General features: G+C 45.8%; 1 protein-coding gene across 3 annotated transcripts; it reads right to left on the bottom strand.

The window, feature by feature from the left end:
• Positions 1-26498: 26498 nt before the first annotated feature.
• LOC146199308 (monocarboxylate transporter 7-like) lies at positions 26499-60583 on the bottom strand. Of its 3 annotated transcripts, none has more exons than XM_084594777.1 (9): positions 59728-60583; positions 55680-55868; positions 54691-54834; positions 52254-52635; positions 48153-48447; positions 37643-37739; positions 30539-30791; positions 28279-28431; positions 26499-27232 (listed from the first exon to the last, which is right to left on the bottom strand). In XM_084594777.1, exons 2-9 carry the CDS (start codon positions 55864-55866, stop codon positions 27202-27204), a joined length of 1542 nt encoding a protein of 513 aa, XP_084450903.1. In that variant the 5' UTR covers positions 55867-55868; positions 59728-60583; the 3' UTR covers positions 26499-27201. The 3 variants fall into 3 exon arrangements, with proteins under 3 accessions (XP_084450903.1, XP_084450902.1, XP_084450904.1); XM_084594776.1 differs by having other exon boundaries at positions 55680-55906; positions 59728-60579; XM_084594778.1 differs by lacking the exon at positions 37643-37739 and having other exon boundaries at positions 26500-27232; positions 55680-55906; positions 59728-60571.
• Positions 60584-72089: the final 11506 nt, after the last annotated feature.

Raw genomic sequence — 72089 nt, 5'->3', positions numbered from 1 at the left:
GCAGCAATAAATAAAGATTAGAAGGTTGTCGTCCATATTTCGACCCGATTCAGTTTCAATGTTCAAAGAGGAATCGAAAAAGTATTTCAGTTCGAAAGCGGCCGCAGAGGCTGACAGATATTTGTGCAGATGGTATTAGCAGCTGCGATTTCTTGCCGTACCCTCCATACAGCGACGACAGCATAGATGCTGCACGCTCTGCTGCACGAGGTTTAAACAGTCACACCGTCCCACAGGACATATTCGATTATCCAGTGCCAGGATACTTGCTACTGGTCCCGGCTACCGCGCTGAAAGGAAGCGGCGTTACAGCATGGAGGAAGGAAAGAACTTAGGAGAGGCCCAGACGCCATTTTTTTGAAGCCAGCGCAGCAGCGCCTTGACCGGACGCTGCAACGTCTCTCCTCCTCCCTCTCTGGCGAGCTACGGGACCCATACGAAGGTTTAACGAACAATGTTGTCTCAATGAACACGAAAAGTACTCAGAAAAAGCACGAAGTCTAAGCATGACAGCTCAACAAGAATAATCGAATGGTCGACTACTGTCAGCAAGTATAGTCGGCGACTGTGTGGGAGTGAAAATCGAATGTGCCCGCTCTCAGCCTTCATCCTTCAGCACACGCACATTAAAGATGCGATAACTGACGAGTTTAGATACCTTTATATCATTGGCAATACAAATCTACTTTCCTAACTCTAACATAAATTTTTAGTGTTACTCGGTTTCGTGCCACCGTTTGTAAGCATTTTCAACTCGCTACCACAGCGGCTACACCTGATACTGTGCCGACATCTGAGCACAAGGACGTGCTATCCTGAATTCTCGTATAAGCACCACCTCGTACAGCGTTCGAGAACGCAGAAAGAAGTCAAAGTGCAACGGGTAACCGCATGCCCTGCGATGTGAGTGCAAACTTAAGAAGCTCCGTTGCAAGAATTATTATTGAACCGTCCGCTTCAAAGCGCCTTTTTTCCCTCTTCCTTTTTTCAATCAATCCTATATTGCCTTACCTCACGGTGCGGCTAGTGGGCTTGCCGAGAGCAAGGCAGTGCCTCCCCTTGGCTACCAACCGGTTTTATTTACCCTTTATTCTCATTACTTATTATCCTGCCTACTTAGGGTTGCAGCGATGGGAACAAGCATCCGTGCACTGTGTTCCCGCATTGATTATGCCTATCACGCTAATAAGACCTACATGACAGGACTTTCACAAATTTTAGACGTCAAAAGTGAATCTGCCTCTTCATTGTAGCTACAAAATGGACGGCATCGCCTAGACGCTGATCCTGCAATACTCCTCAGAGCGACTCACATCCAACTAAAAATTTGTATGCCGCTCTTCTCGTTCTCTGGCGCAACTGCGCCACCAATTAGGAAACATATCTTTCTTCGCTCTGTTTAGAAAATTCAAGGTAAACCACTTCACTCGGATCTCTCAGTCATATCACGTTGCAGTAAGCAGCATGCACTCATTATGCGCAGTACCATCTTCCATCTTACTCCGGTTCAAGAACAAAGACTTCCGTGAATGTGCATCGCTGAAAACATTCCTTTCAAGTGCCGCCTAAGTCCGCATCAGAGAAAAATATCCCACGGCCGGATAAAATATCCGCGGTAGAACTGAGACCATAATTAAATTTTCTTCTTAGTGGGAGGATATACAGAAGAGAAATTGGGCTTCACGGTCTCATCGCAATCGAATATTCGCACTAAAGCGACGCGCGCTCAGATAGGCTTCGAGCGCCTGCGCCTGCTTGATCATTCAAAGACGAATTTTCTTTCGTGCATGGAACACGAAACCGTGGCGCTCGAACGTGGTTTCAATTTCTAATTCGAATCTGTCAGGTCCGGTGAATGTTAAGCGCCACGCGTCCTGGCAACTCACGGCAATGCCTCCTCTCCTCCCCATACCATCATCTTTCAGACCCTAATTTGAGCTTATAGAGGAGGACTTTATAATGCATCATTATTTGGCTCTGTTATTGCCATTTCTCATTTGTTTAGAAATCTAATCCGTTAAGCGTTTTTCTCATGCTTCGGAGGGCTAGTTACTTAATCCTTTCTTTCTCTGTTTGCGTATGTTTTGGTTCTTCCAATTTGGTGCGGTTAGAATTTAGTTTTACGAGCTTCTTTCGATGGCGAAAATTTCTGCCTGCCGTTTCATGATTGATGTCACTGCGTAACTCGCATTACTCCATTCATCTTATTTACAACTCACCCCATCGCTACGCATCGACGCTCGTTCTGATTTCAGTTTGCTCTCTACTATGCGTAACTTGGGGATACTTGTGTGTAAGGGAATAAGAGAATACGCGTCTCATGCATACTCGAGAGAGAGATGATGCGAGAGAGGATGTAGAGTAAATTGTGGTCAGAAAGCGCAGTGTAGCATTTTACGGATGTCACCCTCACTAGCTGAAATTGGGATGTCAGTGTCAATGGCATGTAGATGTCCAGAAAGCTGGGAGCTCGGAGAGGAAATGATTTTCGCATCAACAAGGAGCTCCAGAGTGAAACCTGATGTGGTCTCCTCCACTAGCACTTCCAAGCCAGATTCGACGGCACGTTGTGGCCTTGCAGCTTGTTTTCTTGGCCTACAAACTATAACGCTCGTAGTAACCAAGCTACATATATAGAGACCACCACAAAATTGGCTGTAGTTTTGTACCCTACATTAAACGCAGAAAAATGCCTATGGACGATGACCGTTGCCAACTTTCGGGCAGAAACCATGTCACACAGGCTGATAAGAGATTTTCTTTTTCGGTTCAGTCACGTTCTTGGGCGTTAGAGTGCGCTCACTTACCAATCCCGTATCCATCGTAAAAGCTTATATGACTATAATGTCGACAGCAATTCCAGTGAAGGGCGAAGATGTGCGGCCGTTGCCTTGATTGCTATGGCTGTATTTCCCTTGTGACAGCATTGCGAATAGCAGAGTTCAAGTGCTATCTGAGCTTCTCGGAGTATGAGCAATGGTACGCAAAGCGTTCGTGTCACAGAACGAAGCTGCCTTCTTTCTTTTTTAAAGGCGGAAGCCTTTGATGGCTCGTAGTGTTGGACAAGATTCTGTCGCAGCACTTCCGTCGCGCTATAGCTGATGACGTTACATCCGAATAAGCGGAAATTTCGAATTTAGTCAGCAGGAGTTATGTCAATAAAACTGATGACGTCATCAGAAAAATAAAAACTCTCGTCCCCATCGGATATCGAACCTCCATCCCTCGGATCCCCAGCCCAGCGTTTTAACCTGGATCGTGGGAAACGCATCATAATTTTCCTTGTCTAATGTGAGGATGATGCATGAAAAAATTCATCGAGTTTCGTCACACTGCAGATCGTAAGGAAATTAGCTTTCTTCGTTTCAAAACTTGAGGCGGCATCGTAATTAGCATGGCTTGGAATTCATCATTGACTCCAACCAAGCTGGGTTAATTAAAAAGCAATTAGCCAGTTTTAGTGAATTAGCGAGGTGCTTAGAAGTTTTTCCAAAAATACTTTTGAAGCGACTGAGAGTTCTTTCTTGAAATATTTTTTTCTACTCTCTATATTCGACATTTTCTGAAAATGTTAGGTAAAACATCTGGTGTAATGATCGAGTTACATTTCTATAGTTGGACAGACAGAAAACTATGCTATAATCTCTCACCCGCTCGCTTTATTTCTTTAGCATTACAACGCCAATTATCACAGTCTTCTGCGTTGGCATCAGCTTTGTCATTTGAGTTGGCGTTGGCTTTGAAGCGTCCACCTTGCAGGCACCCTCCTGGCCTGGAAAGTACACACATCACCCGCAAACCAACCTTCACTCCACCTCCAACCTCCAAGGTTCAAGAACCACCCAGATACCTTTCAAAGCTTTCGAAACCACTAATGCTAACGCATACACCGGCGCAAAAATAGCATTTATTGTCGGTAACGTTTCCAAAGTATTGCCGTTGAGCCCACCCCCTATAACTTGCTTCGGATGCCCGCATTATCTAGAATTCCTTCAATTTAGAGCGCACACTCTACTGCGCACATTGAGCGAGTTTGGGGTAATGCCGCAATCAACTCTTGACGTTATTGCCAATAAAAAAGGTGGAATGTTGGGCGAGTTGGATCTGATTCATGATGTAGTTAGCGCCAATAACACTCTTGTTGCACCGTTCTCTCAGCTTGGACCTCATTTCAGGCGCTAGCTATATCATGAATGATTGCCGTTACAAGTGTTTGCCTAAGCGTTGTGTGACAGTGTGCCTACCACGTGACCTAATTTACAACGCATGATCACAACATCATTAAAAAAATTCAAAAAGAGATACAGAAAAATCAATAAAAGTGAAATTAAAATATAAAGTTGCTAAATTCATACCCCAATACTACCATCGAGCCGTGCCTTTAACGGCGTGTTTCACGAGCTAACTTTCGATATTCATTCATTTTCGGCAGTGTCAAAAATGTTTGCTTTATTTTTCGTTTTAAGCACTACAAACTCATTTTTCGAAGCTACCCCAATTTCGTCTTTTTAAGCTCATTATACACAAGTGGCAAGGGCGGAATTAAGCGCTTTACTTGTCATTCTTTAATTGTGTCCCACCATAATAAAGCGACCGAAAGAAGAAATATTTCGGCTTCGACTGTGTACTCGAATTGTGGTAGGTGGGTAAGTGGAAACATTTGGGTTGCATCGCATCATATTGCACTCTACTGGATGCTGAGGTCACACCCTTTATGTCGAGCAAGACCACGAATTTCGGATGAATTGATGGTATGAACAACCGCTTTGAAACGTTTTTTTTTTTTTTTTTTGCGAGTCCACCTTGCTTGTTTTTCTGGGTGGATACTGACACGTTATAAGTTCATATTCTCAATTGCTTCTACAGCTTCAGTCAAGAGAACACATGTACCATCACCTTGCTTTAATGTTATCTTGTAGCTACGCGCACTAAGACACCCTGATCTCGCCTGAATCTACAAGGTGACGTTTCTTGAGTTATCATATAACGCTTTTTTCTTAATTGTTCTGACTATTCCATTTGCTGTACAAGAACGGCGTCTGCTTTCTTTTGACATTGAATAACTCCCCTCTGTCTCATCTTATGAAGTTGTTCTCACAACTTCGTGCTTTTTATTGATGTTTAATGTTCCCTTTTTACTCCTTACTTTGCCAGTCTGTACGAAACATAAGTTATCGCAATTGGCCTAAAGGAATTCTTTGCGGTCGTATCCCTTTAACTATAATACATTAAAGTGATCTCGTTGTGTCGCCAGTTGTTCACACTTTTTTATGAAAACTATTTAGGCTATTTCCAATCTTCTTTAACAGCGCTTCCCTATGGTTTGGAAGTTCATTAATTAATTCGAATGAAATCGGCTATCACTGTTTCAATCGGCCTCTGTTTCCTCCTGGGTAAACTTGTTGCAATCATCACTCCTTTCGCTTATGTTGCCTTCGACTGCTTCTAATTTTGCCTTGGGGTCAATCCTGAATGACTCAGCTGTAATTGATCGAACGTATGGGAACCTTTGATCCGGTTTGGTTTATGGGATTTAACGTTCCGAAACAACTTTTGCTACAACCGACGCCGCAGTAGAGAACCACGGAAGTTTTGGCCCCCCCCCACGTTGTTTAAAAAGCAGTGATATGACAGAGCGCAGGAGCGTCTTGCGTTTCACCTCTGTCGAAACGAGACCCCCACGGCTATGATGAAAGCTGCGCGTTCGGACTCAGTCTAGCGCCCTATCTACTGAACAATAGGAGCGGGGAAATGAATGTAAAGAGGCGTTTTCTAATTTACGCAGTTTCTGTCACATTCCTATACCGTCTTACCAGAAAGAATTATTTGGCTTCAGAATTTTCAGAGTTCGCCCGTGGGTATCCCTCTAACTTCCGCCATTCATAGTTCCAGGACTGCTGTGCGCAACATATGTTGGCAATGGATCTGGATGTCGGTCTCGAGTATACTGTCGGACTCGAGCGATAGTATACTGAGTACATTGAAACTGTCGCAGCCGTACCGCTGAGAGTCGTAAATATGAAGCCTTTGAAATTGTACCTTTCAACGGAACAAACGGCACACTGCGACTTTTATTTATTTTGTCTACTATAGCGCCTAGCCTACTATATCTACCATATTCCTTACCACAGCCATAGTTGAGTTGTGCTCCCCGACTCCGTCCGATGCTTTTGACGTCGTCAAGCTGCTTTGCGATGGGTCTCCCTTCTTTCTTTCAACCTATACTTGGCCAACATTAGAATGCTCCTTTGATGTTTCCCTGTCGAGGCGAATTTGATTTTCCTCAATCTGCCTTCCAACCGCTTCTCTTATCTATGTCGCCACCAAATGCCACATATCCCTCTCCTGCTATGTCGTAAACGCATCGTCAGCATTCTTTTCAAAGCGTTACTTGCAATGCTTTACATGCATATATATATATATATATATATATCAGTACTTCGCTTGTTTTCAAAATATCCGCCAGTAACTCCAATATTTGCCTGCCCCTGTTTATTTACGTTATCTATTGGCTTGGCGCACGATGGCATGAAGGCACCCCATTCCCCTTTAGCCTGCCACTAAGTGCCATAAAACCCAATACAGCACCATTCTTTCGACAAATTTTGTTTGAGGGCACTTTTTCTCATTCGTTATAGCGAACGGCTGTTCTAGAAGCTTTCAAGTTTGCCTCCAGCCTTTCTGGAACGGTTTTCTCGGTTCCACGTTCCATTATTTGTTGCCTTCGTGCCCCGGCGTCTTAAAGCGTCCTTCCTTATACAGCGTGTGTTTGCGCTCGCGTACACCATCCTCCGTTTCTCTTTGTTGCTTTGTGTCCACGCGAGATCGCTCGTATCATCCCGTCCCAGGAGGATGCTTTCGTCCGCCACCCGAGGCAGCGCTCCTGACGCTGCGTACGATCGACGTCGCGTGTGCCTGCCTCCTCCCATTCCGCGCTACAGCTAGCGTGCGCGCGCCTGGGCCACGTGGCCCGCTCCCAGCGAGAATGACCAGTCCCTGCGCGGTATACAAGCGGCGATCCGGGACCCTCGTCCTTGGTCCTGTGTGCGGCTTCGTTTCTCCCTGCTGCCACAAGCAGTAAGCGCAACCGGCGCTCCTTTGTGCCCGGCTCAGACGTCAGCTCCAATATAGGCCAGCGTGTGGGTAGGGAAGGCAAGACAGGCCTCATTCCTTCTTCGATCAAGCGTTGCCGTAGCCCGCGTTGCCGCTCGCTCGAGTCATGCTAACGTGCCGGTGCAGAGCGAACAGCGGACGGCCCCCCTTGGAGCACCGTCTCCTTACAGTTCGTTTATTCGCCCACTGCTTTATTTATGGCCCCACAACAACGACAGGCATGCCAGGAGTAAAAGAATACGCTTCTTAGTATGGTTGCAATAAAGCGGGCTAAATTCCGCAGGCGAAGCAGAAGTGAATGCATTCATTACTTTTTTTTTTTTTTATCCTCCACCACTGCTTCTTGGAGACCGGCTCTTAAAGCGGAGATATTTAATGCAACTGGAATGAGTTGCGCTCTGCAACAGGCTACCTGCCCGGCAATTACAGAGCGGCTCTCAGCTTTGCCCGATCTTAGAGGAGGCGCGCATCGAAAGGATGTAATAAAGGAGAGTGGACAATGTTTAAACAACAATTAAAGATGATAAAAGGTAGATATGTATCACGGAAGAGCGCAGAGGAGTGGGGGGGGGGGGGGGGGGGGGGTATTCGGGAGCAGAGCAGCCAACAAGGCGACAAGAAAAAAAAAATACGAAGACACCGTTATGCACAGAGCAAGCCGAAGTAGTCCCCATTGTGGGATGCAGTTAACAACTTCAGATCTCCGCCCTTAAGGGCATGATGCGAACACGTTACTGAATCCATCCTTTGCAGATCCTAGTTCGCGTACTACATGCACATTGCTATTCGTTAAACTACCGATTCCTTAGTATGTGTCTCTATTTGCTCAAACATATTCATCAGTCTACAGTCATAAGCTGCAACATTATTAGAAATACCACCCAACGCAGGTACCGATTTTGTGGAAACAGCGCGACCACAGCGGACAGGAAAGAAGACGGGAGAGCACTGACTATGAACTGAATTTATTCGAGAAAACACATAAATACACAGAATGTTCCTGCCATCCGGCGCGCATGTTAACATATAAAAGCCAACACTGAAAATCATTCACAATCATCAACGCATTAGATTTCAAACTGATGGATGCTAACAGATGGAGTGCTGGTGCATGTGTGACGGTTCTTATGATAGGGATAGGCTTCTTTCAAAATGTGGTACCAACTAGCTCGGCTTTCCTTGTTACGGTATGTACCTATACAGAGCCACACATTAACCAAATCCTAGCGTGCATGCATGGCAACGGCGTGCATGCATGGCCTAGCGGTAGCGTATCCGAATCTGGCTCCGAAAGAATTTTGGGTTTTTATTCCCCTCTCATCTTCCCTAAATTCAGTTTTCAGCTTATTCATTACCTTTTCAATTCCTGCGGTTCATGTTTAATATCAAATATATCTTACACACGTGAATTTGTCATTGCGATACTAAACACTGTCTAGTTGAAAAGCTTGCTAAGGCAAGTGAGACACTTCAACTTGACTCTCATAGCACGCGTGCGCACACGAACGCGTACTACCGGAGCTCCAAGAATGTGCGCGCAGTAGACAAAAAGCGTAAAAAAAATGTTAAGCTGTTTGGTAGTCAGTGTACGTAGCTGCCACAACTACTTTCTTTGATAGCAAGGCGTATCTTAAGGGGCCAAACTTTCAAGAGCCATGTCAGGCAGCCGAAGTCGGTAGCTCCGAATTTAGTCCGATACTCAAGACCACAGTGTTGTAGGTCAAGGAGCAGCCCACGTGGTGTAATTCGCCGCCGTGAGAATATCACGTAGCTTCCGGTAGCCTAGTAGTCCTTGCCTTCGGTACGACCGGTATGATTTCGTCCCCGAAATTACATGGTCGGTTGAATAATGCAGCGACGCTGCTTCTACTCGCCGACAAAGCTTAAACTCATATTCTCTCAAATTAAAAAAAAAAAAAATGTTAGCTGGACACTTAAGCTTCGACTTTCAAGGTATGACGCTAGAGCTAATAGCTCCAATCATGTGTTATCACTCGCGTAATGCACTTCCCTACTCGCTTAATCCTCAATTCCTTAATTTATGCCTTTATTATCTCTTACATTTTAACTAATAGTTTCTTTTCGTGGTTCGCTTCGCACGAAGAGCGGCACATGTTCGCCAGCGCAGCTGTCTTCGTACGATGAGCTTCATTCTGTCGTTTCCGCGCCTCGTCGGCCTCGCGTTTCCTTTCAAAGCCGTCCGACCGCATGCAGCCGCAGTAGGTCGATGTTGACGGTCGCGCTCTCGTTGTTTTGGCCGTGGACTCTCATTTTGGCATTGTAGAGTCGTTGTCGTGGCACTCCCCAGACGGGACGCCATCTGATCCTCCTTACCGCGCTTGGCCTGGAACCAACGCATGCGCCTCGCTCGACCGTATGCCTCATGTTGAACATCTGCGCAGCAGCTGTGCGCTGTCCCACGACGGAGTGAAGAGCTATCTTTTTGGGACCATCTCGATTGACTAAACGGCGTCGACGGAATTTCGCTTATGGGACTAGTAATCATTTCGCAATAAAACAATTAAAAGACGGGATAAAATTCCACTGAATGTTCGGCAGAGTTATGAGAAAGGCACTACGTCCATGCTACACTTTATATTGCATCTCCTATCACTAATAATATCACTGGGTCAAAGAGAACTGATTTCATCAGCAGACGTATTTTTGTTGATACATCCATTCCTTTTTATGCACCGAGGCAATATTCATGCTTTTGAAGAATATCGAAAAACACCACTTCTAATGCCGAAAATCACTTGAATCCACTAATGAAATTGTGAATTGTGGACGGCAAGACGGGCCTCATTCCTTCTTGCATCAAGCATAGCCGCAGCCCTCATTGCCGCTCGCTCGAGTCATGCTAAAGTGCCTGTGCAGAGCGACACTCATGAAGACGCCGCGATGTAGGACTTCAGAGTAATTTCTACAAATGTAGGGTTTTTTAACTTGCACATACATCGTACAGCGCGCGGTTGTTATGTTTCCTCTCCATGTAAATACGGCCATCCTGGCCGTGACCAAACCGGTGACATCGGAATCAGCAGCCGATAGCCGAATCCCCTGAACCAGCGCGGAGGGTGGCTTGCAATAATTAAAGATAGCCCACAAAAGGATTCACGTGTGGACTGCCCAGCTGCGCGACAGCCAATCTTGGTTGCGTTTTCAAGCACAGCCAAGTCTGGAACATTTTCTTTCTACATCTTGGATGGCCCGGTCCATATGAACGGGATGGTCCCATGGTCTCGCCGCTGAGTGCAGTGTGGAGTGGAATCTTTGCGAAATGTCCGGGGTAGGGTTTCGTCGCAATCAGACCCGTGGCGATTAGTTTCGGCAAGCCTGCGTTATAACGAAGGCAATTCATGCGGCGCTGTCACCTCACACGTCATGTACTGTCATGAAGGCGTATGCGCCGCTTGGGCTGCAGGTCAGTGCTCCGCGAGCTGGCTTCGGCCACCATGAGGCCACACAGAAGGACATTTTTGAAGAAAGCGCTGGTCCAGCGGTAGCGCAACATCTAAGCGTTTTCGGGTGGCGCCTACGAATAGTTAGAACTCCAGTCAGGTTCACCTTCGTGTCGTTCTCGCTTCTGACAGCAAGGTCACTGGTGGTAGGCCGACTGCGAGCTAAATGCATTTCACACCTTAAACAAAACAAGCCACGGTAATTGAAAGGGCACTTGCGCATAATGTTTTTTTTTTTTTCGGTAAACAAACATGCGTAAGAAAGTTTTGCTACATTGATGAGGATTACTTCCGTGTTTTCCGATGCGGGTGGTCGCATTAAAGAGCATTGAATTCCTCAATAAACAGAAATAACTATATGCTACTATTTGAATATTTGTATTTGTGTAAGCAGCCTCGGCAAGCCGCTTAATTGATGTTTCCACGCAATTTCAGCCGTCACGAGGCAGTTCCATCCACCTTAATCTGTAGAAAAGATATCTGTTGTTTCATTAATTTTGGGCTTTATTGCCTTGGTATTAGTACCTTCTTGCAGCGTAAACGTTTCGCGTTCTTCAGTATCAAAGCTATTTTAAGGCTCCGCAAAGCATGAAGCCAGTTAATATTGCCACTTGGTTGTTCCTGATGTTCTCAGATGGCGCCTGGAAGAAAATGACGCTGAAGTCGGCTCGCGTGCTGTGTGCGGAACTCTGCCTGCTCGTACAGCTTTGCCCGGTCGTTTAGTTACGTCTTGCCCAGTTGTGCGTGACATATTTTGTGTATATATAATATATATATTGTGAGCACTGTGTGGCGCTTCATCTTTCACACGGCTGAACGTGCTGCTTCATCTTCATCCTGCTCCCTCTTGTAGATACCCATCGTCATCGCGGAGTGTGTTTGGCTGCAGTGTGCGACCAAGGCTTCAGGTCTGCAATAAAGCCTGATCCCCCAAGTCCGACCTTCGCGTTACCTTACACGTGGTGGAGGTGCGCCTTGATTTCCCCGCTGCTTCGTCACCTGCATCCACCTGGAGCTTCGTTCTGGCCGCCGTTTGACCCCGACCACCATCGTCATGACTCAAGAGGGCCACTCCGCTATTCCGGCTTCTACCATCTCGACTCCAGCTCCCCTTGCCACTTGGACTGTCAGTAGCCGTCAGCGCGACCCGCAGATGTTCGCCGGTTTCCGCGGCGACGACGCTGATGACTGGCTCGACAGCTACGACCGGGTCAGTGCTTTCAACCGGTGGGACGATTCCCTTAAACTAATTAATATGTCCTTTTATTTGACGGATGTGGCAAAAACGTGGTTCCTAAATCATGAATCGACGATTCCGGACTGGGCTACCTTTAAACAAAAATTACGCCAGATTTTCTGCGCTCCTACTGTTCGCACGGAGTCCGCCAAGAAGAAGCTAGAAGCCTGACTTTTGCGGTCCAATGAGACCTATACCTCTTATATAGAAGATGTTCTTGCACTTTGTCGGCGCATAAATTACGCCATTCCAGAGGCCGAGCGGGTTTGGCACGTCCTTAAAGGTATTGGGCCACTCGCCTATAACGCCCTGGCCGTGCAGAACCCTACCACAATCGACGCCATCATATCGACTTGTCAACGCCTTGACGAACTACAGTCAATACGCCTGCAGCCTGATCCCACTTCATTTGGTTTCACTGCCGACGCTGACCTCCGTGCGCTTATTCGCAAATTAATTCGTGAAGAGCTCTCGGCTCAAGGTAATTTGTGCCGCCCTGCATCTGAGCCACATCCTTCAAGTGCCGGCCTGCGTAGCATTGTCAAAGAAAAGCTGGCCTCAATGACCTATTCCCCCCTAACATCGGTCGCTCCTACCATCTGTCAGGTGCCAACGCACGCCCAGGTCACATCCTTGCCGCCTGCAGTTGGAGCGCCTACGCCACCGGCGCCTACCACTGCTCATGTCGCTGCATTGGCACCACCTGCCGCGGCGCCGACATGCTACCCCAACTGGCGCCCAGCCCGCCCTGTTTATTATTACTGCGGGTACCGAGGCCATATTTCCCGCTTCTGTCGTCGCAGGCTCCAGAATGAACGCCGCGGCTACGACACATTTGAAGCAGACTACCCTCCTCGCTTTTCCGGCTCTAACCACCGTTCATTCCCTGATTATCCCCGACGTTCATCACCCCCGCCAGAAAGCCCCGCTCCGCCTGCTGGTTACAGGCCTCCAAGACGCCGTTCTCCGCCTTTTCGCCGCTCAACCTCGACTCTCCGTCAAGCTTCTCTGACGACCCCCCGCCTATCGGAAAACTGACTACTGCAGTTTTAGGAGGGAAAACTGCACTCTTCGGCCATCCCAAAAATCCTCTGGAACGTCCCCTGGAATATTATTTTAGTGTGGGTTGAAGGTTTATCTGTTGAGACTTTGGTTGACACGGGCGCCGCTGTTTCTGTGATACACACTGACTTGTGCTCCCGCTTGCGAAAAGTGAAAACGCCTTATGATGGACCTGAACTCCGTGGAGCTAATGGTGCAATAATTCGACCTTTTGCTAAGTGTACTGTGCGAGTTTTTGTTGATGGTTTCCGCCACCATGTACAATTTGCCGTGATGTCACCGTGCGCTCACCCAATTATTTTAGGCTGGGATTTTCTGTCTGCCGCATCAGCCAGCATTTCGTGTCGCGACAGGGTTATTTACATGAACGAGAGCGATCCGTCTTCTGAACTTCCCGAGCCCCGTCATCGCCTGCTTGCCGCTACTAACTCAGTGTTGCCCCCTGGATGCGAACAACTTGCCGCGCTTACTTCTACTGACATTGATAACGTAGATGTGCTAATCGTGCCTTCTGATCGCCATCTGACCCGTGTAATCGCGCTACCACCAAGTCTTGTTCGGTTTGAGCATGGCACAGCGCTTGTCGCTGATTCGAACACTTCCCCATACCCCATTGTGCTGACTAAAGGGACATGTTTTCCCTGTGCCCTAGACATTCACCCGGTGTCCCTCACCACCCTTACCGCCCCCTCTTCCTCACCAGCAGCTTCTTCCGATCCTTCTCTCTGTGTTCTCTTTGGCACCATCAATCCTGACCTTCCTGCGACTCACCGCCAAGCTTTGCAGGAATTACTTCGAAAACACCAAGCCTCCTTTGGTGTCACTTCTCCGACTTTGGGCGGAATGTCTTCTGCACAGCCCCGCATTATTACAGAAGGTACTTCTATTGTTAGCCGCCGCCCTTACCGTGTTTCCTTACCAGAACGTAAAATCATAGAAGATAATGTGAATGATATGCTCTGACGAGACATTATTCGGCCCTCAACTAGCCCCTGGTCATCTCCGGTCGTCTTGGTCAAAAAAAAAAAAAAAAGGATGGGTCCGTGCGTTTTTGCGTTGATTACCGCGCACTTAACAAAGTCACTCGCAAATATGTTTACCCTATGCCACGAATTGACGACTCCCTCGACTGTCTTCAGGGCGCCGAATATTTCTCCCCTTTCGATTTGCGTTCCGGTTACTAGCAGATACCGATGCACAAAGCCGACAAAGAAAAAACCGCATTCGCTACTCCCGATGGGCTTTACGAATTCAATGTCATGCCTTTTGGACTTTGTAATGCCCTCGCTACGTTTGAGCGCATGATTGACTCTGTTCTTAGAGGACTTAAGCGGAAAACATGCTTGTGCTACCTGGACGACATAGTTATTTTCGCTGCGACTTTTTCTGATCATTTATGCCGCCTTGATCAAGTATTAACGTGCCTGGCATCCGCCGGTCTCCAGCTGAACACAAAAAAGTGTAACTTCGCTAAGAAAGAAATCAAGATCCTGGGCCACCTCGTCAGCCGCGATGGCATTCGACCCGACCCTGACAAGCGTGCTGCAGTTTTGAACTTTGCACGCCCTCAGCGGACTATGGAACTACGCGGTTTCCTTGGCCTGTCTTCGTACTTTCGCCGTTTCATTCGCAATTTCGCTACCATTGCTGCACCGCTCCATCGCCTCCTTACCGACCGTACTACTTTCAATTGGTCCGAAGAATGCGAAAAAGCTTTCCAAACCCTAAAGAATGCCCTCACTTCGGACCCTGTTCTCGCTCAATTCGACGACACTGCTGCCACCATTCTCCACACCGATGCCAGCAGCCTCGGTATCGGCGCCGTACTTCTGCAACGTGATACCGCTCCTCGGAAAAAGGTAATTGCGTTTGCCAGTCGAACTCTAACAGCAGCGGAACGCAACTACACCATCACTGAGCAAGAGTACCTCGCCGTCGTTTGGGCAGTTCAGAAATTCCGCCCCTATCTCTACGGCCGCCATTTCACGATCGTTACCGATCACCACGCTCTGTGCTGGTTATCAACCCTCAAAGATTTGACTGGACGCCTGGGCCGTTGGATTTTGCGTTTGCAGGAATACCACTTCGATGTCATATTCAAATCGGGTCGCAAACATCGAGATGCCGATGCTCTTTCCCGCTGCCTGCTCCCAGAATCACCACCTAGTGCTTCTTCGCGCCTTCCTGCGTGCACCCTCGACTTCCTAATGTCGTCCAGAGCTCCAAACATCACCTGTGCTACTCCTGCCGCTGCTCCATATCGCTACGCCATTATTTCACACCAGCGAGCAGATCCCTACTGTCTTTCCCTAATCAACCTTTTCACCGGTGCTTCTCACCCTCCTACCGCTGGATGCGCAGGCAACTCCAAACGTTCAAACTTGACAACGGCGTGCTCTCCCGTTATATTTATTGCTCTGAAGGCACCCGTTGGGTCCCCGTTATTCCGAGAGCGCTTCGCACCCGTATCCTGGCGGCTTTCCACGATGATGCTACACCCGGTCACTTAGGCTTTCATAAAACTTACCACCGCGTGAAAACCCGTTTCTTCTGGCCAGGCCTCGCCTCAAGTGTTGCAAAATACGTCGCCTCTTGTCTGCTATGTCAGCGCCGCAAACGGCCCAATTCTCCTCCCGCTGGCCTACTACAGCCGCTACCTTGCCCTGCTGCTACTTTTGCCGTTGTTGGCATAGACTTACATACGGGCTACTTCCATTGTCTGCACGAGGTAATCGCTGGATCGTCACCGCCGTCGACCACCTAACACGCTACGCTGAGACCGCTGCCCTGCCTAATGGCTCAGCACATGAGGTCGCGACCTTCTTTTTGGAATCGCTCGTACTGCGCCATGCAGCCCTTCAAGTGCTTCTCAGCGATCGTGGTCGGACATTTCTGTCGGCGATTGTAGCCGAAGTTATTGAGGCCTCAACCACACATCACAAATTGACCTCCAGCTATCACCCGCAGACCAATGGGTTGACTGAGCGGTTCCACCGCACGCTTTCTGACATGTTGTCTATGTACGTCGACCAGGACTACCGAAACTGGGGTGTAATACTTCCTTTTGTTACGCTCGCCTACAATACGGCTGTACAGCAGACCACAGGTTACACCCCGTTTTTCCTCGTTTACGGCCGTTCTCCCGCTACCTTTCTTGACGCCTCTTTCCTTTCTACACATGCCAGTTCCTCATCCTCTCTTCCTGACCAGTTCCTTTCCCGAGTGGCAAAATCTCGCCGGCTTGCTCGCGTCAACACGGAAGCTAGCCAGGAAGACCGCAAGTGCCACTATGATGCAACCCATCGCCAAGTTTCGTTCCGTCCCGGCGACGAGGTGTTACTTTGGACCCCATTACGCACTCCTGGCCTTTGAGACAAGTTACAGCACCGTTACATTGGTCCTTACACAGTTCTTGCAAAAACCTCCCCGGTCAACTATCTCGTCTCCCCTGTTTACCCTCCTCCGGACCGTGGCACTAAAGTTGTCCACGTTTCACGTATGAAACCTTTTATTCGGCGCAATCCTGCGGGCTAATTGCGGCCAGGCTGATTTGGTTTGTGGAGTTTAACGTCCCAAAGCGACTCAGGCTATGAGAGACGCTCGGCCAGGCTGGCCGCTTCAACTGCGCGGGCGAAATAGTGTGAGCACTGTGTGGCGCTTCATCTGCCACACGGCTGAACGTGCTGCTTCATCTTCATCCGGCTCCCTCTTGTAGATACCCATCGTCATCGCGGAGTGTGTTCGGCTTCAGGTCTGCAATAAAGCCTGATCCCCCAAGTCCGACCTTCGCGTTACCTTACAATATATATATATATATATATATATATATATATATATACATGGTTACAGTACATATGGTAAATGAAGATGAGGGACTCGTAGGTAGTTGGACGAAGAATACGAGAGTGGGAGTGGAAGTGCCGTCTGTTTCGTGTGGACCATTTTTTGGGCTCAGAAAGGATAATTACATAGAGACAAGAATGTTACATTATTGGTAGAGATGCGGTATATATATATACCCAGCAGCCTTGTGTAATGCGGATTTTTTTCCTGTTTAATTATTTTTCTTTTCTTGCAGGTAAGTGATATGCTAGAAAAAATTTGACGTTTTCATTGTTTTTTGATACCTCCTAATTACACGCGGCTGAACTGTAGTTGCTTTGCGATTAAGTAGATGCAACGAATGGTGTCCGGGACCACAGATGACAGGTAAGGAAGAGGCGTGAAGCATCGACACAGGGCTGTCGTTTGCAAGCAGAGACAGTGCCGATGAATGCCGGGCACCTGTTGTCCGAGCATCGACCTCCGGCAAATATTGGACGTAGTGCTTGGGTTTAGCATGCCGGGGAAGTGGCGTCGTCTTTTACACTGGTCGCAACACGCTATAGCTCAAGTGCACCGCTAGCAGGTATAGGATGTGGCATCTTGACGGGCATTCCTAGAATGGTGCGCGTTGCACGATAAATGGTCATATGTTGCAGCAGATGACGATGGCCCAATATGTTTCGGGCTATCGTTTAAAACGGAAGTGCCTACTGTAGCCGCTCAACGCAGTAAAGTATACAGGTTGCGCTTTTTAGACTAAGGACTGTAGCGATACCACGAAGTGAGAGAGGGAAAGAGAGAGAGAGTTTTCTGAACTATTACTTACCCAGACGAACTGAAGAGTGAGGTAATGAGTCAAAAAATCTAACTTCTACGACATTAAGGAATAAAATAATACATCTGATTCACTTGGCTGGGTAATGAATTTGTTCTTGCCATAGAAATGCCATGTTCATTTACGCAGCTTTCATATTTATGTATGCATTCTTTTTAACTGCTCACTTCCAACGCTTCCAGCCTCCGGCACCAATGTTTTCGCAGCAGCAAGTTCAGCGCTGCGCCCGGCGCCCCATCGCACACCGTCTTGTTCTTACTCGTCACGTACACGCCGCCTGCGCGCATCCTCTTTAGCCCTGTTTTAGTTCCTTTTTGCTTCCCTGTTATTTCTCGTCATTTTCCGTTCGTTTTTGCTCCTGCGTTCCTTTCTTTTCCCCCGGCTTTATTCTTAAGGTCGCCTGGCTCTCTCTCACCTGCGTTCGCGGAAAGTAGGAAGCCGGAGCGAACGACCGTCACGAGGCGTATTCTCCTCGCGACTGTCATAAACACCGCGGACGAGACAAGAGGAGACACAAAGGCAATAAACCATCAGCACATGCGCGCGCGTGCTTTTCGTGTGGCGACGCACGCACGCGCTTACGTACGCACCCGAGTGTACACACGAAGCTGGAGTCACGCAACGACTAGGGAAGCAAAAGGAAGAAGACAGCGAGCCGCGCGCACTCCTTCCGTCAGATGAAATACGTAGACGGCATCCCAAATCCTTTTTCGCTCTTGCTGTTCCTGCTTCAACTTCTTCCGTGAAAAAGAAAGAGAGAGAAAGAAAGATGCGGGAACGAAAGAGGGAGAGGAAACGAATCATACGTGGTAAAGGTAGAAGAGGGTACTCCAAGACGAGAGCGAGAGGTCGGAGGCGCAAGTAGAAGATGAGGAGAGGCGCCTCGCTTGAAGTGCCTCCTACTTTTTGGCGCGTATTTTGTGTGATGCCCCCTCTTCACGCAGCCGGATAGCCCGGCGCCGCGTTCGGAGATAAAACAACGCCGGCTCGCCGACGACGAGGCCACCGCGCGCGACTGACGACGCGCAATGTATATGTGTGTGCGCTGAGACGCACGAACAGCGCTCAACAGAAGGAGTTGAGCCGCCAACCCGAACGGGGTTCTTCCTCTTCTCTCCCCTCCTCAGCGTCAATCTGTACCGCCAGAACTTGAAGCAATCATCGCTGCACGCCACCCAACCTTCCCTGCGGCCGAAGAAGACGACTACGACGAATGCTTCCGCGTGGTGTCTGTGACTGAGCCTGTGTTTGCGTCGCGCTCTCGAGATAAACCTGTTTGCTGCGCCTCTCCGGGGCGCCCTTCCCGAACGGACGCATTCCGGGCACAAAGCGTTGCTACTGCTTCCGATCATACCGCACGTTTTTGCATGCGTGTATTTGTCCAGTTGTTTTTGTAGTTTTCTCCTGCTTTTACCGGCTTTATTCGAAACGAATGGATACTGCACATGTACCGTGGTGATCTCGCGAGGGATAAGGTTTGCAGCAGGTGAAAGCTTGTCTACGCTGCGCGTGTTTATGCAGCCAATATGCATCGCCGAGATGACGGTATCCTCGCATAATTTTTTTTTTTTGTTTTTTAAGCGTAAAGAAGTTTGAGGTGACAGTGTCAACAGCTGTAGATGGCCCTCTTGAGCCACCCAATTTTATACAGAGCACGTCATATCCCGCCGCGGGATATGCGGAAAAAATTCGCCCCATAAAAGCAATAATACAGAAGAGCAACAACTATGATATGTAAATGACCTGACCGGGGATTTGGCTATGCTGCGTTGCTCACTGGAACTCCCGTTTGGCTTGAAATGCACATAAACTCCACGAAAACATTTCTTAGAGAGCTGCGCGCACACGTGAAATTGTTGCTACTGTCTCACGCCAGCCGTACTTACTTCGCGAATATTTGGACATTAGCATTTGAAAGCGCCTATTTTATAATCATGAAGAATGATCCACTGATATTGCCATGAAGCAATAAGGCACTTTAAATTCGTTAACGCGTACAACGTGACTTGCTCCGAAGGTGAGCGGATAGGCAAAGCTGAGTGGTGGTTTAGAGGAAGAAGAAAGAATGTATTTCGAATTAAAAAATGCTACAGTCAACCTCTCTGCTTTCTATTATTATTTTGTGCAGCGTTTTAACTCAACTCGCTTTCCTAAGCAGAGAATGGGAAGATTATTGTACAAAAGAGAGAAAACCAGTAAGGGGCACAGCATGTGAACAACCTTTCCTGTCAACTAGCACGCTTTTCTAACTGACTTCGCCGGGAAACACTGCCATACCAATCTGCAATTAACGTTCACTATCAGCATCGATTTAAACATAAACAACCCATTTGAAAATAAAATATAAACATGAAATGTAGTGCAGGGTAGACAGTACTAGAGCACGTTTTTTTTTTTGTTTTTTTTTGATGCATCATGGCTCATGAAAACGGTCACGGAACTAGGAAATACTCTTCGGCAGCTACTAAGAGCTTCTATCTTCGCAGTCACGTTTACATTCAGCTTCTATCTTCGCAATCATGTTTCCGTTCTACGTGTATTCGAGTCATATATCACGCCAGTTAAATATCACTGGCTAGCTTCAAGGAGAAACCTTTGTCGGATAGTCCTCGAGATAATATGAGCCATTGCTGCGGCTCGACAGCAGCTACATGTGTCCGAGGCTGTCGCGTTGACGCCAGTGCAGTCATGTCAAGTCCCACGCTCGCAGCCAACGTTACGCTGCGTATTCCTGCGATAGCTTACGTGCGCAAAGCACGCATTGTTTGTTGTTGATTCGACGCTAAATAAAAAAGTGAAAGCTTCATAGATGGCCGCACAGGCCGATTGGTATAACGAAGTGGCTGTTATTCAAATAACGGCTTTTGTCTTTTCAATCGGGCCAGAGCTATCAATGCACGTGGGTAGTCCTCGCTTGGAACAACACCTTGCGCAATTTTAGTGGCAGTATGCACGTTCCCCACAGCAAACCCAATTTTTACTGTACTTCCAGCGCCCTTCTGAAGTATTAATCTATATTGCCACTTTAAATGACCGTTCTTAGAAGGAAGGTTCAGAAAGGGCCTCAAGACATTATCTGAGCCGTTTTCTGCCCGGTAGATGGAGTCGACATATCACGCGTTTCAGAGATATCAAATTTAGTTGCTTTGAGATGTGAAGTGGGGTTCTGTGGAACAATCGTTCCGATGTTGGCGCACATCAGGGCAAAGCTGATTACAGTCGGAATTCTAAGAACAAATATGGCGATTATTAATGGCTTGCTAAAAATTTAACAGCAACAAGATTTCCACCTCTAATATCAAAAACTTAATTATCAGACGGCAAAACGGACTTGTTTATTCATAGTGACAGAACAGAGCAGGAAAGACACGGACGAGGAAGGAAACCACAATACGAGCTCTCCTTGCTCGTGTCTTACCCGCGTTGTTCTGCCACGGGTAATTATCAGAATTACTTAATTAGCTTACCAGTTACCATTATTCACTTCTTTGCTGAGACCCGCCAACAGCAGCATGACTGTGCCGCAGAAGCCGTATTACCATCCCAAAAAGCCTGTCTCTTGAATATAAGTACCGGGTTTTCTTGAAACATTCAAACAGCTTTTACGCGGAAATTTGTCCCCTAGGCTGAGACAACTGGACCTCCCCGCGCACTCCGCTCTACCTTGCTTTTATGCACTTGTATGTCCTTTCATGTCACCTGGATTATGGAAAGGAAACGAATGTACAGATACGATGTCCAACGTCTTTATGCTAACAGCTTTGTAAGAAGACCTTTGCAGCATTCGTTGCCGAAACTAACTATATACATCCACCAAAAGCCTACTTACTCGAGTACAGGACTCCGTCAGTAGCCCGTTTACCCGAATTTCGTCGGTAGGTTCTGTAGGCTAGCCTCCCAACTTGAAAAGCCGCAGAACAAAATAGCTTTCGAGTCACGTCGATCAACACAATATAAAAGCCAGCGACATCCAATGCACCGACGGGTGATTCGTACTACACACCTAATGTCAGAGGAGTATCGGCGCTTAACTAAAAATCGGCGATATTATGGACCGCGAATGTGCTTCATTCCAAAGAGCGCATCAGGAACGTATGAAAACACTGGAGATAAACACCACCTTATTCTGGGAAATTTCGGCGGACATCTTCCACCTTTGCGGCGTAATCGATTGTCGTCTAGTCCTCCCTGAGAACGGAAAGCTGGGATCTTTCTCGCTGCATTTCTCCACTGGCTGAGGCACTTTTCGGCGACATCGAAGTCGAGTACCGCGTCTTAATTTTTCGAAGCTCCGTGCGATAGACGACGACCCCCCAAAATCCTGCCCGGAAATGTCGTCCACGTGCAGAAGGCACGAGATACGGCGGGGTTGAGCAAGTGGAAGTAGTTTTGTTTCTACCACGAGGTCGTCTCCAAAGTGCGCGCTCAGTGCGCTGACGGCACGATGAGGCTTCGTGCTGAAATGCAAGTTAGCATCTGCCTTAAGCGAGACTTCTTCGCGCAGATCTGTTGAAAAAGGTGGTTGGTGTAAAATTTTTGCGCACTTACTGTGATAGTAACTGCTGTATTATGCAAAGGCTAGGAGCAGAGTTGGATGCAATTGATTTCTTCTAATCGATTGCATATGCACTCAATTACATTTTGGGCGATTCTGTTATCAATCGATTATATATGTAACATTTATTGTAATTTATTTAGCATTTTTGGCAGCTGACTACCAGCAATCAAATGCCTATCTCCAAAAGAGGCTACAGGGGCGAAGGGTCCATGATGATGTGACTGTATCAAACTGTTCACCTGCGTGCTGGTGCGCACGTTTGCAAGTGGTGATCTCCACGGTCTTTCATCTTGGTGTAGCAGCAGCCATCTGTAAATGGCGGCCTCTAGAAACGACAAGACAAGGTGTACATAGAACACAGAGTGTGTTAGAGGTGTTTTCTGGTATAGTAAGACCTTTTTTCCTTCATTTTTTGTTATGATTGTCAGAAAAATACCTCATAGAATCTTGAGTACTTAATGTCAAGTGCGAAGTATTTTCGTCAGTCGCGACACTAAAAACAACGTTATTTTTTTCTGTATGCTCAAGCTATAAGTTTACCCACTTCTTTTATGAACACGAAGGTCTGCTGGCATCTGTCGCAGTTCCTCGATTTAAGGCAAAATGAGCGTCTAGTGAATCAATACGACAGACGAAGGATTGAACCAGCCTTGTTAAGGTTCCACGCCTGAAGCCCCGTCGGATGTTTTTAAGAAAGCAGCCACGGATATTTTTTTTTTTATCTTTCCAGTGGTTCACCTGCAGTGCCTTTTCATAGCGCCAACAACGAAGCGTGGCGCTTTATAGATGACGTAGAAACTGGCATCAAAACATAGAGCGACTATGAGCGAACGCCCAAAGTGTTGATAAGGTATAACAACGCCGTATCCTGTTGGGTTCGCAATAAAAAAGTGTTGGTATCCTGACCTGAGCCTAGCGATTGCAATTATTCGCGTACTGTTCAAACCCAGTCTTTGTCAAAAAGTATTTTAAAAATTGTTGGGGTTTAAGTATGGCTTGAACCTAATGATAGAGCGAAAGCTGTGAGTGTAGCAGCGAATTTTTCTGCTGACACCTGAATTTAATGTGCCGCGTCATAACGTTCGAGCGAACCTTCTGTCCTCTCGCTGTTATCGTTCGCCTCTACCAACTACCGAGTTATCTGTCTTCCTCTTCCTAATCTTCTTCCTAATCTTCTTCCTCTTCCTCCTCTGCTTCCTCTTACTCTTAATCTTCTTATTCTTATTCTTAATCTTCTTCTCCTCCAACTCCTGGCCCAGCTCTCGCTGTATACCACGTGACAGCTCCTAGACAGTGGTCACGTGGCACGGTATCATAGTGCCACGCCTATGGCTTGAAAACCTAGCAAAGTGTAGCTTTCGCTACAAGAGTAGACCTAGTCCAACTGAATATGTTTACGTGAAGTTCCCTTTTCCTGTATGCACTGGACGAGAAGAGTAAAAAACGTTGTGCGGATGCTTAATCTCCATATATGAGCAGCGCCCTGCCACATCTGAGGTTCGCTGGTCATTACCGTGCTGAGGCTGGCTTTAGGGGGGGATGTCTGTCGAAGAGCATACAGAGACACAGTAAGGCACACCACGCCCTCTTACTTAAAAATGGGCAGAACGGAAATAAGAGCACCAATCACTAGTCGCGAGGAACAACTTTTTTCATGGGAGCCAAAATGTGCGTAATGTCCATCTGGCAAATGTAGTTTTAAGGGTAGTGGTCACCCCTGTGGAAGTAACTTATTTTAATTTATAGTGGCCCCTCCGCATGCAGCCCGTAGTCACGTGTTTAAGACCCTTGCAAATTTAGAGCCTGGGAGCGAAGCGAATACGTTTTCAGCCAAACTGGGCTCTCAATGCTTCACGAAATTGGCTTGGCCACATTATAGGGGGTCATCATAAGAGAGTAGACTGACCGCTAAAAGCAAAACTTTATGCCTTCAAGAGGGAAATGCAGACCGCGCCATTTCTGCCATCCCGAAAATCACTTCGGCAATAAAAAAAAAAATAAAAAAACTGTACCAATGTTACATAAAACCTGCGTTAAAAAAAAAAAAAAAAGATCAGCTTTTTTGATGAGCTGAGAAGTGCATTATAGGATCACTCGAGCCGAACATCGATACTGTGTGCCCCGTCGTTCTGCTTGGCTAAGCTGTTTCGTGAAATAATCAATGCAAATTATTGCGTCATTAACCGTTGCAGTATAGTAACCTGCACGGTAGCAACCTATACAAGATGGTTGCCATAGCAAACACCGGGACCCTAAAGCACCTTCCGTTCGAAATTCACAGCGTTGAGATATCATGCGCACGCATCTGGCAGGTGCTAATTAGCAGGCGACAAAGCTTGACCTCCAGAGGGCGGCTGTAGTTTCGCTAAGATGACAGTGGTTCTTGCACGTCGCTACATACTCCAACCTGGAGGCTGCTGATGTGTAGCGATGATGGCTGCAGCTTCCAGTTATCACTATGCAAGCCCACATGTGGCTTTGGCGCACCCGTTCATTTCTTATCTGCTTAGCAATGATGTGCAGTACAGATTACTTTATTTTGTTGTTTGATATGCAGTTATTTTAGACAGGTGTGCAGTAAATTCTGTCTCCAGCACAGAAAGCGAAATAAATGCCTCCCGGCAATTGCATTGTGTCGGCTCTGTTTACTACCAGCATACAAAGCAGTACTCTAACGGCAAGCACAGCGCTGTCGTTGAGGTAATTTCATCAAGCCTGGCGGTGGATGTTATTCCGGGAACTGCCAGGCAGCACAGCGGGAGTGTTTGCGCCGAGAGTTCTTTCCGAGGCTGGCGGAAATAGCCTTCATGGGAGAAGTAAATTGCAGCCTACCTAGACAATGCTGAAATGCGCATCCTTCTGCAGGTCTCTACGCTACGTTTCCCCCCTCTCTCTAGGCTCAGAAGCGAAATAACCTCAGCGCAAATAGTACACGCAGCGGGCACTGTTCTCCTGTGCCCACTTGCTATCAGGAGAAGGCGATGTAATTGAAAATACGTCTCCTTTTTTCTTTTCTTTTTGTTTATACGTTCACAGTTCAAAAGTTGACTTCGCGCATACACGAGTCACAGCCATGCCCATGAGATATCGGGGTTGAGGAGAAGAAAAGCGCTTTTATCTTTTATAGTATGAGAACATAAAGAAAATATAAGTAAAGCGTCTATGGCGATAAGAAAATGTCAGCCAGACGCACTGCGACTTGGTACTGGTCTACAAGTCGTTGTGTGCCGTAGTTCACTTTTAATCTTTTTCCGTACAAATTCCCCCCTAGCCTTCCTGGATCAGTAAGCCGGTCCTTTCTGTCAACCTTTGCTCCCTTTCTCCACTGCGTAGAAATTTGACTTGAGAAATTTTTTTTTTTTTTCAGTCTGCTGTTGCAATTTTGCAAAAGAAAGCTAATTTTCTCAGTCTAAAGCAGGTTTGTTCGATACGCAAATACCCAAAACACGCTTGTGAGAAGACGCATTATGGTACAGAGCACGATAATGTTCTCCCCCTTCTCTCCCTTCCAGACCTTTACACCAGCACGAGGCTCATATTCATTTCCCCTCCTGCACAGTATTCTATACAGCTAGCTGTTTTGGTGATGATTAGGTTGAGGGTCCTACTGAAAAGTGAAACAGTTTCTTTTCCTTTCATTTCTGTGAAACTAATTTGTGTTAGGAGACAAGCTATGTGCGACATCTTCCATACTTGTCAGGTTGGTTCGTAAGCGTGTGCGCTAAGCATCCTTACGGACGCTCTCACCTCAAGTATGTCCCTTCTAGCCTGCTGCTGCAAGAGGGAATTCATAGGAGCGTCCGCAAGTACTACAGGTGCAACGTATTTCAGGAGCAACCACGTATTTGTTTCAGCCCAGTCGAAATGACTCTCGAAAACATCTGATTAGCTTCCGACAATGAAAAAGTGGAAAACGATAAATAAATGCAACAAACGAATAGTTGTGCGTTATTTAAGGTTATGAAGAAAGAAAATGCGCCGGAACCGTCGCACTCGGGCGGAAATCTCAAGAGGGGGTGAAGAAAAACAGACTGAGGGGAAAATGAACAAGGTAATGAAAAAACTATCCATGCCTTATTTCACAGGTCCGAAGAAGGTGCGAAAAAATAAATGTCGCAATATATTTGTGACAGCACTATTCACCGTTAATAGCTACGAAGCGACCTCTAGGCTGGAAATTGCAGGACAGTTTGCTCTAGTTAAGTAAATGAACTACATCAATGTCGCCCGTATGAGGTAGCAAGGCTGGTCAGCGCGAACAGTGCTAACTTTCTAACTCCATAGCGTTCCCGTGCATCGGTGACAGATGTGATTGAGAGACACTGCACCGATCCGGTATAAAGCGCTATAGAGTTCCAGAAATTTCTAAGATTTGATCCCTTTGTGAAATGCATTAGTATTGCAGCAAATGCAAATTTATTTTATTCTTTACTTGCCACACAGTGATAAACACGCGCCTAGCTATGAAACCGAGCTGATGTGGAAAGTCAGCATCAAGTGGCCGTGGTTTCAGTGATACTCATGCTAGGCGAATTATGAACTTTTGTTTCTAGTAATTGTTTAGGCCACAATAGTATATATGGACGAGTTTACTTCATGTAAATGCAGATAGGTAGGCCGGAAAGTAGGACATCTGCCTGTTACTCAACCCGAACAGGGAAAAGGAAGAGCAATGGTCCATTACAAGACCACGAGAAATACGCCCTAGCAAAGGGCTTCGGTTTGTTGGCCTAAGTTAGGAGCCTCATCGAGAAAATAAATAACAAATATACTATAAATTCTCGGCAACTGTAAACATTCCTATATAATGCACGAAATGTTGAAGAATAAGTCAGTTACAAAATATGTAAGCCTCGGTGCAAAGAATAAAACAAAGATTGAAAAGCAATGCATACCATTGATGTAACGCCTTTTTTTTTTTCGTGAACAAATGTTGGATACCTATAAATATCGCAAATATGTTGCAACACTAGATAAAAGGCGCGCTCGCAAGTGTTAAAAAGAAACAGACCATGCGATTGTTGAATAAATAAGTTATTGTCCAAAATGAGAAGATCATGAGCACGTAATATTACAGAAGTCTTCTATATTACATGAAACTGTGCAGTCTTCAGTTGGCGTTTAATCTCGGTCGTCTTGCTCTGGAAGAAATTGATGATAAAGAATATTGCATAATTATACAGCTTCATTTACCGGTAATCACATACTACTCATGTTTTGCCGTTTTTTAAATTAAAGTTGCATCACTTTCTACTGCCGATATGGCAGCATAATGCGCATTCCTTTCTCTGGGCATTTATCTTGCAAAGTTGCTTCAAAAATTAATTAGGAGGACGGTCTTTCGTTTTTGTTTCACAGTAAAACAATGACTCAGGTGACGTACAGTCCTTGTAAAACGTGTAGAGCACAGGGAGGTCTGCTTCTGAGCCTCTTGCGGCTTGTAAAGCATTTCTAGTGTTCCAGATCTCTTGATTGTAAGATTTTTTGTCCTACTGTCCAAAGGGAAGGGCCTCCACTAATTCTAAATCAGCGCCACCACACGACTCAGAAACAGACCCAGGAACAGTGTACAGCCCCTGTCAGGGGCTGTACACTGAGTTTTAGAGACAAGTTTGGTTAGAGACACAAAGCGATTCCGGCTCTGAAGGACGCCGTAGTGGAATCCAACGGATAATTTCGACCACCTAGGGTCCCTTAACGTCCACTGACAATGCACAATACATGAGCGCCTCGCCTTTTGCATACACTGAACGAAGATGCACATGGGACCAAGCTAAGGCTAACTATCTTAATAGAGCAACATCCATAGCATCATGAGATAGGATGAATCGACCAAAAAGACTTTTTTTCCTGTGTGCGTATTTTTGGCTGGCTAATCATATTTCACGCAATGCAACAACTAGCCCGACAACGTGTTTTACTGCATATATAGCATCGCATATTGCTCTAGCAATTTTCTTTCTTACTTCAATGATAGGTACTGTTACAATACACTTAGGAATAAATAAAAGGGGAAAGCATTAAAGAGCACGAACAAAATAAAGATAAATATAAAGTGTCGACATTTTCAAGCTAAGGTACATGTACGGAAACGATTATACGAGTCCCACCTGAGCGGCATTTAAGCGAATCATGCATTTCCCACCAGCTTGCTAAGCACGAACACCTTTGCGGTATCAGCGCTTACCTGCAGCAACATTCCCATGTTGTTCTCGCACTCTGGTGCAATAGCGACGTTCCCACAGGAGGCTCGCAGACCACGAGATCGTGAAAATTGCGTTGGTGACAGCGAACGCTAAGTAGAGGGGGTCGTAGGAACCGAGCACATCTCGCACGTAACCTGCGCGTATACGGAAACGTAGCGAGAATCTGCTGAAACTAGCAGTTGTATTACGCTTCGAAATAAACTCTCATTCAAAGCCTCGTGCAGCGGAGAAGGTGAGAGGTTATCCGAGCTTACCGTACTCTATGAGAAATAATGAATACACTGACTGATAAAAAGAAGAGTTATGAAAAGACAGTGCTGGGAGAAGTAGGAAAGTGGGCAATGACTTTTAGTACTGAACAAAAGATTATCACAGGAAGTCTAAAGGCGGATTCTTGATCACAATGAATTTGTCTTTTCTATGCGGTAGTTAACAAGTACAAATAAGTTTTGTTGCGTTCGCCGCTGCATTGAAGCTTTAATGAATGGTCGATCAAATTTAATGTAGGTGCGCGCTAGAGAAATGTGAAAAATACCTCTTCGATCATGTTCAAAACACGTGTGGATCGTTAGTTGCAATGATAACAATTTTATGTCGAAGTTTATGAAGAAACGAAATGCGGACGTCTCGTCTTACATTTGTTACGCGCTTCAAGTAAGGACTTACTGCAAAACACTAAATTTTCCGAAAGGTTTTGTTTCAGTTCCCTATTTAAGTACTCGAGGTCAGATATTTGCTCCAGCTGTGTTGTCACGGGTCAAGAAAACATTCTTGTCACCAAGAAAAAAAAAGTCGAGATATGTGGACTTCGTAAATGTGCATTTCCCTTTGCATTCTGAGCGCATTAAAGACTCGTCTGGTGATCGAGCTGCAATAACGCGAAGCATCCCTAAAGAGACTCTTTAAATCACTGCAAAGCATAAATTCAAACGTGGAAATCAAAGGTCCTCAATTTCTTGAAAAGTGCGTCCGTCAAAAGCTCTTGGATTAACTCATGTTAACCGATTTTCAATGAGTTTCGCGTCACGACACACTGCGAACAACATGCCATTTCGAATCAAGAGACTTATTTGTAAGGAGGGATTAATGCGCGCGTATCGACGTTCGGACCGACACTGCGTTCCAGTTTTTATTTCTTCACACTTTTTATAATGCTTCTGTCGCAGCAAAAGCCAGAATGAGCAACCCGGAAACAGGCAGATTTTTTCTTATTATATCGTCTGACCCTATGTATTACTTCATCCTGACGCAGTGTTATTTGCTGTTCATAATCCTTTGGTCCCAGTTGACAGATATGGTGGCTTCTCTTGATTTCGTTTTTTTTTTATTTGAAACACTGATTTTACAATAGAATATCGACTAAAATTTTGGATCCATAGCCAAGGGCTAGTGTCGGGTCCATACACAGTACAATACAATGCAACATAACTGCAGCACGGGAAGATGAACACATTTCATTTGTGAAATAAACGTCAGATATTTGCAACACATCAAGAGAAAACAAGGAAAGCGAACACAATACACTTACCTTCAAAAAAAAAAAAAAGCAATTCACACCATACCTTCACAAGTTCATCAGGACCTTTTTCAAAGTTTGCAAAAATTTTGTTCCCATTTTAATTTCATTAGGAATGACATTCCAAATCAAAGCTCCGCTGAACTCTCTTATACGTTGCCCATAAGTTTTGTTACACACTAGTAAATCGAAGTGTTCAGCACTAGCTGATCTTATCTCCCTCTTCCTTCAACCGCGTTTCCCCGTGAGTGCAAAAAATAAAAAAAGGCTTGCTTTATTTTTTCTTTTCCAGGGACCTTAACCACTGTGATTTTCTAAATTTTGATTGTAAATTTCTTTATGCTGCAATCTTATACTAGTGATGACAGGGATCACTAGACTTCGCTTCTATGGTTTTCAAGAACAAATCCTACGATATATTTTTTGTATTATTTCGTAGAGACGTTTACCACGAGCGTGGACACCTTGACTTTCGGAGCACAAACTAATTGGTTCACTTGTGCATTTTGAGTATTTCCTTTTCTCTCGATTGCACGTGCCTAAAATAATACGCGTATAACACGGTGGCGTATAAGCTCTCTTAAACCAGCCCTTTGTGCTTCGGGCGGTGATGACTGGGTAAAAATTTTATTTTATATCTCCCCAGACTGGGTTATGTATTCCAGTACCAAAGCCTGCGACGTTTACAGCCAGAAAGTGAAGGCGCAGTATTAAGTGTCGCTCACCGATAAGCGGAGGTCGTGCGAGGCAGACGATGCCAGCGATGAAGTTCATGACGCCGAGACTGAGGGAGAGCGATTCCTGGTCGACTCGCTCGGAGAGCATGACGGTGCAGGCGAAGATGCGGCCGCCCCCGGACACGCCGACCAGGAAACAGCTGACCAGGAGCAGCCAATAATGCTTGACCAAGGCCGTGGCGGCCAGTGCCACGGCCTGGATGCCGAAGCCCCACAACATCAGGCTGTCCCCGCTCAACAGCTGTGCGACACGGGAATACAACATGGAGGTGATGAGCCCCCATACGGGCTGGTCATTACCTTGTAGCGATCGAATATTGTTCTCTCATATCATTCATTCATTCATTCATTCATTCATTCATTCATTCATTCATTCATTCATTCATTCATTGGTAGCGAGATGTTACAGCGCCTGATGCGGTAGTTGACGGATTGATGATAGGTTACTTCGCGAAGTTAACGAAGACCCGCTCGCCCGCCTCGGACCATGCACACTTTCGACGCACGGCTGCTGTTGCATTTAGAGAAGGGCCCATCTGCAATGTTGACATAATAAAATGTGTTCCCTGATAAAATTGCTTCCCCGATGATAAAAATGTACTCAGTAGAATGGGCAAATGAGATTGATAATGACCAAATAGTATGGATATATCTTCGCACTGTCAACTCCTGCCTGAGCACAGTCTTAGTCAGCACAGAGCTGTGTGGAAGTCGGTAACATTTGGAATTAAAAAAAGGTAGAGCGGTTAAACGCTCTTAAACAAAATGTCAAGTGATATAGCTTTGTTGATATAAAACACAAGGCCGATTTCATTGTTCACGTTATTGCTTTCTTTCACGCTTTACCGATTGCAACAGAGCCTTCACGTCACTTTAGTGAACTGCACTGTTTGTTTGTTTGTTTGTTTGTTTGTTTGTTTGTTATAAAAATGATAAATTGGTGTAGAAGAAAGGAAAGGTGCAATCTGTCACACTTCTGGGTGGACTACTGAACCATGCCGTAAAGGAAGGGAAGAAGGAGTGATTTAAAGATGAAATAACGAAAGAGTTGACATAGTGGGGGGCTCCGGAAAGTGGGGTCGGCCTTCTAAATTTAGCGGCCGCTGTACGCACAGTGTCTGGCCCACAAATTCTAGCACCCGCTCGCGCCACCCCTATTACAGTTGGCACCATTCTAAGAGCGGCGTTCGCGTGGACGCTCCCTAGTCGAACGCGGCTGCTATGATGTGTTGTGAGTGCAGCTTAAAGATTCACTGGTGGCGAAAATTATTCCGGAGCCCTCAACTATGCCATATTTTTCTATCTTCTTTCACCCTTTCCTCCCCTCCCCCACCCCCATCTCTCACGAACCGGTTCAGGTGTCCGCCCACAAGTGTGACAAATGCAGGGCCTTTCCTTTGCCATGAGAACGGTGAATATCAGGATACGAGAACGGTTTCCCTAAAAACAGCGTTCGTATAGAGGCTTCCTAGACTACCCACTCCACTCCTCTCTACGGCAGCTGGTACGCGGCGTACTTGATTGCCCTCTCCACTCCTCTGTGCACGCGCTCTTGCTACGCGATGTATTAGGTCACATTTCAGAATAATGCAACCTTGTAGAATGCTAGCAGTAGAGCTAACGCTCTAAGAGTAGGAATGTTTATGAAAAGGCGGATTTACACAGTCAACAGCACACTATACCGACCCTCCATAAGTAACTTTCTAAGAAAGAATTTCCGACGGTTACGTTACTTCCTAATTCTAAATTTGAGTGCAGCTCATCAGCTGTTTCAGCTTTTCGATAAATTGAGGTATGCGTTTCGGCTCGGGCGGTCCACATGTCTAGATCCACCGCCACCGCTCCCTCGCTCTGATTGCCGCAGCACAGGGAGGAGGAGCGAAGAGAGCAATTAAAGTATCGGGAGGTCGCAGGAGGAAGCGTGTGGGTCCATAGGAACGTTGTGCGGCGAAGAGAGAGCAGCGACTGACTGATGCCGCTGACGCCGCTAGCGAGTCAACGCAACGTGATTCTGTGTTTCGTCTTGGGATGCATGCACCGTGATCCGCTGATGCCGAGCCGGCATGGCGGCAACCGGAGAACACACACGCAGCGGCGAACAGTGGTGGCAGGAGCGCACGCTGCGGAGGTAGTTACGAGGGACAACACCGACGCGAAACGCAGGAACGGGCGCCAAAGAGCTGCGCTCTAAAAACAGAATTTATGATGAGCCTTTGCCCAAACCGAAATTACGAGTCCAACACCAGTTCGAAGACACAGCTGTAATTTATAACTCGGCAAAATCACGACGGCTCACTCGGGCCCACTCATAAAATTTTGTTTAAACTTCCACTGCTCACTCAATCTCACTCACAGACGCTCGGACTCCGGTGAGCCCAAATTGAGTCGTGAGTCGAAATGAGAGGAATTTTAGGTCGAAAGTAATGAGTGAGCCCAAATAAGTCACGAGTCGAAATGAGCGAGCCTATGTGAGTTAAGTCGAAATGAGTGACTCTAGATGAGTCGCGAGTCAAAGTGAGTCGTGAGTTTTGACGACTGGTTGACTCTGGATGAGTTGTGAGTTTGAGTGAGTCCAAGTGAGTTGTGAGAGTGTAAACGAGTTTGAGTTCACGAGGCGTTAAATTCACTTGACTGTTCATGAACTTCGTTAATTTCACTTCATTTGACTTCACGAGTTCATTAACTCGTGAAGTCAAACTCAATTTGACTCAACTCACTTTGGACTCACTCAAACTCACAAATCATCCAGACTCAACCAGTCGTCGCGACTAGCGATTCCTTTTGATCCACCACTAATCTGAGCTCACTCACTCATTTCGACTCGCGACTCATCTAGACTCACTTATTTTTACTCATGACTTCTTTCAGTTCAGTTCAGGCGTTCAGTCGTGTCCGACTCTTCGTGACCCTATGGACCATGTCACGCCACGCTTTCCGGTCTCTCACTATCTTCTTAACATCACATAGCTTCAACTGCAATACCTCGAGAATGCCATCTAACCATCGCGTTCGCTGCCTACCCCTTCTCCGGCGACCCTCAACCTTTCCCAACATCAAATCTTTTTCCAGCGACTCCTCTCTTCTCATCAGATGACCAAAGTAGCTGAGCTTTAACTTTAGAATTTGACCCTCCAATGAGCAGTCAGGGTTTATGGTCGACAATATCGACTGATTTGATCTTCTGGCAGTCCATGGAACTCTTAAGAGTCTTCGCCAGCACCACAATTCAAACGCGTCAATTCTTCGGCGGTCAGCCTTTTTCACAGTCCAACTCTCGCATCCATACATCACAACTGGAAAGACCATAGCACGGGTTATACGGATCTTGGTTGGTAGACTAATGTCTCTGCTCTTTACTAGGCGGTCAAGGCTAACCATTGCTCTCTTTTCCAGAAGCAGGCGTCTCCTAATTTCATGGCTGCAGTCTCCTTCCGAGGTAATCTTGGCGCCCAAGAACAGAAAATCTGTCACAGCTTCCACTTCTTGTCCATTGATGCTCCAGGACTTGATAGGGCAAGACGCCATGATCTTCGTCTTTTTAATGTTCAGTTTAAGCCCAAACTTCTCACTCTCTTCTTGTACGCGCATCAGAAGTCTCTTGAGTTCCACTTCACTTTCTGCCATTAAAGTGGTATCATCCGCATATCTAAGGTTGTTGATACGTTTTCCAGCAATCTTCACTCCAGCTGAAGACTCGTCCAGACCGGCCTTCCTCATGATGCACTCTGCATATAGGTTAAATAGGCAGGGCGACAGTACGCAGCCTTGCCTCACCCCTTTCTCAATCGGAAACCAATCAGTAAGGCCATGCCCAGTTCTGACTGTGGCCTCTTGCCCTTCATAAAGGTTCCTGAGGAGACAGATGAGGTGAATTGGAACTCCCATCTCTTGGAGAGCTTGCCACAATCTGCTGTGATCTACGCAGTCAAACGCTTTAGCATAATCAATAAAGCAGAAGTAAATGGGTTTCTGGAACTCTCTTGCTTTTTTCCATGATCCAGCGAAGGTTGGCAATTTGGTCTCTAGTTCCTCTGCCCTTGCGAAACCCAGCTTGCACGTCCGGAAGCTCCCGATCCACATACTGCTGCAGCCTACCTTGCAGGATTTTTAACATCAGCTTGCTAGCATGCGAAATAAGCGCGATCGTGCGGTAGTTGGAACAATCTTTGGCACTGCCTTTCTTTGGAATGGGGATGTAAACTGATCTCCTTCAATCCTATGGCCACTGCAGGGTTGTCCAAATCTTTTGACATAATCTTTGGGCTCACTCATTTTGACTCACGACTCACCTGAACTCACTCACTTCAACTAGAAAGTAGTTGGACTCCCTTGATACAGTGCTAAGCAATTTCTTCTGCATAAAGGGCCCTGACCAAGGTAATTGTCTTTAGATATGAGGTATATTTTTTTGCGTATGTTTTGGTCTGGCTGATGGTTTTCCATGTGAATAAAGGCTCAAATGTGACTTTTGGTTTGCTATTAAACGCAATCCAAGATTAGTATTATAGGTTGTCAGCAGGCATGAACAAAAAAGCCTGACACCTTTTGACTAGTCCCCTGTTTAGATTAAGTTATTGAGATTAAGTTGTATGTCAGTGGCAACATCGCGTGCGAAATTCACAGTATACGCAAGTTAGCGCACGCAGGAAGAGGATCCTGATATCTTTCTTCCGGTCAACAAAATGCGTTGCAAAGCCATCGGGCTGCTTACAAGCGTCCTTTGTCGCGGTAATAAATCTTTCATCCGATCTTAGTAAACGAAGAGAAAAGCGCACACTGTTGTCAGGAAAACACGGATCATTATCTGAGCCTGGACTCATGACTCAGGCGATTATCTGAATATGATTACGGGCTCACAGCTCCAATTATGATCTGAGCTTGGGTCTGGACTCACCTATGACTGAGATCATGATATTAACGTGACTTCGGACACACAATTTATATCATGACCTGAGCGTGAGTCCCCCCCCCCCCCTCATCCCAACTCAGATGATAATCTTATCGTTAGTTCTGACTCACCCACAATCAGATCATTATCTGAATGTGAGTGCTGACTGCTGAATCGCTCAAAACTCAGATCACGGCCTCAGCATTAGCCCGGACGCACTCACTACTCAGATGATGATCTGAAAGTGAGTCCGGATTCTCTCGAAACTCAGATAACGATCTGAGCAGGAGTCCGGACTCACAACTGAGGTCGCGATCTGAACGTGAATTCGGACTCAACGCTGACGTACCGTGATCTGAACGTGGCTCACTCACGGCTCAGATCTTGATTTGAATGCGAGTTCGTACTCACTCATGACTCAGAACGCAATCTGAATGCGAGCTTGAGTGAGCCGAATGAGTCGACTTATGTGTGATTAGGCCTACATATGCCGCCAATTAAAGCAAAAATTATGACAAACGCAAAAAAACTGGAGCTGTATTAGTCCGTTTTCTCTTGTTGCCTGCCCTGACCTAACCTGAAAATTAGCGTGGCATAATGAGAACAAAGATCAAACAAACTAAGAAGAACGTTACCAGGGAAGTACTATACAATAAAGCCACAACAGACTACCGGCAATGACAAGTGAGCTTCAGGCGCGTAACGTTATCGATATGAAAAGGGCATTTCGAATTTTTTGTAATTCGACAGTCAGGCCGACAGTTCTACAGCTTGTACCTATGGCATTTCAAGCAGGAGACCTTTTAAAACTCATTTTGGCCGTCTACTCTGCCACACCGTTCTCCAACGCAGGCTTATGTTCGCACCTTGCACAATGGGCTGCCAGATCGACTAAGGTTACGGCTTGTCGATGCAAGCATTTTCTATAGACGGCTGTGCTGCCCGCATGGTTTATAAGATTTCCCAACGCGACAAACGGATTTTGTAAAGAACATTTCTCTTACTAACATTATTGAGGAGACTGCATTCGAGCATCTAACCGAAAATGCAAATCTCATTGAAAAATCCAGGATTGGCAGGTGTCGCAACTAGCCTGACGCCTGTTTAGAGTTGAAATGTAGTCGAGGGCTCCCCACGTGAAGAGGCTGCCGCTTAAAATTCTGCTTAGCAACTGTGCCACGTGTTGCTCACAGGCGATTCACGAAGGAAAGAAGAATCAACGGACGTCTAAAGGAAGTTAAGCCCTGGGCAGCTTGCTGTCGCACTATTCAGGACGCGAACACGACACTGTTCTCAAACAATCCCACAACACATGCGCGCGTCTGACATTTTGAGTCATGAGAAAACTGGAGGAAAGAGATAGCTGCTCCTTGTTACCAAGCACTCGAAAATAATATGCAAATTGTCAGTCTGTGGTCATGAGGCAGGATGAAACGTTTATTTTCATCTTAGTGTACAGTCATAGGAATTTTCTGCCAGCCAGTAGATCTAAAGACTTCAACAAACGCTAGAGAAAACGGTTCATAGGTACTGTTGTGCTGATCATGCAAGCGAGTTTTATTATTTCCTGCAAATTGTTTTACATCGGTATGCCGTACGCCAGATTAAAAGCCGGAAATACGCTAAAATATGCGTACTGCAAGCGGCTTTGCCCACAATGATGTTGCTCCTTCACGCAAAAGAAGTCATGCCGTCACTGAATCAACAGGACAGAATTAAAACAATATGAAAAGAAACGCATTGACAAGCTTTTGAGGAGAGCACCAATTGTGAAAAGTTTTATACATTTGATACGAGTATATTTTGTCCGCACGAAAAGAACAAAGAACGTGAGCCATCTCTTTACCTCAACTTCACTTACTCGTCGTTCACTAAGTTGTTGGCTGCATACACGTAAATGTTGTAACTGCAGGAAGGACGAAAAGAAAATGCACACGCCCGCCAACTGGCTTTATAACTGAGCCCCCACCGCTGCCTCGTGCGGACAGAGAAGAATTGAAAGAAAACATGGAAAGAAACGAATAATGGAAAAAGGAAGAAAGAAGGAAAAAAAAGGGAAAAGAGAAAGAAAAAGGCAAGAAAGCGTGAAAGAGGGCAAGAAATAATTAAGGAAATAATAATTAAAGAAAGAAAGACGCACATCACAATAGCCGTCGCACGCCACCGAAGCTGTGGCGAGTGCAATGACGGCATGCACAACATACCAAAACACCGCTGGCAAAGGAGCGTCAGCTGCAAAGGACGAAGGCCCCTAGGCTCCCAGCCCCGTATTGCCGGGAGAAGCCAACCACCTCCCCAAACCTGCCAATAAATGCATATGAAAGTTGTTGGGCCTTCTTTGTGTCGGCAAATAACGAATTTACAAACAAGAGGAGAGGCCCTCAACGAAGCGACGGCTTTTTTTTTTTTTTTTTCTTCAACGAAGTTCCCTGTGCCGGAAAGAAGCTTGCCAGGCGACTACCCCACAGGTTCGATTTTCTTGCTTGCACGTGGGGCTAAGGCATAGACAAGAAGTTACTTTGCTTATCATATGGATGGAATTCAAATGCATAGAATGAGGTCAAATATGCTTGGTTTATTTGGTATTGCCTCTTCACAGACCAAGCAGGAGCTAGTACAAGAAAGAATTATATAGTTTGCACAACAAGGGAAAACAAGCTCGAAAAATGTTATATCGGCAGCTTTCAAAGAATGCGCACAAAATCAGACTATCGTACTTGTAAAAAAAAAAAAAAAAACTGCCAAAATTTCCACATTAGGCAGTGTACCACAAAAGATGAAGGCTCACGAGAACAATATACAAGCAAGAGGGAAGAAATAGTGACACAAGGAATAAAACGTTTCGTTAGCAAACCTTTTATAGTATTGACGAAGGATTCGATCGCATAGCTGATATTTCAAGTTCTTCCCAATGTAAGTTGTTTTTGAAGAAGATACTAAGAAATTACTCAATAAGCCCTTAACATTTGGCATATAATATATGTATATGTTCGAAACTGGAATACGCGGTTGGCGAGTAGGATCCACAACTAAAAAAGATGTACAGTGACTAGAAAATCTACAGAGGAAAGCTGTCAAATTAATTTTTGTAAATATAAGAGACAGGACTCTCCGAGATCACCGATGAAACCTACCAATATCCCTACACCTGACATACGAACATATATCAGCAGGTTTTCATTCTTACATGACTGTTTGACTGGATTTGAATTTAGTTATCTCAAAGCGTGCGATGACCGTCAGTTCTAGCACTTCAAGACACAGTTATAAATACTCTAACACCTATTTTCGCTTGCACAGAACCTTTTAAGAACAGGTCTTTTTTCGTACTATGGCTGAGTGGAATTCATTGGCGCTTAGTTCGAGTCATCAAATTTTGAGGCTGAACTAGAACGCCTTTTCGGTGTTGGCTTACATTTAATTAGTTTTTACATTCTGCCTTGAGTTTTTTTTTGTATTGCTTGCTTTTATACTATTAATACTAATTTTTTCATGATGTTTAAATTGTTCTCTTATTGTCCTTCCTGCTAGGGTCTAAAGTGACCTGCTTTATATTTGTAAATGAATAAAAGATATAGCACAAAAAGTGGCAGTACCAAATAAAATTAGGAGTTGATAAACTTTCTCACTAGTAATTGCAATTTTTTTGTGCATTTCAATCCTGTTCTTGAAAATAGCCTAAAGCACAGCGTTCATATTAGCACTCTAGGAAAGGCCACGTGGATTGTGGAAGCTGTGCTGGGCACGGTGGCACGACCAGAATGCGGATCGCTAACCCCCTCGTCTTTTTCACGCAGTTCTTTGCAATCTTGCTGCCGACAAAAGCGGGACATGACCGTCCACAGCCATCGACAGAGGCCTGGGCGAGGCGGCTGATCTGCAATCAAAGTTTTCACGTGCGGAGTACGCCCACGATTCCGGACTGTTGGAACTGCAGACAAGGCCTCTCTGTCTTTGCTTCACTCGGCGTCAACGGTGCTACCCTGGTGGAGGAACTGCCAACTCGGAGGATAAAACCGGAGCTGAATCTTCCACGGGCCAATGGGCACGGTGGCACGACCAGAATGCGGATCGCTAACCCTCTCGTCTTTTTCACGCAGTTCTTTGCAATCTTGCTGCCGACAACAGCGGGACATGACCGTCCACAGCCATCGACAGAGGCCTGGGCGAGGCGGCTGATCTGCAATCAAAGTTTCCACGTGCGGAGTACGCCCACGATTCCGGACTGTTGGAACTGCAGACAAGGCCTCTCTGTCTTTGCTTCACTCGGCGTCAACGGTGCTACCCTGGTGGAGGAACTGCCAACTCGGAGGATAAAACCGGAGCTGAATCTTCCACGGGCCAATGGGCACGGTGGCACGACCAGAATGCGGATCGCTAACCCTCTCGTCTTTTTCACGCAGTTCTTTGCAATCTTGCTGCCGACAACAGCGGGACATGACCGTCCACAGCCATTGACAGAGTCCAGGGCGAGGCGGCTGATCTGCAATCAAAGTTTCCACGTGCGGAGTACGCCCACGATTCCGGACTGTTGGAACTGCAGACAAGGCCTCTCTGTCTTTGCTTCACTCGGCGTCAACGGTGCTACCCTGGTGGAGGAACTGCCAACTCGGAGGATAAAACCGGAGCTGAATCTTCCACGGGCCAATGGGCACGGTGGCACGACCAGAATGCGGATCGCTAACCCTCTCGTCTTTTTCACGCAGTTCTTTGCAATCTTGCTGCCGACAACAGCGGGACATGACCGTCCACAGCCATCGACAGAGGCCTGGGCGAGGCGGCTGATCTGCAATCAAAGTTTCCACGTGCGGAGTACGCCCACGATTCCGGACTGTTGGAACTGCAGACAAGGCCTCTCTGTCTTTGCTTCACTCGGCGTCAACGGTGCTACCCTGGTGGAGGAACTGCCAACTCGGAGGATAAAACCGGAGCTGAATCTTCCACGGGCCAATGGGCACGGTGGCACGACCAGAATGCGGATCGCTAACCCTCTCGTCTTTTTCACGCAGTTCTTTGCAATCTTGCTGCCGACAATAGCGGGACATGACCGTCCACAGCCATTGACAGAGTCCAGGGCGAGGCGGCTGATCTGCAATCAATGTTTCCACGTGCGGAGTACGCCCACGATTCCGGACTGTTGGAACTGCAGACAAGGCCGCTCTGTCTTTGCTTCACTCGGCGTCAACGGTGCTACCCTGGTGGAGGAACTGCCAACTCGGAGGATAAAACCGGAGCTGAATCTTCCACGGGCCAATGGGCACGGTGTCACGACCAGAATGCGGATCGCTAACCCCCTCGTCTTTTTCACGCAGTTCTTTGCAATCTTGCTGACGACAACAGCGGGACCTGACCGTCCACAGCCATCGACAGAGGCCTGGGCGAGGCGGCTGATCTGCAATCAGTTTCCACGTGCGGAGTACGCCCACGATTCCGGACTGCTGGAACTGCAGACAAGGCCGCTCTGTCTTTGCTTCACTCGGCGTCTACGGTGCTACCCTGGTGGAGGAACTGCCAACTCGGAGGATAAAACCGGAGCTGAATCTTCCACGGGCCAATGGGCACGGTGGCACGACCAGAATGCGGATCGCTAACCCCCTCGTCTATTTCACGCAGGTGAGAAAATGTTATGGAAAATGCTATTGTTCGAGCGACCCGTCTTTGGTTCTGCTGCCGTGCCTTGAGCTGCTGTGTGTGTTAACTTGCGACTTAGCCAGTACCATTATGAATATATTACTGCTGTCCGGTGATGTTGAAACCAACCCGGGACCCGACCTCGCCCAACTCGCGCACCAAATACAAAAGATTGCTGAGGATATTAAAGAAATTAAGGATGGATGCTTAGCATCCATCGACGCGAAGTTGGAAACTCTAGCTATTCTTGATAGCAAAATATCAAACTGTATGGATGAGGTTGCTAACCTACAAAAAGTTGTATCTTCTCTTGAATCTAGAGTGGAGGACTTGAAAAATCGTTCTCGAAGATCAAATCTAATAGTGTACGGTATCCCAGAAGATCCAGAGGAAAATACCGCTTCCCTTGATGAACTAATGAATGAAAAAATTCTGAAGGACATTCTTAAAATCGAACCTGTTAGCATAGAAAGAATTCATAGGTTAGGACGGCCAGCGACGGATAAAACTAGGCCCATAACACTTAAACTGCTAGACTACCGAGACAAAGTAAAAGTGTTAAAAAACTGTCACAAATTGAAGGGCTCTAATTACGCAATAGGCGAGGACTTCTCAGCTCGGGTGAGAGAAAAATTTTGTGGAAATGGGCAAAATCGATTAAAGAACAAGGTGACAAAATGTCGCTAGTTTATGATAAACTGCGCCTAAATGACCAGTTATACCGCTGGGATGACACAAATGATTGTGAAGTCCTTGTAACTCATCTTAGCAGTCCAGACAACCAAAAAAGCACGGATGATTTGGAAGGCGAGGTGTCCCATCGTAGCATTTCAGACAGCCAAAAAAAACACAAAGTCCTTCGGGCGAGGCACTGAAACCACGCCCCAGATGGAAACCACAGCGCCGCATATAACTTTCGCAAATGTTAATGTCCGCAGCATTCTGAACAAAACAGATTGGATCGAATCCCTGCTTGTTGGAATTGAGCCAGACTTTATGGCAATAACAGAAACTTGGTTATCAGCCGATATCTTGGATGGCGAGATTACACCTCCAGATTACGTAATCATACGCAAGGATAGGCCTACACGTGGCGGCGGTGTAGCTATTCTAATAAACAAAAAACTTCCCTTCTTTGTACTGCCGGATGTTCAGGGTGCTGAGGCAATTTTTTGCAAATTGAAACTAGGCTCTCGCGTTATCATAGCGGGGTGTGTCTATCGTAGTCCTTCATCCGACCATCTCTCAATGTCATCCTTGTATGATTACATGCAACGCCATGCTCTAGGCTCTAGACTAATCTTATTAGGAGATTTCAATCTGCCAGATATAAACTGGCAATTCTTGCAGTTTCACTCCCCTAGTTCCGAAATAATTCTAGATGCTATGCTTCAATTTAATCTTTGTCAGGTAGTAAACAAGCCTACACGTGTACAAGGAACAACGTCCAATATTCTTGAGCTAATATTTTTCAATAGCCACTTTTCAGCAGACCAGGCAGAACTTGAATATATTGATGGCATATCTGACCACAAATTAGTCCTATGCACTCTTCCTATTTATAACACAGAGCCTCCCACTAAGTCTAAAATTATCTATAATGAGTACAGTCATGCTAAAGATTCGAATATCCTCGATCACCTTATTTATGAATTCACGGCATTTGAAGAAATGTCCAATCAGCCTTCAGCAAATATTGAATCCCTATGGTGCAGATTCAAACGTACTGTTTTCTTCTGTATTCAGAATTATGTACCGACGAAAACAAAACTAACCAGAAAACACAACCCTTGAATAACACGAGACGTGATTCATTCCAAACGCAAAGTTAAACGACTAAGAAAATCAGCGAAGATGAAATGCACACCTGGACTCGGAAATCGTCTCGCTGAAGCCATAGAGACTTCAAATCAAAGATAAACTCAGCTAAAACCAACTATTTCACAAATACTTTACCTAATTTTCTTAAAAGCTCCCCCCAAAAATTTTGGGGGGAGCTACTAACTCACCGACTCAACTACTAATTGACGCCGATATTCTCACCCTGGAAAATAGAGCCAAACTTGCACGTCTTAAGCTGCTTTATCAATTGCTGCATAACCAACTTAATCTTGATAAAACGAAGTACATCACGACATCAGAGGCGAGACCAACTAGGCATAAACATAGCCAAACACTAAAAAATGATTCTTTCCGCACTGACTGCCTGAAATATTCCTTTTTCCCCCTTGCAGTAAGAGTGGAATAACCTTCATCATCACATCACTAATAGTACATCACTAGATACTTTTGCAAAACTTGTTGAAAATCGCCTCCTGTCATTATCACATATTCCAAATGTCATCCTAAATAGTTGACTTCAAGTTTAGTGCTACATTTTTCGTTCATATTGTTTCTGTGTGATGCTATGTGGGCCATGCCTAACCTATCAGTGTGATCATGTTTGCAAGGCGTCGGTGATCTTCCCTGTATAACTGTATAATGAAGTGTGACACTGTATTCCCATCGTTTCACCTTTTAAGTTACTTTTAAGACTACGCACTCTGCATCTGACATTTTTAGCCATGTAGTCCTTTTCACCCTGATATGCTTTGTACTAAATGCCCTTCCTGTTAAAATCCCCAGTGGATTGACAGTATGTATAAATAAATAAATAAATAAATAAATAAATAAATTTACTAAACCTTATATTCGGTATCAGTGCATGAATTCGAACTGTGAAAACAAAGATGTGATAAAAACTTTATAATTTTGCTATCACTTCTGAACATACATATTGCTATCTAAGGCTAATATATTTAAGCCTTGTTTTTCAAACATTATGGCGAGAAAATTAAAATGTCAGGAAAAATAGAGATCATAAGTTGGAACATCTTAGTTTCTTTATTATTTCTACCTACATTTTTTCTGCTTTATTTACACTGTGTTTCCTATAAATGCAGTAAGGTGGATAACAGAGGAATATAATAGAAAGCTGAAACTGAAAATAGCACTAGTCATGAGAAACGCGGCCGAATATGTGGATTGTATAGCAAAGAAAAACTTGGAGCAATTCGCTCAGTCCTTCGGGGAAACTTTAAGCACGGCCCCAACGAGGGGCACCGTAAGAACCAAGATAGACCTAACCAAGACCAAACTAGAAAGTATCAAAACCCTAGATAAGCTGGTGCATGCTTTTCCACGAACATGAGATCAACTGATAGAAGCACTCAAGGAGAAATACTTTGAGAATGCTCGAGAATCGAGCGAGCATACAAGGCAAATAATAAGCAGAAGAGAGACAAACATATTACAAGAGAGGAAGTACAAGCAGCCATAGCAGCAGCCAAGAAAAGCCGAACACCGGGAAGGACCAACCTAAACAACATCACTGTTGGGAACATGAAACACAAAGCAGTGAAGGAACTCAAACAAGAACTGGGCAGAAAACATTCGACGATAATCATGATGCTCAAGCCAGGGAAAACGTTACAGCGTGAGACCAACATTTTCTACCTCGTGCCAGGAAAAAGATTATGAGATAATTATAGGAAACGTGCTTCAAAACAATATAGAAGGCAACGGAATATATCCGGAATCCAATTTCTCATTTCAAAGCAAGCTATCAATGCAAGATAACCTCGTCCAATTAAACAAAGACGTGCTTACAACGCATAACGAAAAGGAGGAAACATGGTCCTAGCCCTTGAAATAAAGGGGTTTTTTGACAATGTCGGACATGCCACAGCCATTAACGGAATAAATATTTAGTATGCAGAAACAGGAACTTCGAATGCGTAAAAGCATCAGTAACCGAAACAACAGCTACCATAGGTTCGGTAACACAAGCTCAGACAACTTTAAAATGCCAAAGGAACCCCGCAATGTCCAGTAGTGTCAGCTTTGCTATTCAACATAGCACGGCTGACAACATAACTGACGTAACTGACAACATAACTGACATAACTGTCATTTTTGCAGATGATATCACCCGACGGATAAAACATTTCATTGAGGGAGAAGGAGCAGACACTGCAGAAACCAATGGAAACAGTCATGGTTACCCCGAGGAGCATGGATTAACATGCTCGACAGAAAAGTCGGAGTATGCAAGATTACGTAAAGAAATCTGGAAACAAAATCGAGGTGCCCTTCAGTATAGTACTGGATGATAAGCGAATCCAGGAAAAGACTGAATTACGGATCATGGGAACGTTACTACAAGATACGGGCAAATGCAACAAGACCATTACAAATCTCAAGAGCACAACTGGACAGGTCACAAGAATGGTAGGAGGAATAAGCTGCAGAAGAAAGGGAATTAAGGAGGCGGATTTGCTTAGGCTGGTGGAGAGTCCGGTTATCAGCAGAGTTACAATCTACAGCCGTCGTCGTCGTCATCATCATCATCATCATGTCGGCCTATACTTATTGCAGGGCGAAGGTTTCTCCCCTTTTTCTTCCAATTAACCCCCTCCTGTGATAGCTGCATCAATTTGACCCCTGTGAATTTCTTAATCTCATCCACCCATCTATTATTCCGCCGCCCCCTGCTTTGCTTACCTTCCCTTGGAATCCAATTGGTTACTCTTAGAGACAATTGGTTATCCTATCATCGAACTACACATCCTGCCCATGCCCATTTCTTCTTAATTTCGTCTAGAATATCAGTAACTTGAGTTATTTCTTTGACCCACTCAATCTACCGTATCAGAAACTTAAGAAGCCAGAATTAAAACAAGTAAACACTCCCATCTGCAAAGCCCGCAATCTAGTACTCAGGCTACCGCCGATGGCTCCTACAGAAACTGATGGCACTCGGAAGCAGTAGCACATTTAAGGAGCTAGAGGGAGCGCGGAGGCAGGCCCAGGTGGACACACTCGAACAAAAAAAAAACGAACAGGATAACTCTTCTAATTAGACTGGACATCTCCATGGGAATGCAAAGACACAAAGGAGTGATAGGAGAAGAACTACGAAAACTTATCAAGGTGAAACCAAACCCATGCCACGTGGATCCAAGAATGCATGAAGCAAGAAGAAAAGCCAGGGTAGCCGCACCGGAAGAACTACACGGAGGAAACTCCAGCAACGTATATACGTACGCAGCCAGATACGGAGGCATAGACGCTACAACGTCGGCAGTGGTGAACTTGCAAGGACAAAGAACTAGTCAGCGCTGCGGCACAAAGTAGAGGCGTACAAGCAGCAAAGCAAGCGGTCATAGCACTCACATTTGCAGAGGGAACATCGAAAAGACAGACACTAGCAATTTTCACGGCCTCTAAATAAGCATGCAGAAATTATTTGCTGGGAAGAGTTACTGAACTAGCCAATGAAATACTAGAGACAGTACCGCAATGCAAGATAGAGCTCGTGCCCGTCTTCCGCCTTTTGCTTCTCCTTTGCTTGCTAACTGAAAACATTTGCGGCCTAATTACGCTACACCTAGATTGACCTACTGTCCCAATGCAAACGTCGTGTTCAAATTTCTGTTTACCTGCCTACGTAAATAAGGAACAGCCCATAAAGGTATATGATACTTTACATAGAAATGTGTATGTGTGCGTGCGTGTGCGTGCGTGCGTGCGTGCGCGCGTGTGTGTGTGTGTGCAAGCGTGTGCGTGCATGTGTGTTTGTGTGTGCGTGCATGTGCGTGTGTGCGTGTGTGTGCGTGCGTGTGTGTGCGTGCGTTTTCCCTTGCTCCCCCTTGTGAGCACCAACGCGGTAGCAGCGATAACGTAGCGTGCAACGAAGGCAATCGTCCCCGATTATAGGCATCTCGGCTCAGACCTTTATTTTTATTTATTTTGCTATCGTTATGTGTCACGTGTTCCAGACGACGTAAGTCTGGTAGATACCCGCAACGAGGAGGCTGTCGGAGCTAAGGCGAGGATAGGATCAGCTCTGAGGATCAGCGTTGAGGTTTAAACATACGTTTTATTTGCGCCGCTTGTGCAGCCGCACTCGTACCAACTTCTTGCTTGTCCAGCGATGTGCCATGGCCCGCGACCGAGCGTAGAGTGAGGGGCGCTACAACGCTATAGGATTGGCACAGCTATACTGAAGATAATGTACGCGCCGGTGAGATAAAAGGTGAAGAAAAATGTCATACACCAAGAACGCAAACGCGGTTACTGCAATTCCTTGCGATCTCAAACAAGAGCAAAGGTGCCTCGTGCTTTCTAAAATAACAGTTTTCAAGGAGTCTCTTGACCATCTCGTGAGGGTACAGTGCGTATTCAGAACAAAGATATTTTTCTTTCAATATTTGCCTCAGTGCTGAACGCATTCATGTCATCAGATTACATCGTATCGCGCATTCACAAAGATCCCCTCTAGTCAGCTTGAGAGAACGAGTGTGCATGACCTATGGGTAGCCTCCCGTTTCACAATCCGTGGGTTGTGGGTTGCTGTACTTTCTCTTCTTCTCAATAACATTAGTTTAGTTATAGGAGCCTCTATATAACGTTAGGCGTGAATCCAAATATGTTTACCTGTTCCTGAATTTGTATGGCTCTAGTGAGAGAGCCATTTCATCATGGTGTGGGCAAACAAGGGGAGGTGAAAATATAGCTGTTAAATGCATTCCTGCAATAAAATAAATTCTAGGACTGCGCCTCCAGCGACACAGAAACCAAGGTATTTCCAAGTGCTACTTAACTCTGTGAGGTTGTTGCTCTCGCTCAAAGGGTTGATAGCTGCAATTACAGCCTTTGTCAAAAGTGTAGGGCCCGGGGGGTCCGCTTCTGAGGCGTGTAGAGGCGCTAATTATAGCACTAGTAGAGGTTTTTTCCATTGTAGAGGGTAGGACAAAATATCTTACCACCAAAATATTTGCAGCACTGGAAATGCAATACAAGCCGCACAAAGTGACCCAGAAGCAGACTCCCTGGGCTCTACACTTTTGACGAAGACTGTACTTCCGGAGTCCTTCAGTCACCCACTCCATCCGTAATCTCAATCTTACCCTTCTTACATCTGTTCTTTTTTTCCCTGCACAGAGTGGCCAACTGCTCTGTTTAATCTTCCAGCCGGTAGTTCTTCCGTTCTCTCCCTCTATGTGTCCATGGGAGATGGGCATCATTGTGAAGGACACCTACCTTGAAGTCCAGCAGCAGACCTGTGCCGATGCGGGACACCAGATCTCCGAGCGCGACCGCCGTGACCAGGGTCACGGCTTCGTATCCCTCTAGGCCATTGTCTTTGCCGAAGTCGACGGCTGTCAGCAGGATAGATGCCATCACAAGAACGGACACTGCCCGCGAAGCGCTGAGGTGTGCGAACGTGACGGTCGCCAGTGACCGAAGGTTGCGCATGAGACGGACGCAGGCATTTGTTGTGCTCTTGGCGAGCAGCGGATCCGATTCCTGCGGCTGTTGGCTGCTACTCGCTGGTCTGCGCAGTAAAAGGCAGCAAATTGCCAGTGGCGCATAAGTACTTTTCAAGAAGTATGCGCGAACTCAAAAACGTGAAATCGGGCCTACATCTTAAACTAAAATCAAGACTGTGCTAATGTGCGATTCTTGTTGTTTAGGGAGTGGCAGGCTGAACAAAACTGCGAATACACGTACGAAGTGCCGAGAGTCACTGCAGCAAAATTTCATTCCCACCGATCGAGTCTGGAATTAATTTCGGATTAGCACTTCTTTCCTTGACTCTGCACTTTAAGGAAGTACCTTAAGTACTTTAAGGAAACGCCCTGTCCTGTCTCTCTTGTCTGATTATGGTATCTCTTTGCGCTTTACATAAATTTACCAATAACAGCTGGTGTATTCTGTTGGGCATCCCTTTTCTTTTTTTTTTTTTGCCTACTGCCTTCTAACTTTCACCTGCTTCCGCCAGCTTGCGTGGATAGTACTGATAATCAATGACTGTGGCGTGATGGGACGTAATATGGCTGCGATGTAACTATACTGACTTTACCCATCCCTCTCTTACCCATCACTTTTATATCCGCTCACCGCCTTCCCCTAGTGGAGGGTAGCAACCTCTTTCTTCTACCGTTTAACCTACCTGCTTTTCCTCCTCCTGATAACTAACACTGCTACCTGCGCGGCACGCCCTGTACACGCTGAAAAAAAAAAAGAACTTAGGATCACGTTAACATCTTTCTAAAGGGTACGGCGCGACAAAAGCCAGTGGGTCTCTGTAAAAATTCTGTAAAACGCTTAAGCTTTCTTCTTATAAGTAGACGCGATAGCGTGGGTACTCATTGCCTCATTTGTTGCTATTCTGATTCTATTTTGATCCCTTCCGCTTCTTTGCCTATTATTAAACAACGCTCACGCCTCAGCTTGGAATCTTTGGCTTTGCGGACCAACTGAACTTCTGCCCTGCGTTTGTGATAGTCGGCGGCTTGCTGACGGTCAGGTTCACTTTCCTCGCACACTTACGCGCTTCGCTTTCGTTACGAATGTTCTTGCCACGTCATTCCGCCTTCTCTTTCCCCTCCTAGCTGCTTTATACCGAGTATTCTTCTCCTCCTTCTCGGTATCCGTCCTATTAATTCTCCCTTGCTCGTCAATCACCAGTATCACGACAGGGAATATATGCTCGAGCGTAGCCCCCGTACAAAATAAGTGCATCTGGTACGACGTCAGACGACGTTGCCGCCCTAGTTCCACCCTCCATGTGTTCAAATTCAGCGAAAGGCATACGAGATTATTTGTTTATGTGTCTACCCCACACTGGTTTCATTCACTAACCTCGAATCACTTTTCAGTAATTCATCAGTCAACGAATCACTCAATCAAACACCGCAATTAATCACCAAACGTTACAAGTATTATATTCAACTCCATGCAAGGCGTTAATCGTTTTTCCGGCACCTTTTTTGACTAGTCCTTAAAGTAGACGCGCATGATGATGATGCGATACAACGCAGAGGCGATATCTACCTTGGCAAAAAGTTTCAGGTATGAAGTTGCGGTGGTCGCCGCATGACTGCGCCACCCAAGGGTTTTCGCAGGTAAAATTTTAACTCGTTCTTGAAAGATTCCTACCAAACCGGAGTATGGCGGCAGAGTTTTGACAAAACGAGCCCAGCACGCTTCGCGCAATGCGTGTATACACTTATGTGTTAGCATACAGTCAGATGATATTATCTGACGCATACGGCATGCATATAAACTGCTGCAGGTTCCCAAACCGTATAGAAGTGCCGAATCGCACCGATAATTGAAATCAATCTAACAAGTGAAGTGTGCCTTTGCATGCGGATTATGTTAAGCAGGAAGACATCTTTGATTGGCAGTATACTATATCGATGCATGAGTATGCCCCCAGAGTTCCAATATGATGACAATGGTGAGTGCAGATGTATCGAAGGGGGTACGATGCAGCTCAGTGAATTGATATGATGGTAACCTATTTTCATGCAATAAAAAAAATTAAATGGAGCTGCATGGCTTTGTTAGTAGCGTGTCTGGCTTGCAGCGCAAGGGTCGTGGGTTGACACTCAACTAAAATACTTGAGATTTTTCTTCGCGGCGAAATCGTGCGAGACATGGGGGCAATCTTTCGGTTTTATATGACTTTCATTTTACATTAAAAACATTCCAGCAATGGGGAGCATTTGAAATTCCTACGCGAGATAATGTGGTTGTGACGTCTTGGCACTGTCGACCAATCAGAAATTTGCGCTCATGTCCACAGCTACCGAATGCGATGATGGCGCCGAATTGAATGCGACACTGGGCCCTAACGCTGTCGCATTAATTACATCAGGGTTATGCAGGCGCTTAAAGGCCTTGGGATTGTTACGCGTATAAGCTCATCAATGCGAGCGCAATGCTGATGGCCCGCGGGGTCATTAATACAGCGTAGGGGGTGCCTTTATTTGCAGAAGCGCCCTAGCAGCTGCATTTTCACATTCCTTTGTTCGTCCGTCAACATCCTGAAAAAAATGTCCATCTCAAACTGGGCCACTCTAATTGCCTCGTACAGACAGAAGAGAGTGTTATGCAAACATTGATAGATTTGATAGGCGCATCGCAGTAACCACTTTAGCCCAAGCGATTGCTGCGGCAACAGACAGCCCGAACAGCCCCTGTCATTCAAATGCAGGTCGGAGAAGCTTATGCTTTGGACCCCTGCTTCATGTGCTATAGCCAGTGACATAAAGAGGAGCACTGTAGATTTTTTTTCTGGTCTCGAACAACGTGAAATAATAACGCTGTTATGTTGATAATTAACTAGAAAATAGAAGAAAAATAACCTATGAAGCTCGATGTCGTAGCTTAGCCGATATCGCTCCGCACGCGAAATATGCAGGTCGTGTGTTCTCATCCCACCGGCGATCTCGGTATTCTTTTTTTCCGGCACGCGATCGCAAGCTCCCTCACTCATGGGACCACGGCTTGATTGGAGGGATTTGAAATGCATCATGTGCATATCTCTGCAGTAAATTTTTCGCGTGCTCTGTGTGTGGAAGATTTTCTGAGATAACCACTGGAGATTTTCTCAGCAACGCGGGCACACTTCCGTACACTAAAACTACTGGTAGAACTCTTATTCGTCTTGCTCGGTTTAAGATATACCTTCAGAGTCGTTTATATGTGCCTTTAATTGTTGTGTATCGGGTTGGCTTGTTGCGTGCATAAGATGTCTATAACAAGTTTATGTCAACGCTAGTGTCTTTTCATTTGCCCCTGCCAGACCGGCACGGAACGTGTGACAGATTTGAAAGGTAATCAAAACTAAAAATAAAATCCTGCCTCCGGGGAACCGGTAACGGCAATTCAAATCAGCCTTGTCCTCCACGCTAAGTAATTGCTGTGTGCTCTCAAGTGTGCACTCGCAGCTAAACAAATGCATATTTCTTTCTTAACATGACCTGTATGAGATCAGAACATTAATCAGCATGCATGCACACGTTACTGCCATAGGTAATTTACGCGCAACACTGATTATACAGCTAATTTTTCCCGAGAACCTCGGCGCAGGCTGGAGCAGTAACTACTGTTAGGGTCCCATCCTGCTGATATCAAGCATGCGATCTTGCGTCAATAAGGAGGCAGGAAGAGGGTGAAGAGGGGCCCTTGGTATTTGACGATTGTTGCCGCTGCATTCTCACCAAGCAATTAGTCGGGCTATCCCATAAGCAATGCGCGTTGTCATTGTTACGGCACCGACGACTCCACATCAAAAGGACACGGGATCGTAGACCTATGGTTGTAAATGTCATTCGGACAACAGCTCACTCAGGCATAGTGAGAGACGCGACGAGGTCCTTGGAGCAGGAGTAGGCGAACGAGGCCGCCTGGAAGCTGCTCCGGCGAGATCGACTCGTGGCAGGTGGCGCCGCGACCGCCTCTGCGCGGCTGTCGTCGACCGCGTGTGCCTGCTGCGGTACACGGTCGACGAAAATGCAGCCCAGAAGCATGGTCAGCTGCATGGCTCCGAGCACCAACAGGGCGAGCCGGAACTCGAGCGCCTGGCGAAGGGCTTCGGTGATGAGTGGGGACACGAAGCCAGACACCGCGGTGACCACGAAGAGCAATCCCATGGCGGTGCCGCGGTAAGAGATGAAATGTCGAGCAACCACAGTGAAGGGAACCACCTCTTCGCACGCTACGCCGAGGCCTGCATGAGAAAGTGCCGTCTTGTGAGCCTCGGTGCACGAGCTAGCAGTAGAGAGGTGAAGGCATTGCGAAGAGGGACGCACGGAGGAAAATGATGGTTTGTTTCTGGCTTCTTTGCTGCGTCTTGGCTTTTGCCAGTGTATGCAAGAATGGGAAAAGTAACCGCTATATGTTGTGTTAGGTTTTAGTACACATTAGCAACTGAGCCTACTATGCGCCAGACACGTAGTTAAAAGGCTATTCGTCGTACATATGAGCCTTAATTATTCAACTTTTTATTTTGTTTTAAGACATTTGCTGCACTTAGAAGCCCAGAAATATAAGATCGATCAATAATTGGATATTAAATAAAAATCGATGCTGAATTAATGCCTTCGCTGCAGAACAACTTTTCTCTTGGTGTTTCACGTTGTGAACACAAAAGGGAAAGGGTGTTTATTGTGGGCTTATCCTTTCATGCTTCACAATTGGGTTGCCCTTTTTCGTTAGTACGAAGTTATGTGCAAAGTGCTTGTGTCCTATGCGAAGACTGCATAAAATCACTTCCTTGAAGCGTTGCTAGAGTGCGCATTACTTCATTCCTATCATGGGCTTTAAAGCGTGTAGCTTAATATTTCATTTCTCCAAGTTGACTGCCGTTTTTCTTAAATTTCCAGTGCACTAGCATCATGCAATCTTCAAAAGGTATACCTACCTTTTTTTATTTGCGTGTCACAGGCATCAGCAAAGCCCACGTCTGCTCTCTCTTTGCCTTTAGTTTCGATATCAGTTGTGACAGAGAAGAATTGTCTGTCTTGTGATTTATATTTGTTCATTGCCGTATTGGTTAGAACGTACACAGGTAGAGGTTTGATGCCATTTTTATGCTGAAGGGCTATGACGGCACTTAAGGAGTCTACGTATGCACTACTGTTTCTGATTTTCTATTAATTCTACAGCAACAGAGATGGCAAAACGTTCTGCTGTGAAAATCGATGTGTACTGCTGGGCTCCAATATTTCTTGAAATCTCCCTCATACCACTGCAGTTACAATGTAGCTAGCTGTTTTCTGTCGGTATCAAAATTTTATTTTCCCTCTGTATTTTTCACTGTATGCTCAATGTAGATATTCTGGTGGCATTAGTCTTCTCATGAACTGTGTGAGTGTGAGGTCAGGGACTGCAGAATAATTGTATTTTTAGGTGTGGATTTTATTTTTGTGCGATTATAGGCAAATGACTTCATATGTAGAGATCTTAACATGTTGATTCGAGCTTTGTTGGTGAATATTGATCTATAAGGGCTCATTGTTACTATTGAATAGCAGATGTGTTTTGCCAGACTAAGGCAGAGGTCTCATTTTAAGCATGAAGGCACGCGTCACGCGTAAGTGCGGTTCTTTTCCTTTCAGGAGGGCGTTCATTTGCTGCTGACAGCTGACTTTTAAGAGGTGTTCTGCATGCTACGTATAAAAAGTGCAATACTGAGTCGTGTCCGGGATCTAATTTCTCTTGTACAATGGTCTAGCTGAACCATACACTATGCAACCACACTACGAGCAGGAGCATGCACCATAGAGGAAGGCATGCCCTCTCAGCACCCTTGTGATCGCAAAAATGGACTCTTGGCATGTTCAGAGGTCGGGAAGTTTTTTGTTTGTTTTTTTCTGCTTCAGTGCTGTTATGTGAGGCAGACAACTGAATTTTCTGTTAAAGGTGGTCCTTAGAAATTTGAGTTCGTGAAAAATTCAAAACAAAACAAAGAATATGAATCCCTCATTGGGCAGGAATGTGACGCCAGTTAGCGAGGTTAACAAAAACACCACAGCTGCGTCGTGCGGCTCTCGCCAGGGAGCATCCAATGAGCCTCCAGTATCGAATTGGCTTTGATTTATATCGCAAAATATCTGTTAGAAATGCCAAGGGTATAAAATAAACTAATATGCCGCTACATAATTCGCAGGAGTAAGAGAAATAGTTTCGCATCACTGCAACTAAACAAACTTAAGCACAATCCTGGAATTTTTGCATTTCTCTGGCATAACTGCACAGATCATAAAGGAGGCAGCCGTCATACCGTATAGAATGCCGTATAGGAAGACCACGAGGGCAAGGCTGTTAACCAACGCGCAGGCCATGACCGGAAGTGCACAAAGTAGAGCACCGCACACCAACATAGCTCGCTCGGACATCCACACGCCCAGTATGCCGTACACAGGACCTGAAAAATGTGAACGGTTACGGGGAAACGTGGAGTTTCCTAATATTTGTTTTTCATTGTCAATTCTGGTGAGGTATGAAACAAGCCTATGAAACAAGGTATGAACGAGAAATATGGGAGAGGCCTTCGCCCTGCAGTGGGTATAGTCAGGCTGATGATGATGATGATGAAACAAGCAGTGTATTAAATACCATTAGCACCACAAGTATGGTTTGGACAATCCTCCCTAAAGGCGAACTAGAAGGCTCTGCAAAAGGCGCTTTGAAGTGGCAAGGCCGTGTTTTCATGGAGCAGCATCTTGGGCTCTCAATTTACAAGACCGACTTCAGTGACAGTCTGTCAATTCTAAGACGAAACTGGGAGAAAGCGCTTCTAAAACAGTGCCGGAAGTTAGACATTACAGAAAGTAAAACCAGGGGCTGATTAGCGGCAGTGAAATTAGATGTGAGAAGCAACGTAAAAGAAAACATTAACGACAACACGAGCGACCTTATGAAAGGTTGTATGTGTGCGAAAGTATCCTTTCCATTTTCATGTCTAAAAGAATCGCTATTTACGTAATGTGTGCATATTGAAAGAACTGCTGGGTTTCCAATAGAAAGCTAGAACGATGCTGCCTTTTATGTAAATAGCACGTTGCTACTCGTTTGCATTCTTTTTCTCGTTTTAAGCGGCCTCGAACGAAGCACGCTAGCCATTAAAATATAACATCTGATTATCTTGCAACTGAACTCAGTTCGCATGCAGGAACTGCCCGTGCCGGGTGATGGAAGCTGGTACAGAACATGAGCAGTTCAGAAACAGGAGTACTGACGCAGCAGTCGGGGTTAGCGCATTGTTGATACCTGCTAGCTGGGACATGATGATGGCAAGCGTGAGAGGCCAAGAGGCATCCTGACGGTTGATGTTCAGCATGTCCATGAAGCCAACATAAATGACGGACTCCGACTTGATCAGCATCATGGCGACAAAGACGTAGATGGCCGCCGAGATGGCCACAGGCCAGCAAGCTCTGGAATCTGGAACCGCCATGGCTGCGCGGAGTCGCACGAATTTAATTCCGATCACTGCCCTGTTAACGAAAAACAAAAAACGAGATGAAAAGACCGATAGTACATTAACGGAGCCACCGGTAGAGAGCAATTATGGCGAAATTCGAATAAAAAAGAATCGAGCATAATGCATTGATAACATTGCACCCCTTCTTAGAAATATGTTCACACTTAAGCTGACGTCTCACTAGAAGTAATTGTGGGGGATAAATAATTGACAACGTCTGGGATGTACTCGAGATTACCGAGATAGGATGCTTATAAACCAAATGAAGCGAACTAAACAAAATATCTATAGAGCAAATGAGAGTTATGCAGCATGGCGAGAGAAAGGGTGTTCAATTAGCTGTTAGTAAAAAAAGGTTAAGCAGCCCTTCAGCGAGAAGAGCGCTGTAAATCAGACATGAGATACTTGCGTATTGCTAATCAGCAAACAAATGCAGAGAAAATCACGGGCTTCTTTATGAGATACGTGGCTCAGTGGCTATTGGCCCCCTTCTGATGTTGCGCATTGTGCATGTTCATGTCTGCATGCATTCGCATATAGCTTAAAATATTTCAATATTTTCGCGGCTACAAATTTGCGATGTGCTCCTACAGACTATGCCATTGCTTTGGCTGTGTTGAAAACACAGTGTAGGCTACTTTTTCTTATTTAAAAATTAACTCTATACCGTTTCGTTTTAAGATTGCATGAGCCCCAAGCCACTGCATGCAACTGCTGTCGATAAAAGTAAAATGAATTGGACGGTGACCTAATTAACTATGTCTCGCACCAATACCCCAAAGGCTATAGTATTTGAGTGGGGGGATGCATTGTCGTAAAATTCTGCGGGCAGTACCCATTTGAAAAAACAAAAATGGCCCGTATAACAATAATCGCGTCGAGTATTTGCTGAGGCAGGTAATTCAAAACTGGATTTCTCTGCGAATGTCCGGAAATCGTCAAGAACATCCAAGGTGCCGTTCTTGATGTACTGTCAGCAGCAAACGTTGGCGGGATCTCAGACGCGAGGCGGAGATACGGAAAACGTCATTGCTGTGCCATCTGCCGAAATCGCGCCTGATGTCGAGGTAAACGGAAATTCCGTAGTCTGAATCACGCTTTGCGCACGCCCTGTCGTTCCATCGCTATCAAGCATGCCTGGTCACTCGCTTCCCCAGGATCTGCAATTGACGCTCGTTGCTGCCGCTAATTAGCCGTGTCACTGTAGTTTCACAGGGCGCAATGTGCGAAACGCGCCGACGAACTACGCCCATCGCGCTTGCCAAAGTAGACTGGTAGTGAATGTCACACAACACCACGGCGGCTTCCGTGAGTCCGGTAAGTACGTCACTGCGAAGCAAGCGACGAGGCATGCTTGATAGCGAAGAAAGGACAGGCTTTAAAAAGCGCGCATCAGACGCAATTTCCGTTAGCCTCATCATCAGGTGCGATTTCGGCAGGTGGCGCAGCAATGCAGTTTTCCGTTTCTCCGCCACGTGCTGGAGATCCCGCAAACTTTTGCTGCTGACAGTACGCTGCATCCTTTAAACAAACACTTGCCAGAGGGTAAACATTTCGAAGGACACCTGCCGACTCTTCTTACGCGTTTTCTTCGCCCTGTGTATCGGTAAGCGAACAGCTATAATGACAATCCTTTTGAGATCGTGTTTACGCTAGGCACAAGGAAATATCAGCAAGCCAGGCTTGACAAAAGCGTTAACTTGTAACTGCCACCTTCATTTGAACAGCTGGACTCTATCTGCATTTGTGGTTACAGAAGTGTGAACTTAACACGCGGACACTGAACGCGCTGGCCGCTTCCCGCTTCAATAAGATGATGAGACGAGAAGATGAAATTTTGAGCGGGAACTCTTCAAAGCGTTTTCAGGCATGGTGCTAGGCGCTCAAGGAGGACACACACGGCGGGTAGGCGGAAAGGACAAACGCTAGACTTACAACTGAAGTTTATTCCGAAAAAGACACATTTATACTTTTTTTTTCCTCATCCTTAACTTGCTCCGTTGGTGCCTCCACAATTGCAGTCGCGTCAGAAGTGATAAGAGCGACTTAAAAACGCCACGTTTACAGAATGCACTGAGAAGATTAAATTCGATAGATCTGAAATGCATTTGCATTTCAGATTTAATCTTCTCAGTGCTTTCTGTAAACGTGCGTATATGCATTTCAGATTGATCGAATTTAATCTTCTCAATGCATTCTGTAAACGTGGCGTTTTTAAGTCGCTTTTATCTCTTCTGACGCGACTGCAATCGAAGGCGGCACCAGCGGAGCACGTTAAGGATGAGGGGAAAAAAAGAGGAGAAAAGAACAAAACATATATAAATGCGTCTTTTTCGGAATAAACTTCAGTTGTAAGTCTAGCGTTTGTCCTGTCCGCCTACCCGCCGTGCGTGTCCTCCTCGTGCGCTAGCACCATGCCTGAATTCGTCCACCAACTAGCCCAGTTAAGAGCATTGACATTCAAAGCGTGCCACGCTGTAGTATAATCGGCGCAGCTTAGCGTGCGCTGGCAGTGACTACGCATGCGAGATATGCGTGGCTAAGGCTTTTAAATGATCGGATGCACTCCCTACCATCAATGCGGTTTCTTGCCTAGTCTGCCCGGGCAGTCTGCTGCGTTCTCTGGTTACAATATACATGAGGTGATAACAGCTCGAGAAAAGTTATCAGTAATCGCTGCGCGTTGCAGACAGCAAGCATGAACTGGAAGGGGACGCATCCTCTCTTCCAACAGTCTTAGCCTCGCGCATCTTTTTCGCGAAGTCGCTGCCAGCGCACGCTACGCTGCGCTGATTTTACAGCGCGACCCACTCTGCCGTGCTCGCGCTCATAAATTTAATGACTCTACATTCCGCCTGCACTCTTGATTACACAGCCCAATCGAGTTCCTTACTCTGATATGCCTTAAGCTCGTCGTTCACATGCGGTTTCCTTCCAATTAAAAAGCCTACATTTGCCGTTGTATGTGCTTTGTGCAAAGCGAGGCTGCTCTTCATTTTGAAGAAAGATCACGTTCTCGATCACGTTGAGACCGATTCAAGTAGTTTGGATGAAACGACAAAAATTATTGCATCTTAGGTATGCGGATAAAATGATGCATGCGTGAATCTCTTCTGCATTTAATAATTCGTCATCGGATACTAACATTGTTACTGAGGATAGCTCCCTACATTTGGCATCATACGTTCGAAGCTACAAGCGGTAGCAACAAAGGGCGTAAACTTTTGCACCATTTCTACAGACACCCCACCCATTGCCTGTAAAATTTCCAATCAATACACCCCGCACCATTAGCTAGGGTCGAAGGTCAACAAGGTTAACGATATGAAGCAGCGCTAACTTTTTTTAGGAAAAGATTGATTCACTGTGGACGTGTAGATACTGCACGTCCACACTACTAAGCCACCGAATATCCCATAATCCTGATTCCAGCTCAGTTTGATGCAATTATCAGCCATCCGTTTAGTTTTACGCGTTTGACGCATACGCTTTCCGCGGAAAGGTATCTGAGCCCTTACAGTTGCATTTATATGTGGCCAAAAAAGAAGAGTACGCCTTAAATACAATCAACTATCAGTAGTAAAAATGCCTCGAAAAGCGGTACATCATATATGCTACTTATCCAACTTAACAAATTACTTATTTTGCAAATTAGGTAGCCAAAGAGGCAAACAGAACCAAGAAAAAGTCAAAGCATAAGCGTTTGTAAGAGCGAACGAAAGTACAGATGCGTATGGGCCGAGGAGAGACCGGAAAGTTAGAGCTCAGTTGCAAGAACAAGGCGCATGCATTGCGGTTTCAAAAAAAAAAAAAAAAACAATCAATGCTACATACCTTGTAAGAATAAAGGTCACTGGCGCGGGCCACGAGCTTGAACTGGAGCCAGATGCTATGACATCACGAAGTCACGACGTCAGTCGTACAGGGCGCAGCACGTGCTGTAGCACGCATCAATACCCCACTCTTCATTCACAGGAACCGCCTTTGACCGCAATGGTCAAGACTGTACTGACGACTGTCTTCGTCCACTTAAGTTCACTCAAGTCACTGCCGTCGCGCCAGCCTACAACAGACGGCGGACAAGAACAGAAAAATTGCCTCAATCCTGTGAAAGACGCTTGAGACTTCTCCAACTCCCAGTTAGCAAGCTGGCTTAGTTCCACCAACATGTAGCAGAATCTTGTAACGACGTTCAGCCAACAAAATCCCCAAGAATGGAAGAAAACTAAGCAAAAAAATAGTTAAAAAAAAAACGATGGAAAGGGAGGAGAAGGAAAAAAGACGCAATTCGGAAAGGCGACGCCCTGCCCGATCCGGATGGGACAGCCCCTGAACGGTTTCGCCGAGTCGGCGCACTGGTGTCCGATTCCCATACGGCGCCCACTATCAAGGGCTGCCGCTTTGCTCAGAGGCGCGCTGTCGAGAAAATCGCGATCTGGCCAGATACAGCTGTGACTTCAGACCTTTCCCGCATAACAGTGGTGACGCCCGCGGACACGCTGTATTTAGTCGAGCTCGTCTTCTTCACTTCCTTCGCGGCGTGTAGACACGAAACTAACCGACGTTCTCTGCTTTTTTGGCTGCTGCGCGGTTCCCTCTTATCTCCCTTCCCGTGTTCCGCCGCGGTTCGGTAACAAGCTAGGAGCTCAAGCGGGTCTTGCGCAAGAGAGAGAGAAGGCGTCATTGTTTAACAGCACCGCCCTCCTTTGCTTAACGCAAGAACAAACACTTTACACATGCTGCGCCCATGTAGGGAGCGTCATTAACCAATTTTGCGCCTCTCAACGCGCCAAGCATCAACAGGGTGGCCGCTAGCCAAGGAAGAACAATAAACGCAGCATGTGCGTACTTTGATTAAGGACGTAATCGTGGCACGCATTGCGTCACAGGCGAAAGGGAAAGGTAGAAGAGGTATCGATAAGTGCTTTGTCGTATATCAGTCTGTGAAGCAATCGTGATTTCACATCTCTGTCTGGTGCAAGCTTCGTACCATCTTGCGGTCTTGAAGCGGAGAACCTTGCATGAAAGAAATACTGGTACTCACCGAAAGATTGCCTGTTTCGGCGCACTCAGCATCGTAAAAAGATTCATGAGTGGTGCTTAACGATAGATTCCCGCAATACGAAGCAGTAACAACGTTTTGCAGGAGCAAAACATAAAGGATTTGCGTTTTGTGTCATCACGTATACGCCGCCTTCGAGCAGCTGCCACAAGCAATAAAACAGTCACAAGAAGAGAACGTAGCGTATTTCGTGCTCATTATCGATTGCGGATAGAGGTTAAGCTGCTTCGTTTCGACGGCCAACAGCAGTTCGTTTTCTCGTCAGGCAAGTTCGACCGGTATTCGTCCGAAACTTTCTTTTCCCGCCCTGTATATTAATAACGGCTCTCATCAATGCGTTTTTCCAGGTGCTTAAGAACGTTGCTTAGCATATCTCGTTATATCTGCTGCAACATGTACTAAATATATGCAGAGTGTGACATATTTTCTTAATTTCTAATAATTTACCATATCACGCAACGAGGCCCACGTTCGATGAGGTAGTTTATCTCTACGACGCTGTCTGTGAGGCATAAACCTCGATATACAGCCTTGTTTTAAAATGGCGTTACTGTGACCTCTGGCGATTTTAAAGTTGCCTACAGCAAACTGTTACGTCAGGGCCATTTTCAATCACATTAAAGGCTGCAGAAAAATGTGGGCGGATATAGGTCATAAATAGCTAGCGTTTCGAAGCTAGAATTAACCCTTGCGCTTTGAGATGGAGAGATGGAACTTCTATGAGAAAACGAAAAAAGAAAACGAACTTTACTTGAAGCTAGAACAGACATCTATCACCTGTCTTCACCTATCTTTACATCCGCGCATATCGTAGACCAGATTTTTCAATTTAAAAGCAGCTGATGGTCTTATCCTTCCCTTAACGTGAGATATATAGTCTGCACTGTGTGCTGGTTCCTACTACGCCACGATGTATCGAAAGCAGCCCCTGGCGATAAATTTTTTTACGAATGGTTAGTGCTTACAATTATATTTTGGATGACCTCTCTAGGGCCTTGGTGAGTGCATGCAACCCATGTGGCTTCGTTCTGTGCAGTTTTTATGGACTAAATAAAAAGTGCAGTTCTACGGAGGTAAATGTAACTCACGTGTAAATTTTTTGGGGATGCATTATTAGAAACATTCGTTCACGTCACTTTTTCACATTTTTACATCAGTTGTGTGTATTTCGCACTGTGAACGCTACAGTGGAACTCCCGTGTCTGTCTGAAAGCTTTTAAAAAGCGGCTCTTTCTCCAGGTCACAACGGAACGCAACCTAAAAGATAGGAAACACAATGGGAAGCAACTTGGTTATTTTAATGGATACTGCTGGTAGTTTCACAAAATCAAAAACAGAGACTATAATTTCCATGGCCCTTAAGAAGAAATGTTTGCTAAAAGCATCACAAAATGCAGCCTGCAAGGATACATGAGCTCGACTATAAATGACAAATGACTGGTATGATGTAAATACGTAAGTGAAAGTAATGCTAGAATTTGAACTGCGATCACGGAACGTCAGAAGCAGATTACTAGCGTGCTGCACTAAACAGACATATTTTCTTTATTGAAAACAACCACAATAATTCTTGACTTATTCTGTCAACACGTCGTACATGGCCCCACAAGCATCCTGCAATCGCTCTTCTCGCTCATAAAAGATCTGGGAAACACTCACGCATTAAAGAATTATAGGCAGTTTTACATATATGGTTAATCTTGCGCAGCATACACGCCCTAGCACCAAAGCACGCAGCTTTCCGGACAGAGACTGCGTTGAATCTCACGACTCTTCATGGCGATCCATCCTGCTACTCTTCCGCATGCCAGACAGTTCCATGAACGCAAGAAGATCACAATAAAATCTTAGAACTCCTTAGAGTTCCTAAAGCTCTCTCCCGAGAGAACACTAAAACTCCACAAAGGCCACTCACATCCATCGTAAGTGGGTACGAGCAGAGTATGCAAAGCTGTCAAATAACCTCTACGAGCCCTCGCTCTCACTGAGTCTGCTATACAAATGTCGCTGTACTTTCTTCCATACACAATGCAACACTTGTACTACGTATATTCGAAGATATTGAAATCTTTCACCCGTGCAAGCAGAGACAGCTACTTACCTATCTAAACATGGGTTCGTCGCTTGCAAAACAAGATTCTAGAATCACAGTAAGTCCACAATTGCGAGACTGACGCAATAAAACCCCCAAATTCTGCCAGTCTTCGTAGTTCCTCCTGGTGCCTCCACAACAGAAAGAACGATGTTCACGACTGCTAAAGGTGTTCTTATCCGTTCTCTCAAGTACTCTGCTTTCCACCAGGCTGCACAGCGCTAACAGTTTAGTAAGACGTATAAGTTGTTAGTAAATGCACCATTGTGTGGCGCGTTGCATATTTTTGCCTCATTTTATAGATCCAAAAATTTCCATCCATGGGCCTACCAGCTATTACTTTCACATGCTAAAGAGCACCGGGCGCCAGTTGACTGTATGACCAGGAAGTCTGTGTAGTTAGCAGCCATGATGACCCCGTGGCTTTGGCATAAGACTTTTGATCTAATCTTGGCCGCGGCACCCACATTTCTATTGAGGTCAAACAAGAAAACACCCGTGTTTTATGCAATGTCAGTACACACTGAAATGTCCCATGTGGTATAGTAATTCTGTGTCCTCTCTAGCCCTCCTTGGGTACATTTAACTTCTCATATCACGGCGTGGAGTTCCTAGCCAAGTGCGCAATGAACAAGACGCACCTGTGCGGCACTGCAGTCTCCAGCATATTTGTTCCCACTTGCTTGCCATGTAAGTGCCATCAGCATTTCCCATCGTTGCAAGCCATTCTGAGCACTATATTCGTGGCATCTGCTGCGCTGGTTGTGATTTAGTAGTTCGCGCGCTTTTCTACCGAGACGGAAGACCCTGGTTGGCACTCGAACATTTTTTGGGTAGGAGAGACGGATGACACTGGCTGGCCTCCAACGTTCGCTGGAGACGCAACGTCGAAGGAGTCCAATAGCTGTGTAGTATCGGGACAATTAAAGGAACCGTGGAGCGTCGAAGTTAATTCCGAGCCTTATATCTGGCTATTAATTAATAGTTGCGAAGGATAAGGGGTCTGCGTAAAAGCTTTTGATTGCCAGGTTGATAATGCCCTGAAACCCCAGTTTTATTTTTCATTTCCACAGGTGGTCGACACAGACATTGCTCATTCAAGAAAAAAAAAGCCACATGAGCAAATATTGATAGCGCTTCACGGCGAACAGAAGCAGTAAAAATATTAGCAATAAAAAAATGGCGAAAGATAGTACCCACCTGCTAATGACATTACAACAGAGGACTCGTGAGTCATTGCTTCAAGTACTTAGTTCTTTCCTAACGTGGTGAGCAAACAAGATAACGACATTTACAACACGAGTGCTACTATCCCACTTGCTCTGCGTGCCCGATAAGGTAGCTGAGCGAAGCCAAAACCTAAAATGCCGAAGCGGAGAGGACCCGTGGAATGTGATAACATCCGCGCTGACGCAATCATGGCAAAGTCTACGATGCCACTATTCTAGCCCTCAACTCCGACAACTTGTATGAATAAGCAGTCGGAAAAGGGCGAACGCATCCTTCCGAAAAATAAATCAAGAACAATTTTGTTGTTTTTCACCCGATGTGTGTGTGTGTGTGTGCGTGTGTGTGTGTGTGTGTGTGTGTGTGTGTGTGTGTGTGTGTGTGTGTGTGTGTGTGTGTGTGTGTGTGTGTGTGTGTGTGTGTGTGTGTGTGTGTGTGTGTGTGTGTGTGTGTGTGTGTGTGTGTGTGTGTGTGTGTGTGTGTGTGTGTGTGTGTGTGTGTGTGTGTGTGTGTGTGTGTGTGTGTGTGTGTGTGTGTGTGTGTGTTTGAGAGAGAGAGAGAGGGGGGGGGGACATTATTCATGTCGATAACTGTAAGGCAACCACACTCGACCCGCGTACCCCTTCTCAAGCACGACCGCTTTTCGACACAAATGGAGCTAATTCAGACAGGTGGCACACTCCCAATAGAGGAGTTATGATGTGGCGTTCCTGCACAACATTCTCGCTAATAACCACGTAAATACGGAAGTCTTCCTCTGGCGCATACGCCCACTGACCATGCGACCTACTCTTACATTCTCACGTAGATTCCTACACAACTATCTCAGGGAAACGCTATTGGTACCTGCACGTGAAAAATATTAAACAAATGCGCGAACAGAATCATTTGGAAATTGTGGCCAAGATCCCAGTTGCTCTGCCTATTAGAGCGCCCGACTTCTGGTCCCAAAGACGCAGGTGCAACCCCAGTCTCGGTGGCAGCTTTTCGATTAAGGCGAAACGCCAAAGCCATCGTTGTCGTGCGCTTTATCAGTGCCAATTAAAGAATATCAGGTGGTCGCTTTTATCTTCAGCCCTGATAACCTGAGTAGCTCTGGCACGTGAGACTCCTTAAACTAAACAAGGACTTGCTTACAGGAAGTCGGCTTGAGCATTTTGCTTTCGACGGTGTAGCCGTCCATACAAGAGTCCGAAGGGGAGAGGCTTTTCCGGGAGCACGCGTACGTGGACTAGGTTCGCGCAGCACATTGCCTACTTCGCTAGCTGTTACGATATATATTTGATATATGCAGAGGAAAAAGATACAAATTAAATCCTTGTCTTCTCATCATTTACGTGGCTTTAAGTTCGTTTATGTGAGTATTTACATGGAGTCATGGGTGTGACTTTGGTGAATGTCCTTCAGTTTCAGCGGCAGCCTTTCATTGTGGTTCGTGGGTGCCAAAATAGTCTCCGTTGTGACTTGCAATATATACTTGTTATGCGATGCCTCCGAAGTCCGATGGTGTCTTGCATCCGCTCGACATCTCTCTTTATTAGAATTCCTTTACCCTGCCTACGATACTGCAGTTTCATGCTGTTTATGTACAGGGAATTGGGGCATCCACTTGTGATTGTGCAAAAGCAAACACATGCATAAAAATTATTCTTGCGGCGTGCCGAAGACATCAAAAGCAGTCCGTGCGAGCGCTAAATATGTCCCTTCAGCCTGGATCTGTAAGCAGTAGCAGTATTTTCTATCTTTGGGCTCTAATCTAGGGCTCAAGTTCTCTGTACACCAGCGATTTTCGTGCTTCAATTCTGCTTCGTTCGTTTACATGATACATCTGGTTCTGAAGCTCCTTGTGGTAAAGAAGTTACTATCTTGTTTAGGCAGCGCAGACACGATAACACGAGCTTTAGAGCTTTGTTGCACTTCGTTATCGCTTTAGGCATTTCACAAAACACTGTAGGAACATATGAGATTCTATCACCATAACCTTTGGTCCTGGCGCGCCTGTCGTCATGTCTGTCATCCCGTTTGATATCATGGGCGCCGACGCACCAGTGACGTACCTTCAAGCTTTCTCCGGGAGCACAACGTCTGTGCCCCGTTGATACGGTATCTGCGAAAAGAGGCACTTCCAAAATGCTGCCACATCTCATGAAAACCGTCTTAGTGTTTCCACCGGTGCAGCGAGAGTTTTTATGATATCTTTCCTGAAAGAAACTTTCTTGCCGCCTGTAACTTTATACGATAGTCGAGAAGTGACAATGAAAAAATGAAAACTTTTCTATGGTTGCTGTTTACACCGTGGCACTAGGAAATAGCCTAAAATAAAATGACGTGAGAACGAGAGGCAAAAAATGGAATCTTGGAGTTCGCTTAAACTTCGCCTGAAGAAGGGAGCGTGATGGCACGTTCTCTTTAATTTCTCTTTCGGCTTTTTTTCTTTTTATAGAAAACGATTTACTAAACCCTTCAGTAGCCTTGTGGGCGTGTGTTTGATATGGCCTTAAACGTGCCTAGCTGCGCGCGGCCTTCGCGCCGCCTGCTTCTTCGCACGCGTGGCGCACGGATCCTGCGGCACTCGCGTCTTGTGCTGCTGCTGCTGCTTCGCTTCTTCTACTTCGCATATCTGCTTCTTCTTCACACACCTGGCAAACTTTATTCATGCCAGTACATACCTCCACAAATATACAACATTGCCTGAAACAATGCCACAGAGCCTTCCAGTCCCCTGACTACCCTTTCTTTCCACCGCTACCACTGCCTATCTGGCACTCCTCCTGGGACCTCCCCCTTCAGAATACATTCGGCATCTTCGTGTCGTCTAGACCCGGCTGTGGTGTCCTTGAGGTTCGCATACAGCCATGGAGGATTCGCGTGCTTTCGCTTTGTGCACTTAGCTTTAGCCGTGTTAAACCTTTCGTTAATTATATTTTTTCGTCAGTCAATTACCAATTACAAATCATCAACCATAATGCATTGCACGACTGGCTACACTGCCTCATTACTCACAACGAATTACACTGCATCACATACTGTATACCACTGAAGTACCAAGGCACGGATTACAGCCCCGCCGCTGTGGCGAAATGATGGTTAGGGAACTCGGCTATACTTTACTCAACGGTGCGGGATCGAGTCTCGGTAACGGCGGCCGCTTTTGGATGGAGGAGAAAATCTAGCCTCCCGTGTGCGGTGCAATATCAGTGCACATTTTAGAACCCAAGGTGGTCGAAGTGTCCAAAGCCATCCACTATGGCTTTTTTATAGTCTGAGTTGCTTTGGGACTTTAAACCCGATAAACCAAGCCAAACCAATCACACACGCAGTTACAGTATACGACATACTACTCCACTGCGTTACTCATGCGCATGCTACTTTATCACTCTTACACACTCACGCCATAACCCATTTACTAGCCAGTGCCCTCCCCCCCCCCCCCCCCCCCCCCTCCTCGTACACGTTTTTACTAACACGCTTGTTATGGCCTATTTGTAGCGCGGTCGGCGGCGTGCATAGAGTGTGGGTTCGATCATATACATAGGTAATTGACCCTCTTTATTTTATAGAACTAATTCCATTTTAAGAAGTACCCCCTTGGTAGGCGCATCCTTGGCAAGGCTTTTTTTTTTTTCTTTAGGATTGTGCCTTAATTCCTTGACTTGATTTTCAGATTCCAGTATCATTTTGCGCGGACGTCACCACCAACTATGCCGGCTTTTCTGTTTTAACCAGCTTTTAAACGCTTTCTTGGTAAAATTCTAATGCCACCGCAACCGAACAGCGTATTTTGTGCCGTGCAGAAGGTATTATATCTAGGTACTCGAGCTTATTTGGAAATTTCCTTTAGACTTGGCAATAGGTTTATTTGCTTTAAAAAGCTGCTGGCTTTAATTCAAAGCCTTAGGTAGGTGAGCGGGATTCGCATAAAATTACATTGCGAAATTGGAACAAAAGTCCCGAAATACATTTTATAGGGCATGCAGAGAAAGAAAGACAAAAGAAAGACATACGTTAGGCAATACGAGATAATACCTCGCATAGATGCAAAGGATGCACTGCCGTAGCCACACAGCATATTAAAGCTAGAGAATTGCAAACAAACAAAAAGCTTGAACGCACAAGCACCAGTACATTCTATGACAAGAACAAATCAAAATGAGGTTTAGGCGGGCATAAAGCAGATGAAAACAACTTTATTCTGCTTGAAAAATCAATATCTGTAAAGTCACCATATATGAAACCAGGCTTATGCCTGTATTTGCGCAAGAAAGAGAAATGCATGTGAACACCATTTCCAACACCGGAAAAATGGTGCATGAAGCTCGAGTTAAAGCCTCGAATGCTTTGGCAGGGCTGCTACTCTCAATAGTAACAGCAAAGCGACATTCGTTTGTAACATATATCTAGTTACGCACAGCATCACGTTCTATGTGTGGCCGGTTCGGATCATAGTGTTCCACCACTCGGTCCAAAATTTTTGAGGACGTTTTTCCGCCATCGCGCACTGAGCCGAGGGCTAAAGTTAAATAAAATAGCTTGACCACGCAACCTCCAGGGCGCTACATACACGAAATGGGAAACCTGTGTCGCCGGACCTCGTCTACAAGCAACGTGGTTCTCTTCGAGAACAAGGAACTGGCGAAAAACTTCCTCAGTCATAAAGCTAACCCTTGTAAGCGCCATTGCTGCGGAAAATAAAAAAGAAAACCCTCCCCCTGTTTCTCGCGTCTGCACAAGTTCACTCATGGTAAAGAACAACTTCGCTCAGCGCTTCCTGTTACCAACTCGGTGAATGACCTTACCAGCGTGCCGACCTCTGAGCGAGAATTCCATTGTCCAGCTGCGATACATAGAAAAAGTGAAAAGAACGTGGCAAGCACGGGAGACTTCCGGGTCTGTTTATCGGTAGTTTAGGTGGCAGCCTTATCCTGCTGTGTCTTAACGTGGCGGCGTCGCACATAGAAGGTATCTATGTGGGGCGTAACAAATAATAAACACCAACAGAGGCGCACTCGGGCATTGACTCACTCGCTTATTTTTTTATTTTTTATTTGCTCCTTTAGTGTGATAGCATAGCAAAGTTTTTAGCTTTGAGAATCGCAGTGAGCGTGCCGAGTACAACCAGCTGTTCATATCGAGCCGTCAAGTTTGTCGTTGTATTTCTAATCTTTTATAGGTAGGCAGGAAGAGGAAAGTGTACACTGAAGTGTAAAATGGACAGGAGATGAAAAAACGGCGCTTCTTCTGCTGTTGTGAAAAAAGTGTCAGCTACGACTGTTTTAAAGAGGGTTTTTCATTCTCCATTTTTCACAAATTTAATTTGCGAGCATGCGCATAACCTAAGCTTTAAATTATAAATAGCTGAAGAAGGTCTGTTAGAAGTTCTGTAGGAAATATTTCATTAACAATTAGGCTGATGTTTAGGCAGGCTAGTATTAATCTTTGGCTAGACCGCGAAAAAAAAAAACAGTTTTTTTCCGCCGGCGGTAGCGTCATATACATATATCACAAAAGCCCTAGAAAAAGCTCCGCTAATTTGGCAAAGTATAAGGTTAAAAAACGAACATTCAATTACTGCCCAGTTTGTGGGTTGCATTAGCGCCTTCGCGGTGCCAAGCTGTTGTCTATAATTTCACAATGCGAAAAAAAAAAATGTAGCGGCAACGGCCGGGGAGAGTTGGTTCGATTAAAGTACAGTCGAGCGCGATTTGAAGGTTATCGTGCAAGCGTCGACCAGCCTAGCACTCCAGGCACCTGGCGGCTGAGTTTGGAACAGGAAAAATCATGATTTCGCAATCTTCTCTAATTCGTTCGCTGTTCCATACAACAGCCATCACCCCCGCGACAATCACACCACGCTTTCTCTCTATTCTAAGCTTTCCATTTGTTGCGATAAAGTGTCCAATTTCAGATAATACCGAAGAATACGTCATGTGCACAACGATCACTGCCTCTTCGCAGAACCAGAAAAAAAAAAAAAAAAAAGGAAGTGATGTCCCAGCAGGGAGTGACAGCTGCTGAAGGAACAGCAAAACGAGTGAGGGAAGCTGGCTTGATACCTCCCTCGCCTCGGCAGAGAATTCTGGGCCATGGCGCTGTTCATATTCCCGGTCGACGCTCGCGTGATAACCTTCAAATCGCGCTCGACTGTACATATAGGGACGCCGTAATGCACTTGTAACCCAATTTTATTTGGAGCATGGAAGCATATACAGAGGAAAGTAGACCAAAAAAAAGAGGAATAAGAAAAGACGCATCGCACGCTCATTCTCTTACCGCTGAGGAAAGGGATTGTCTTATCTGACAGATCCACCGATAAAGTACACCGATTCACACGGCTGCATTCTTGCTAGTCTTTGCAGTCTTCTGCTAGTCCCCTAGAAAAACTAACAGAACTAAATCGTAATGTGGCGCAATGAAGGAAGGACAACTTGTTTGAACATTGCTATGACTGCCCTAGTAAAACCTATAAGATATTGTTCGGGAATTTCAATTTTGAGGCAAGCAGCAGGAATCGATGCATTGGTGCCTGTTTGATTTCCAAGAGTACAGATATGTGCTTCGGTACTTCATCTGCGAATCTGTCGCATAAGGAAATCGCTTTCCTTAATGTTCATGGAATGAGCTTGCGATGAGTCTCTTCTTATTCCTTATTTTTGATGCGCTTTCGTCTAGATAGGCTTCCGTGCTCCAAATAAATTTTAGTTACAAGTTAGCACCTGTGTCCCGTGTCTCTCACGTCTTTTCTGCGCTTCAGGCTTAGGAAAAATGAGAAAGCTCTACAAACTAACCCAATAAACATATCCCAGTTGAGCTTCATTTGTGGGGTGCACTTGTGCCTTATGGTATCCCTATGTACCTTAATAGAACCAGCTCTTCCCAGCCGTAGCTGCTACTTTTTCACACTGTGAAATTCTAACATATTCCACGCCGACAGTGCAAACGGCCAAACATTTCAGCTTTCCTGTGATTGTGCAATACTGCTTCACTCCTTCCGCGACACTGCGGTCGCCGGAAAAAAGAAACACACATGCGTTATTTGTTTAGATGACCCTCAATATCGAATTTCCTAGAATTCACTTTTGCATTCATCATGTCAGCCAGTGTTGCTTGAGTGCGCCAGAACCTTTTGAAGCTCATAAAATGCTTTCATGGTGGCATTCAATATTCATGGGCGTTTACTGTTCTTTAGTGTTTCCATATAGACGGTGATCTCATATGGCCAAGTGCATGTGTTCGCGGTAAAGGGGGGGGGGGGGGGGGGGGGGGGGGGGGGGGGGAGGGGGGGGGGGGGGGGGGGGGGGGGGGGGGAGGCGAGGCTGGGAGGGCAGACGGGCTTTATGACGTTCGTTGCCCCAAGTGTTTCAGTCTCGACCACCTGCGAAGAAAAAGGCAATACTCAACGGGTCCGAACGCTAGCAAAAGAATGAAAAAGGAAAAGAGGGGGGTGTGACCTTGAGGTTCGAAACAGGCCTTATGGCCCAAATACTTTCTTCTATCGGAAATTCAGAGACCTTTAAAGGGAAAACAACAAATGTCATACAAATTAGGTGGTTCGTGATATTAAGCAAGCTCTTACAAGAGAGGAACACTTATGTCCCTTAATGCTTTCTTTCATCATGGCACAGGAAAAGCAGCGAACCCATATCGCTATAATTTTACGCAACGAGCAGCCGGGAGCTAGATTTAAGGGGCGGGGGAGGGTGCACTAAAAAGCTGGCAGCTCATTTGCACTTTAATTCAGTTAAGCCCCTTCCAAGCTGAGCTCGGATTCACGACTTGCAATAAACTAAGTCATGCGAGGTTCGGGCAGAGATGAAT

The sequence above is a fragment of the Amblyomma maculatum genome, chromosome 2, assembly GCF_055883805.1.
Source record: "Amblyomma maculatum isolate TAMU_Amacu chromosome 2, ASM5588380v1, whole genome shotgun sequence".
Taxonomy (NCBI): Eukaryota; Metazoa; Arthropoda; class Arachnida; order Ixodida; family Ixodidae; genus Amblyomma; species Amblyomma maculatum.
This window is presented reverse-complemented; position numbering and strand designations above follow the sequence as displayed.

Coding starts and splice junctions, on each gene's coding strand:
- LOC146199308 (XM_084594777.1), bottom strand. CDS start 55,866: ATGGCGGTTCCAGATTCCAGAGCTTGCTGGCCTGTGGCCATCTCGGCG. Junction 28,432..30,538: donor CGCACGACCTCCGCTTATCG/GTGAGCGACACT, acceptor GTATACGCGCAG/GTTACGTGCGAGATGTGCTC. Junction 27,233..28,278: donor ACATGGGAATGTTGCTGCAG/GTAAGCGCTGAT, acceptor AATTTCTTCCAG/AGCAAGACGACCGAGATTAA.